Source organism: Carlito syrichta, unplaced genomic scaffold (assembly GCF_000164805.1).
Source record: "Carlito syrichta isolate Samal-C Ts95f unplaced genomic scaffold, Tarsius_syrichta-2.0.1 Scaffold307112, whole genome shotgun sequence".
NCBI classification, from domain to species: Eukaryota; Metazoa; Chordata; class Mammalia; order Primates; family Tarsiidae; genus Carlito; species Carlito syrichta.
The window spans coordinates 1,562,075-1,634,163 of NW_007251208.1; the positions used below are offsets into that span (position 1 = coordinate 1,562,075).

Below are 72,089 nucleotides of genomic sequence, written 5' to 3' on the forward strand. Positions count from 1 at the left end.
TTGCTTATAAATATAACATCAGAGTAAATTACCCTAGCGACTCTTCTAGTAGTAGCGTTCTTTTGATTTCAGTATTATCTCATTTTCCTCTTTAAATGCTCTGAGGCTAAAAATTTAATTTTTTTACATTTTGGTCCTGAGGGAGTCTATATGAGTCTGGGCTTTCCAAAGAATCAGAGCCAATAGGAGAGAGATAGGTACAAGTGGGGACCCTCCAAAAATGGAATTAATTTATTAAAAAATTGTATAATTTTACATGTTTAAACTTCAGTTACCTTCAGAGTGCTCTTCATTTGATGCAATACTCATATCAAGATGCTTTTTCCACTGCTCAAAACAGTTCTTGAACTTGTTCATTTTGATGCCTTTTAGTGTTTCTGCTGTTTTTTATTTCACCTCTTCCACTCTGGCAAAACGTTTCCCTTTGAGGACATTTTTCATCCAAGGAAACAAGAAAAATGTCACTTGGAGTGAGATCAGGTTAAATAGGGAGGTGGGGCACAGAAGTCATGCCGTTTTGGGTTAGAAATTGCTGAACACTCAGTACGGTGTGAGCAGGAGTGTTGTCATGGTGGTAGAACCTGTTTGCCGCTGCTCAGGGTGTTTCTTCCACAAATCATGATATAAACCTTCTCAAAACTACCAGATGCAAACTTTGGTTGAACGTTTGATCCAGAGGAACAAAGTTCAAGTGTACAACAAGGTGCTTTCCTTCCAAAAGATAATTCTGGTTTTTTTTTGGTTTTTTTTTGAGTCCCCCCTTGTGTAGATATAGCTTTAGATATATAGATGTATATTCCTTATAAATTATATATATAGCTAGATCTGGCTCTTTTTACATATAGATACATAATTTACTGTAAGGAATTGGCTCACAAGGTTACAGAGGCTAAGAAGTTCAGGAATGCAGTTGGCAGCCCAGTGGCCCCAGTGAGGGTGGTACAGTTGCAGTCCAGGTCTGAAGGCATTGTCCCAGCTTCAAGACAGGCAAAGTGAGGGCATTTTCCCTTACTCAGCCTGTCCTATCCAGGTCTTCAATGGACTGGATAAGGCCCAGCTACATTTGAGAGGGCAAATCTTTATCTAGTCTGTGGGTTGAAACGTATACCCCATCCAGAAGCACCCTTACAGATAGTAGGACAATGTGGCCCGGCAAGTTGACACTTAAAATTAACCATCACAGGACATAAATGTACTTTACAGCTATATGTTTGCACTTTGACCTTTTTTCTAGTCCTCTTGAAAGGCCCCAGTTTTCATGAATATTAAAATCATCTGGAGGCCAGGTGTGGTGGCTCATTCCTGTAATCCCAGCACTTTAGGAGGCCAGGAATTCAAGACCAGCCTGAGCAACATAACAAGACTGTCTCAAAAACAACAACAACAAAAAACCCAGAACTTTCCTAGTTAGTTCAATTAAAATTGTCATTTGCCCAACACTGAATTGAAGTTGGATTGAATTGAGTGATAGTTTTTCTATATTTGTGGAGTATAACTTTTTTTCTGCTTTGTTGCTGGTTAATATTAAATACCCATATCAAAGGGTGTATGTGTACACTTCATTCTCTTGAATCATTTCCCTCTTGGAGGGGGAGGATTCTAACATACAAGATTAGTCATTTTGACTACATCTCTAAAGTGGCTGGTTTGCAGCAATTCCCAGGGCAATTCGCAAAAGCCAAATTGATTGATGTGACATTTTGTCAACAAGCCTCTTAAAATTAGAGTGTGTCAGTGAACAGCTGGGGTGAAAAGGAAGTGGATTTGTTTGTAGTGTGAGCTTTTTACTTACCCTTCTTGTGACCTTAGACAAATCCCCTGGCCTCATCTATAATGCCGTTATAATACCCACTACAACTAGACAACTGGTGCGAAGATTACATAAAATAAGAATGTGTGCCGGGCTCAGTAGCTCAGCCTGTAATCCCGTGCCTTTGGGAGGCTGAGGTGAGTTGATTGCCTGAGCCCACGGGTTCGAGACCTGCCTGGGCAGGCGAGACCTCATCTCTATAATAAATCAAAAAATTAGCCAGACGTGGTAGCGCGCGCCTGTAATTCCGGCTACTTGGAAGGCTGAGGTGGAGGGATCGCCAGAGCCCAGCAGGTTGAGGCTGCGGTGGCCGGGAGCGGCCACTGCACTCCAGTCTGGGCGACAGAGTGAGACTCCAACTCAAAAAAGAAGAATGTGTGTGAACTGCACTCATGTGTTTATGCATTATCACCTAGTTTATGTTAACTGGCAAGACATCCCCTCTGGTAAACAATTGTTTTTATAACTTATTTTGTTATCTATACAAGAATGGTGTTGTCATTCACCTGAGTTAGTCCACTTCCTAAGGAAAGTATGGAAGTTTGGCTTGACTTGCGTTTTCACTCTGTCGTTCCTCAAGTCATTTGATTCTGGAACAGTGCCTCCTTATTTACACTGTAGCCTGATTAGACCAGAGTTGGTCAGGCTAAAGAAAATGTTTAAATTATAAAACATTCAAAAAAATTCAGTATGTCCACCTGAGATCCTAGCTTAGATTCTCTTTGTCAATCTAGACACTTAGTGTTGATCTAGGTCAGTGTTTTGCTGCCCAGGAGCATCAGGGTGGCCTTCCTTGCCCTTGAGGCTCAGATGATTATGTACCTTGCATATTAGCATTTATATGTATATCTAAAACACTGAAACTTGTTTTGGCCTACATTTTATTTTTTGGAGGAAATGTATTTTATAAATGTACTGTCTGAGTTTTTTGGGTTTTTTATCTATCCTAAAAATATCCTTTACCACCGATAATTTGTTTCTGGTAAGTGGCTCTAATTTCTATATTTCTACCTTTCGATTAATGTATGTGTATTCATATATATCCTTCTACTACTGATAATCTCTTGGTAAATGGCTCCAACTTCTATATTTATACCTTTTAATGAATATATTCATTATATATTATTTATATAATATATATTTTATGTACATATGCATAACTATGTTTCACCTGTTGCCTCAGGATTTAGAGCTCTGACTTTCTAGCAGAGGCCTTTTCTCCTTTTACCATTGTGTTCTGGTCCTGTCCTATCCCCGTTTGTTTGTTGGTGGTTCAACTTTAGTTTTTCATTAAGGTTTTGCTTTTTTCTCCTTTAAGATTATTGTACTTTTTTTTTTTTAAGTCCACATCTCACTCTGTCACCCAGACTGGAGTGCAGTGGCACCATCACTGTTCACTGCAGCTTCGGCCTCCTGAGTTCAGGTGATCCTCCCACCTCAACCTCCCAAGTAGTTGGGACTGCAGGCATGTGCAACCATGCTCGGCTGATTTTTCTTTTTTGTAAAGATGAGGTCTAACTATGTTGCCTATACTTGCCTCGATTTTGTGGGCTCAAGTGTTTCTCCCACTTTAGCCTCTCAGTGTGCTGGGATTGCAACTGTGAGCCACTGCACCCTGCCTATATTCTGTCATTAATTGCTCTCCTACGAAGTCAAGTCGGGGATGATTTAGAATTAGCACATTCTCATCATCATAAATGGTGCTCCTTGACCTGCTCTCAGATATATTCAGTACTCCCTCTTTATAGTGATTTGCACTCTTGCATCATTAATTTTCTTCTTAAGCAAATTAATTAATGATATGTTATGACTGTGACTTAATCTGATGAGATTTTAATTTAGAGATTTTACTAAATATTGATTCTTTGAGAAACTTTAATGGAAGACAGTTGTATTCAGCTAGATAATTGTAGCTGTGTATATTGTGATCTTAGTAGTGATGAGTTTAGAAACAGGCTTGGTGAAAGGGACAAACAAGTGGCAGGTGTATGAGGCAGTGACTGTAATTATACAGGATTGTCCTGAGCAGGTCATGGAAACAGGGAAGGAGCAGCAAGTGTCTGGTGCCCAACTGCCTATCAGGCTTTCGAAGAGGTTTTTTAGACCACACTCACATAAGAGTGAAGTTATTTTGAATATTATCTGTGAGGAAAGGGATATGTGTGTTGTGAAAAGCAGAGTTTAATTTTGCTGGAAGCCAAAAGAGGATTTATAACCAGTTGGGGTTTTCATTTGAAATGCCAAGGATTTTCTTCTGCTTTTCTATGATGGTTCTCTTGTTTCCTTTTAGTATTTTCCTAGCCTGTGGCTAAGTAGTTTGTTTAAATAGACATATAACATTGACTTTTCCTATTATGTGGAAGATGTTCAGATAATTAACAAAGGAAAAGAAATCAGTAACTCATGACTCAGTTTAAGTGTTGTTATTTTCTTCAGGGTAGATTGTGCAGGAGAAAGGGGGCTAGCATAAGAGCACTGGCCCTTTGGGTACTGTCCAACTGCCCCACCATCCCTCTTGCCTCTCCCAGTGAATAAGAAAACTGCTGGCCAGGCGCAGTGGGGCACGCCTTTAATCCCAGCACTTTGGGAGGCTGAGGCGAGAGGTTTGCCTGTGCTCAGGGATTGGTACCAGCCTTCGTCAGACCTTGTCTCTACAAAAAAATTAGCCAGGTGTGGTGGTGCACGCCTGTGATTCCAGCTACTTGGAAGACTGAGGTGGAATGATCGCCTGAGCCCAGCAGGTTGAGGCTACAGTGGCCATGAGTTTGCTACTGCAAACTCCAGTCTGGGCCACAGAGTAAGACTCTGACTCAAAAGAAAACTACATGCCTCACTTGTTTTCAGTGTCCATCAGGGTTGTGCCATTATTTTTATTCCAGATATTCTGTAAATTGCTGGATTAGACAACCACATTGAAACAAAAGTATCAGAATCAGTCTAAAATAGAGAAATATTGCTGGTTAATGTGATTTATTCATCAAAATTTCCTTTTGAATTCCATTCCTTTACAATAGGTTGAGTAGACTTTGGAAACCCTCCAGCTGAATTTGGGCATGACGTTTCTATCAGACTCATTTACTTTCTCATTTTGCTTGTAAATTTTCACCTATCTTGAATTCTTTTTTTCTTTTTGAGTTGGGGTCTCACTCTCGGGCCACTGTAGCCTCGACCTGCTGGGCTCCAGTGATCCTTCTGCCTCAGCCTTCCAAGTAACCAGAACTACAGGCATGCGCTACCACGCCTGGCTAATTTTTGATTTATTGTAGATATGAGATCTCTCCAAGTTGCCCAGGTGGGTCTTGAACCCACGGGCTCAGGCAATCCACTTGCCTCGGTCTCCCAAAGTGCTGGGATTATGGGCTGAGCCACCGAGCCTGGCTGAGTTATTTCTTAAGAGGGAAGCATACCTACAGATTTTTTTTCTAACATCTATTTCTTGTTGATATTAAAATAATACCAAAGAACAGTTTCTCCATTTACTATATTGGAATTACTCTGTCAACAGTGATAATTGTTGGGATATTCAAAATTGTGATTCACTGTTTCTGGATATTTTACAAATTTAAATTGAGAAACATGAAGAGGAAGAGGTCCCTGATATTAAAATAAGAAGCCTTTGTTGTAAATGGTTATCATAGTGACACTTGAATTGTGCCATTTCAAAAATGAAGGGTATCATGTACTGGAGTGAGCCAGCTGACCTAAATTCTAGCCCCATTTCTACAAATAATTTGTGCCATGACTAGATAAGCAGCTTAACTTCTTTGAACTCCATCTGCAAACTGAAGGTTTGCAGCTCAATATCAAAAGTTTCTTGTAGATGCAAAACCATTGAGAATGATAAGACATTATCTTCTAATTACAATCTTGATGACAGGTTTTAATCTTTGTCCATTCATTTAGGGAGCTGAAGACACAGAATGTAAGAAAGAATTTTTTAAAAATAAATGTCAGTGTCAGTATAAAACTTAGAAATGTCAATAGTATATATTTAATTACTTTAGTGTATATACTCCAAACTCAATCTAGGGAATGTGCATTCTAGACCTCATGATATTTGCTTTTTCTTTTGATTTTTTTAGGAGCATATTTTATGAAAAGCACCATAGACTGAAAGACCAAACATGAGGGTAGCAGGTAAGATATTTAATCTAGTAGTAATAATTTTGATTTTTTTGGAATCTGTTTGTTAAGCAATGATGAAAGGAGCAGTAAAAAAAAATGTGGTATACAAAACTGAACCATAATAAACGAAATCATTTATTTAGCCTTCTAATTTTGGGGGTAGTCAACAAATCGCAGATTGGACATTTAGTCAGTATTACATAAATTTTTTTTTCACAGATCTCTGTTGAAATTACAGGTTGGGCATCTTAAATCTGATAATTTGAAAGGCTCCAAAATTCGAAACTTTTTGAGCGCTGACATCATGCTCAAAGGACATGGTCATTCAGGCATTTTGGGCTTTGGGTTTTTGGATTTGTGGTGCTTAACTGTTAAGAATAATGCATATATTCCAAAATCTAGAAAAATCAGAAGACTGTATATATAATGTCTATATAAAGTATGATTTGACAACCTAGGAAGGCTGATTTTTATTTTTGCTAAGTTCTGCCTTGTTGAAAATGTTGGTTGTAAAGTTTAAAAGTCTAAATCATAGGAGACTATATGTATGTACTTAAATTAAAACTAGTGTATGTGAAGGATTCAATAAAACAGGTGATTTTGCTCAGTATGTATTTTTTCAGATTCAGTCTGCGTAAGTGAGGTTATATGTAAGAACTTTAATCTGGTTATTAAACAGCATGTTGAGGAAGTTGAAAAACACTGGATGTTTATCGTATTACGGTACTTATCTTTAACCATTATAAAAGACATGTTAATAAATAACTTGAGGGACTGATGACCTCATCCCATCTGTATAATAAAAATAAGTGTTTCTCCCACTGCTCCGTCAGCCAAAGCCCTAGAAGAAATTCACTGTACATCGACATTTCTACAAAGTATGTGTCCAATGTAGGAGATAACTTGCAATTTCATAATCAAGATAATTGACCTTTCTCTTAATTATCTTATTCTTACCAGCAAACCAAATCTTTTTTTTTATGGGAGAGTCTCTTAGAAGTATTAACGTCAAACTGGGTGAACAAACAAATCTTCAACTTGGGTCATGATTGTATAGAATCAGGTACAGTTGAATAAACATCATGATTATTAAACAAAGATAACTGAGGGTTGTTACAAATGCTTTTGTAGACATTTAAATAACAGAATCTGTGAAATTATAAACATTATTTTTAATTGTGCAATTTTTGAAGAAAAAATATTTAAAATAAACATGTTGTGATGTCTTATGTTTGGATAATTTCTGAGAACAGCAGGGCTTCATGTTTGTGATTATATGTCTCCAGATGGTTTTTAAAGGACATTGCTTAAGCATTATGATTTGAAATAATCAAAACAAGTATCTCATTCTCACATAATTCTAAATTCATTCTATGTGAAATTAACTTTGTCATCTGGTCCATTTCTCTGATTCTGACAATTACTAGGTTAATTGATGAGTAATTATTCACTGAGTGTTTATTTTGTGTTTGGCACTGTTTGTAGTGTAAATCTTGAGGGAATTACCTTGAATGAATGAATAAGGATGATTAGCTATTAAATTTATTGCTTTTAACTAACTCTTATATTCTCTTATAATTTTACAAAATATCTGGCTGCTTTGAAATACCCTGTAACCATTATTCTTACAGTGAGGTATTAACATCTGCAGTTTGTGCTTTTTGGTTTGTGAAAAATAAGGACAGATGAGTGCAGTACGTGGTTAGGAGGAATAGAATCTTATGTAAAGCAAAGAATGGGGATCATGGTGATGTGTTTAGGCCCCTCTGAGTCCAGAATTGGATGCTAGTTCTGAACTCAGGCCAGCTTTGGGGGAGATCTCTGTCATGGAAGTTCCAGAGCTCTGTTATCACGGAGGCACTGCTAGTTTCTCCAAATTTAACTTTTCTTTCTCTTAGAGGTTTTTACCCTCCTAGTTTCTCTCATGGTTCAGTATAAGTGAATACGTCTTGGTTTAAGACTTAGCGCTGTCGTTGACTCATTATGTGACCTCAGGCAAGTGATCTCATTTTCAGCCTTGATTTTCTTATTTGTAAAATAAAAATAGTGTCTCGAAAAGTGTGCAAGTGTGATTGATGCTTATAGAGCATTTAGCTCTACAGGAGGCATGAAGTAAATGGTATATGTGAGTGTGCAATATATATATTAGGGGGCCATTGGCCCCCTAAAGGTTTGCTGAAAAATCACTAGCTTGAGGCAGATTAATTAATAGGAGAAATGACATACAAATTTTGTTCCATGTATACATGGAAACCTTCAGAAATATAAGTACTGCCGGGCTCGGTGGCTCAGCCTGTAATCCCGTGCCTTTGGGAGGCTGAGGTGAGTAGATTGCCTGAGCCCACGGGTTCGAGACCTGCCTGGGCAGGCGAGACCTCATCTCTACAATAAATAAAAAAAAAATTAGCTGGGCATGGTAGTGCGCGCCTGTAATTCCGGCTACTAGGAAGGCTGAGGCGGAAGGATCGCCGGAGCCCACCAGGTCGAGGCTGCGGTGGCCTGGAGCGGCCACTGCACTCCAGTCTGGGCAGTGACTGAGTGAGACTCCAACTCAAAAAAAAAAAAAAAAAGAAAGAAATGTAAGTACTATTGTGAAGTTACACAAAGAATGGGACTTGCATTTTGGTAAAGCAGGTTATAGGAGTGGGAGGAAGAGGATCTCTGTAGGGGGACAACACGTGGGAAAATGAATGAATGGGGGAAACAGGATGCCTTGCAAATAGCTAGTTATTTTTGGAAGTTAAATGAACTTGAGAAGGCATTATTTTGTAAAAGTGTTAGGCCAGATCACATTCTTCTTCTTCTTTTCTGATAGCAGGTGGAAGAATCCCTTGGAAGAGATGGTGTGTGGGGATAGAGGGGAGATCAGAGAGACCTTGAGGCAAAATGCCATATTTTGGGGTAAATTTCCCTGCACCACTTTATTCTTCTGTGAAGAACTTCCTTAGAAGTTTCACATATTAAAAGCTAAGATGGTGAATGTGAAAGAGAAAAATTGAGTTAAAAGCTGAGTAGCAAAGGATTTCACATGCCAGTGCCACTAAACAATTGTGTCTCATTTTCAAGGGTGACAATGCAGGTGACTGGGTCTTTATAGAGGATGTAGTCAGACAGATCTTTAATAAAAGACATATCTGGAGCAATCTAATAGACTAGTTTTTCTGGAGTCTCTCATATATCTTCGGATTGCACTGGCAATCTGGCAGATTCTTCTGGACTGTAGTTCGAACCAGGCATTCAAGTGAATTTATTGTGCAGTCCTTCCGTCAGCAGGCTGGCATGAAGGTTATTCATATATAAGTTGTTTAGCTCTAGTTTGCAGGTCTTTAAGAAAGGCATAGTTTAATTTCTAGTGATTCCAAGTCAGAAAATGTGAAGAAAAATTTGGAAATGTTAGTCAGAGACTTGTAGCCAGGAAATAATTCAGATTGCAGTCCAAATTGTAGAAAATAATAAAAAATAAATTAATGAGCAAGATAAATCTAATAATAATCTACACTTCTTATGAAACATTATATTCTCTCTCTAGACCTCTATTTCTACCAAAGACATCATAGTGGGGGCAATTTATTTGCAAAATAAATCTTTAGATTGGTTACATATAGCTTACTTGCATAAAGTACAGCAAGAATGATTATTTGCCATATAGGCTCTTTTTTAAATTGGTTCTGTTAGAAACTCTTTACATAAGGAATCTTACATTGAACCTTTTAAATGCCTCTTGAGCTCAGCCAAGGACTTGAGCCTGCAAATGCCTATATAAATTGGGCAAATTTCTCTTTTTGAGTTTCCAAATAACTTGGGGTTTCTGGGCCTTTTAGTGAGCAAACATCATTACTAACCACAGGTTAGAAGCCCTGGAGAGGAGCTGAAAAGGTACCAGGGCAACCTTTTCAAGGGACTTTTTTCAGCTCTTTATAGATCTCAATCTCAATTCCTCAAAGCAGTCTGCTATGAAGTGTCATTCCAGGTAAAGCCTTGGTAAAATAACCAGTAACTTCAATCATTTTCTGTTACAAAAGAAAAGACTAAACTTATGCAAATAACTTTATTTACTATATATTGATACTCACAAATAGTTTCCAAAATCTGAAGAAATCAGGTAGACAGAAAGGTATATACTTCAAATTTTGCTCATAAGAGCTACTTTACTCAGTTTTTAAAAGCTGTAAATAGCTCAAAAGAAAAAGGTTTTTCTTGACTCTGAGAAACAAAAAGAATTTGCAATGTTTCTAATAAAGTAAAAATAAAATTATTTTAGTCTTCTGTTAATTCAGTCTATATGATTAACTCCTATTCTGTTTCATGTTAAGTCAGCAATCTTTATAAACTCATAAGCCTCTAATAAGAGTCTGGAATTTTTTGTTTTGTTTGTTTTTTACTTAGTCCAATGGCACAATCTCCAAAGTTGTTAGAAATTTGCATTGACAAGCACTTCTCAGAGTTCTATAGGTAATTATAAATCACTTTTAAAAAGGATCAGAATAAAATAATAATTGTGAATGACAAAAGTCTTAGGACAGCTATTGTCAAAGATACAGTTGACAAGGAAATTTGGTAATTCTTTGGCACATAACAATTTAATACAGTAATCATTATTATTAATAATAACATGTACTAAGACATTGGAATTATAGGAATATCATACAGTCTTGGTAGACATACCAATGACACATATAGATATAACACATATAGATGTAACCCAAAGGAAACTAAATATTATTTCATATTTAACAATGTTTCCTGTATGATTGTTAACATACCTAATAAGCCAAATATGGTTTTAAAGGGTTAGAAAAGGAGGTTAAAAGGAACAGAAACAGATTTCATTTTTTTTGAAATTTAATTTTGAAGACATGGGGTACAATTCAGGATTAGGTATGTAAAGCAATCATCAATTTTATAGATTTATAAGATTTTCCTTTTGCCAATTTCAAAAGTTCCCCTGCTCTTCAACTTATTATCTTTCTCAGTTGTCTGTTTAATTGCTTTAAGCAACTTTACATTTGTATTTCTAGAGAGACAATTCTTAGGTGAAACAAGATAAATTTATATGTAAAGCAGAGTTAAAATATCAGGCCTGAATGTCTTACCATAATTTACTTAAATTAGAAAAAATGGCAAAGTAAGTATTCAGTTAACATGGCCAGAAAAAGCACTTTAAAAAAGGTATGAATTATGAACTTAAAACAGCAAGCAGATACCTTTATAAATGAAACTTTGATATTGGAAAGTTTGAAAAATATCACAAGTTTAAAACACTTGATATAAATAGGATTACAGGTCACTATAAATTGTCATTCGTTTAGCCAAGATGACAATTTAATTTTTTTTTTTTTTTTTTTAGTAAGAATCTTACTCTCGTCCAATTTAAAGATTTTAAAAGGCAAAAGACCTTTTGATAGAGGAGGCTCACTTTTTTAAACAGTAAACATTAGGGGAGAAACACAAATTCAATTGCCCTCAAACTATCTTTTTTAATTCTTTTTTTTTTTAATTTTTAATTTTTAAAAATTTTTCTTAATTTTTTTTCAGTTTACTTAAAAGGTAAACAATAATCTTTCATTATCTCTTGACATTTACATGAAAATCTTGTTCAAAAGAGAAAACCAAATTTTAACTTTGCAGTAGTGTGTTATTAATATTAAACTAACTTTAAAAGAACAGATCAGGGTTCTAAAATAAACCCACAAAAACTGCTATTCTGACATAGGAGCCTACATTCTGGCCAAGAATCAGTATTTTATTTATAGAAAAACTAAATAGTCCCCTTTAAATTTTAGCCAGCTTAATCACATGTAAAATCCTTTTTTAATATAAGACTAATCTGCCATACACCTTTAACAATTTGTTTAAACCTTTAGTTTTATCTGTCATTTTATCTTAGGAAAAAAATTTGTTTTCTTTCCCAACTTTCTATATTTATTTAGTTTTAGCTATTACTTATGTTTCTTTCATTTTAAAATAACTTTAAAAATATCAAAATTAGACAAAATTTATTTTAACAAAAAATACATTCCCATGCTTATAGCTTTTTGTCAAAAAATAAATCTTTTGTCTTTGTTCATTTTGCACATAAAATTGATTGTTTTATACCTGGTAGCCTTAATTACATGTTAACTCTTATTGACTCTTATCCGTAGTGAAGAACCTAGGATACAAGCAGTTTTAGTTAATATATATATATAGTCTGGACATAGGACAGTGTCTGGTTCTAGGCTTCTGTTAGGTTAAAGATCTTGGTGGGACCTCCAAAAATGTTAGGTTAAAATATATCCCAGGGGAGCCTCCAAAACGATAGGTCAGACCTGCCGGGGTGGGGTTGTGAGATCTGGTGCCATGAGAAAGATGCAAAGAATTGCATAAAAGTCAAACTGGAAAATATAGTTTATTTAGAAAGTAAATTAGAGAGAGGGAGGGAGGAAGGGAGGAATGGGAAAAGGGAGGAAGTGGGGTTGGCGGGGAGAGGAGACCTGGCCATAACTCAAAGAACACATGGCCAGACCATAGCTTAGCAGAGCAATGGTGCCTGGCTACTTGAGGTCAAATGCTTTTAAACATTCCCCTTTGATGGGACTGGTTGTTAAGGTGGTTGGGTGGTGATCTGCTCCACATCATCATGAAGGGACAGGTAAGCACAGGTACTGACATCAGGTGATGGACAGCAGGTGGATGGGTGGGTTAGTCACATGACTGCAGCCATGGTGATGCGGTCTGTCTATGTCATGAAGGTCACCGAGGGATGATTAGATTAACTTGGGGTCTTATGGGTGGGGGCACATACTTGAAATAGAAAAGCTAATTAGTACAAAACAAGCTGGGAGGGGGATTGTAAAACAATTATCAATAGCTACCTCTGAGAAACCAGTTTTGTCCTTAGCTAGTGGATTAGAAGGTAAATTAAAGTGAACTGCTAGAAAAACATGACAAAGCTAAGCAATGTTAAAATGACTGCTCATTGACTATATTGACTCCATGTTATGTCCTTTCAGCTTCATTACCTTAATAGCTTAAATCTAAAGACATAAGTTTACAGACTTAAGTAAGAACAAAAGGTGTTACAGAAGCAAAGTTTTATATCCTAAAACATCTAGCAGAAATAGTATGGGACCAGTAGACTTAGACAAAATTAAGTTAAATTCTGAAGGTATTTCTATTTCAACAATTTTAAAACGATTTACTAGAGATTACTAAAGTTACATGAATTAAGACATCTGAGTTAAAGTTTCTACTTTCTGATAAAACATTTAATTTAAGTGCTTATTTTTTCTGTAAGCCAATTAGAGTTTTCTCATATATCTTATTTATAAAACATTACATACATATAAACCTACAGACCCATAGATAGAAGCAGATTTTATTAGATTTTTAAGATTCTTCTTTTGTCAATTTCAAAAGCTCCCCCCACCCTAATTTAAACTATCTATCTCAGTGTCCTGTTTAATTGACTTAGGCAACCTTAAGTTTGTATTTCTAAAGAGATAATTCTTAGGTGAAACAAGACAAATTTAAAGCACAGAGTTAAAATGTCAGACAACATCATACTGTAGTTTGCTTAAACTAGAAAAAAATGGTATAAGTAAACGTTCAATTAACATGACCAGAAAAAGCACTTAAAAAAAGATACATGTTATGAATTTAAAACCACAAACAGACGCCTTTACAAATAGAGATTAAAATGTAAGTTTCTTTTACCAAAGGGTTCAGCCAGTTACATTCCAGAAACTTGTATTTTGTCTTTTTAGGCTATTGTCCTCAAGGTGGGGAGCCAAGAAAGCATGCCAACTTCAGGGTCTAAACCGTGCATTTCTTATTAGGAAGTAACTAATAACCATTAATTGTAAGCAACTGCCAGTTTTCTCTAAAATAGTGTATACTTTTTAACCTACTCATTATACAAACTAAGGTCAATTTTCAGTATAGTCCAAAGTAATTTCTGGTATTCCCCAAAGCTAAAAAGAGCGAGGCAGTGCAGCATGGGACTTTAGACCAGAGACAAATCTGCCTAATTACAACTCCTGAGGTTCATTAAGGAAAAATCAGAGGCTTCTATCAAAAAGGAATCTATGGCGTCTTTTCTGTTTTCCTCAAGGATCCCAGGCTCTTCTGTCTTAGGTCTTCTCATGGGGATATCAAGAGTAGCAAAAGGAAGGAGGGAGCAAACAGGTAATGTTTGGTTGACTGAATTCCTAGAAGTAGGATTCAAAAGAAAAAAGGCATAAAGACCTTATAAAAATATTGATTATTGAATATTAACTTTTTAATTAAGCTGACTTTTAGCCATAGAGCTCTAAAGAACATATCTTTTCACATCTCTTATTACCAGAAACCAGGAGGGAGAGAATTCTAGGACTAGTCATGACACTGACATCTTTCTTTCAATATCCTTTCCTTCAATTGTGTACAATGCGAGATCTCTAAAATCTTTTTCAGTGGTGCACTTATATCCAATAGTGTCTTGATTCAAAAGCTTCTTGAAGCTCAGGTAGTAGAGGGCATAGAGGATGCAGTCTCCATGATCCCTCAAAACTCAGTTTCAGAAATAGAGACAGAAGACAATAAAACCCCATAAGGATGGGACCCTTTAATACAAAATTCCTCTAAGGTTATTACATGGCATGAAAAGTTTGCTGCTTGGAATCGTATGTGTCTTGGGCTTACGGTCTTTTCATGCTGGCCACTTGATGTGAGCCCGGTAATTCACTCTGTCCATGTGGTGGAAATAGACAGAGTCAACCTATCAAGGACATACAGACAAGAGCAAAGTCTCATCTGGTTTTTGTTTCAGAGACTCACAGCAACATTCTTTAAGAGACGCTGTTCTTGCTAGAACCACACCTGACCAGTCTTCAGAGCTGGCTCAAACAGCAGGCTTATACTGGGATTCCAGGGCTGTGTTCTACCCTACGGTAACCCTCTTTATGACAGAATAGTGCAGAAAGAAAAAAGCCATTTCTGAGTGGAAAAAAGGGATCAAACAATATGAATATTCACACCACAAAGCATACCACAGTTGCTACAAGCCAATACTGGTCATGCAAATGCTTTTTTCTCCTCTATTAATTAAGACCTTGCAGATGAGACAATGATTTTTATTCATTCACTAGGATGCTCACATAGAGACAGAAGCCAAAGCCTGTCTTAGTAAGACATTTTTACCCCTTTGTCGGTAGAACAGTTTCCTGGGTTCTACTCCCTGCAGCCTCCAGAAAAGAACAGCTTTTTTTTTTCATCCTGCCAACTATGCCAAAACTGTGGGGCCATGGCCGCTGGCCCCCAGAAGGTCCACTGAAAAATCACTGGCACGAGGCAGATTGATTAATAGGAGAAAAGACATACAAATTTTAAATAACATATGTACATGGGAGCTTTCAGAATGAAAACCCAACTTCCCAGTGAGTTACAGAAACTTAAGTACTATCAGGCTACCGAAAGAAAAGGGGCTTGTATTCTAGTGAAACAGGTTATGGACAGGGAAGAAGAGAAATTCTATTGAGGGGCAACACAGGTTGGGAGAATGAATGGATGGGGGAAACAGAATGACTTGCAAGTAGTTATCTTTGGAAGTTGAATGAACTTGAGAAACAGGCATTATTTTGTAAAATCCTTGGTACAGGGCTGATTACATTTTTCCTCTGTTTTCCTCATAACAAGTAGAGGAAGTAGCTTAGGAGAGGCATTGCGAGTGGGTGAAGCTCAGAGAGACCTTGAGGCAAATGCCACATTTTGGTGTAAATTTCCCTGAACCTTTTCGTTATATATACTGTGTGTGTGTGTGTGTGTGTGTGTGTGTGTGTGTGTGTGTGTGTGTGTGTGTGTGTGTAGTCTTATGTTCAGCTTGGTATAGAAGTTAGTCTAGAACTTGATCCTTTAATGTTTCAATCTTGAACAATGAAGTTTCATGTTTCTGCTTTATGGGACAGGGAAAGGTTATCTCTCACTTGTGCCCTTGGTTACTAGAAAATAAGATGGTAAAACTCATGTGACATGTAATCTTCAAGTCCTTGGTCTAAGTCTTAAATGATCAAGAATGAATATGACACCTGTTACCAATCGTCTATTTAGCAAATAGTTGTTGAGAGTATTGCTATGTATGAGGTACTCTGCTGTGGAAAGAGCTCAAAGCCTAATGAAATTTGACTGTCTTATTCATGCTGTCTTTTTTATGTCAGCAACTTGTAGTTGATCTTGAAAACAGGAAGCAGATTTTAGAGGGGAGAAGGTAGGAAATGGAGGAGGAAAGCAGAGATTGATTCATTTAGTGGTTAAACTTCCTCATTGCCACATCATTTCTCTATAAATAATGTTTTTCTTTTAAGACTATTGTTTTAGAGCAGGTTTCACAGAAAAATTGAGGGAAAAGTACAGAGATTTTCCACATACCCCCTGCCCCACCTACACACGTATTGCCATCAATAGAATGTTTCTAAATAGAAGTGAGTGGGCTCTAAGAAGCAGTAGCTTTCCAAGCATCGTCATTTCCCTTTCTTCCCTCCCCTCTAAGAAAGCAGTGTCAGGTTTATGAAACCAGAATGAACATATTTCTTTCTTACTCTTCCTTACCCAGTAGGTTGGGCTTGGGCATTTTTCAGAAGAATGTAGTGCTTTGGTTTTAGAATGGAGTACTGTATAAACCACTAGGCTTTGTTAGAATCTCTGGATTCTAGTCCTTGGTCTACCTCTGATTTATCTGTAGTCTTAAGCACTTACCTCACTTCTAGAACATTTTCATCCTTAAAGATAATGAGGTGATTGCTGATCTTGTCTACCTCTTTTTCAGTAATACATATTAAAATACTGTTAAGAGAGAGGAATGGAAGATTTATACATATCAGTATTCTAATGAGATGCCTCTTAAATCCTAAGGGTAAGAAGGATAATTTCTTTCCTGTCAGTTTCCATCTCCTATATGTCATCAAGCAAACTGGTAGTAATATTCCTTAGCCATGACACTTTTGTGTAGTCAGCTAGCAATGCATAAACCGTTTTTTTTGCACATAAAATTTGGCAGATGGTTCGAGCAGTCCTTTGTGTAGATAGCCAGCCAATCTGAGAATTCTTTGCTCAGGAAAACTGTTGTATGGTTTTTGTTATAACTCAAGTAAAATTAAGATCGAGTAGATAAAGTAGGCATTTGTTAATCTAAAAATTTTTTCATAAACTTACATTTTTCATAGAAATGCATAACAAAAATCCTGTGACTTATACTCATGCTGAATTATTTCTGCCTTTTACCTAGGTGCTGCAAAGTTGGTGGTAGCTGTAGCAGTATTTTTACTGACATTTTATGTTATTTCTCAAGTATTTGAAATAAAAATGGATGCAAGTTTAGGAAATCTATTTGGTAAGTTTTTTTTTTTCCCTTAAGTCTTTTGATGTGGTTGTCTAAAATATGATCAGTTCTCAACATTGAGTCAATCTGCTGTTTGGTCTGTCTAGAAAAGGAAATGTAGTTATATCGGTAAGTGTGGTTTATTAGAACATTCTAAAATACATAAGAGATCTTAGAATTAATTCAGTATAAAGCATGAATCTTCTGTTCAACAGTTTGAACCTATAAATGAATCTATTTTGTACATGTCTAGGGCATTAATCATGGCTTTCTAAATGTATGTGCCAAAAGATATTATACCTCCAAACTTAAATTGCTTTCCTATGTAAGTTGGCTGCTTGAAAACTTGAAGCAAAGTGTAGCCCTCAGTTACCAAGTAGTCGGGAGTCACAATAACGCATTTTAAATACCAGCTATATAAATCCATCCTGCTTTCCTACCCTTATTTTTCCTCTGTGGCATTTTCCTTTTTACCCATGCATTAAATATTGCCATATTATAAATGTACCATTACAAGGTATTGTAACCCAGTTTTTAACAGAATTCTTAAGTGAGTAAAATAGATTGACCTTTGAAATGTTTTCATTGGAACCAATTATATGTAATACTATATTAGATGGTTGTATATGAATATCTTATAGACTCTTAAATAATTAAGTGCCAAGTGTGCATTTCTCTTCTACAAGTATACCATTATGAAGTGAAGAATGGAATTTGATGTTTATATATTAACATGGGAAATAATTATTTCACTGAGGCTGTTTATAAAAATCATAGTCGTGTTGCTTAATGACGGGAATATATTCTGAGAAATGCATCCCTAGTTGATTTCCTTGTTATGTGAACATCATAGAGTATACTTACATACACCGAGATGGTACAGCCTCCACCCTAGGCCATATGGGATAGCCTATTCCTCCTAGGCTACAAACTTATACAGCATGTGACTGTGCTGGATACAGTAGGCAACTATAATACAATGGTATTTGTATATTTAAACCTAAAAAAGGTACAGTAAAAACATAGCATCATAATCTTATGGGACCACTGTTGTATATACAGTATGTCGTTGACTGACTTGTTATTAGGCAGCACATAACTAATTCTGAATCTCTTTTGGAGACTGTTCTTATAGACCTTTATTATGTGAAATTAGAGAGACTATTGATAGTCTTCATAGATACTTGTACTACTTACATTGAGTAAACTTTGACTGAAATGTTAAGATATTAAAGGATTAAGCATTAAAGGTGAGACTATGAACCCTAGAAACAATGTTTTATCCTAGTGGGCAGAAGTCAAGTGAAGGAACTTGGAGCCATTTTTAGGATAGCAGGTTTTACTTTCCATAAATGAGTGTGTGAAAGAGATCCCCAAGACTTAATTCACTATCTGTCACATCTAATCTCAAGACTTCTTTATACCCGTGCTTTTCAAACTTTAATGACAAAAGAATCTCCAGAGAATCTTGATAAATGCAAATTCTTATTCAATATCTGGGACAAGGCCTGAGTTTCTACATTTCTTTTCTTTTCTTTTCTTTTCTTTTCTTTTTTGAGTTCAAGTCTCACTCTGTTGCCCAGACTGGAGTATAGTGGCCACTCCCGGCCACCGCAGCCTCTACCTGCTGGGCTCTGACGATCCTTCCGCCTCAGCCTTCCAAGTAGCTAGAACTACAGGTGTACGCTACCACGCCCGGCTAATTTTTTGATTTATTGTGGAGATGAGGTCTCGCCAAGTTGCCCAGGCGGTCTTGAACCCTTGGGCTCAGGCAATCCACTCACCTCAGCCTCCCAAAGCACGGGATTACAGGCTGAGCCACCGAGCCTGGCTGAGTTTCTACATTTCTAACAAGCTTCCAGATGATTCTGAGATTCCTATCAAAGGACTACATACTGAGTATCAAAGCTTTAGACAGTTCTAACATGGAGTCCTCAATTTCTGCATAAACATTTTCAGGTGACTGTCAGTCATTTTCAGTGACTATTTAAAAGTACTTCTTTGTGTAAGGTTGACCATCTCTAATCCAAAAATTCAAAGTCCGAAATGCTCCGGAATCTGAAACTTTTTGAACATCAACATGATTCTCAAAGGAAATGCTCATTGGAGCATTTCATGTATTTGTATTAGAGATGCTCAGCTGATAAGCATAATGCCAAATGTTCCAGAACTTGAAAAAAATCCCAACTCCAAAACACTTCTGGTCCCAAGCATTTTGGAGAAGGGATACCTAACCTGTATTGCACGAATCCTGCCTTTTGTACTCCCAAATAATTTTAATCCACTGATCTTGTTTCTGCCTCCTGGAGCTGCCTTCTATACCAGTGGTCTCTCAGATAGTTAAATTGTAGTCACTATCCTTCAGGGCTGCTTTTTTACAAGTTTTCATCTTTTCAAGTAATGGAATCCTCCCTTCCGGCTGTTCCTCTTGATACATGAGAGAGACCCAAAGAAACCTGGAATTTATTTATTTAAAAATGTGTATTTATTCTTGCATGTTTAAACTTCAGTCACCTTCAAAGTACTTTCCGCTGGATGTGATACAGCTATTGAGATGCTTTTTCAACTGTTCAAAACAGTTTTTGAACTTGTCAATTTTGTTGCCTTTTAGTGCTTCTGCTGTTTTGTTTCTTCCACTTCAGCAAAACATTTCCCTTTGAGGACTTTTTTAATCCGGGGAAACAAAAAAAAGTTGCTTGGTGATTGATTAGGTGAACGGGGAGGTTGGGACTTGAAGATCATACTGTTCTGAACAGGTGTATTGTCATGGTGGAAGAACCAGTCACCTATCTGCCACAATTCAGGATGTTTCTTCCATAAGTCATGACGCAACCATCTCAAAGTTTCCAGATAAAAACTTTGGTTGAACATTTGATCCAGAGGAACAAATTCCAAGTGTACCACAAGGGGCCCACCCTCCAAAAAAATAATTCTGGTTTTTTAGGGATCTGACCCTCATATTCGTTATTTCCTTCTGAACCTATCTATTTTTCAGCACCCATCCTAAAAGGAAACATTCAGGATCCAGCATAAGTGGTCATTCAAAGAACAGTGAGACTTGTTTTAGTATGTGGCCTTCTATTACTACCTGAGGGCCAGCCTAGTGGCCTTTGAGAGCCTAACTGGTTTCAATAGGATGATGGGGCAGAAACCACAGTGAAGGCATAAGGACTTTTTCTGTGTTGCTCCTGATGAAATATGTGTAGCTAATTCTTTTAAGAAATGTTGATAGTAAGGGAAGAGGATATGAGATGTCAGCTTGGCTCAGAAGCAAGTTATACTTTTTTTTTTTTAAGTAATAGACACTTTAACTTGTCTGTAGGCCTTGGGTGAAAGTTCAGTGAATGACAAATGAGAAAAGATTGAACAGATGAGGAAAGGAGGATTCCTGGAAGATGGGAGGCAATGAGACTATTGGTACAAATAGAAAAGTTATTTTGGGAAAAGGCCCACTGTTTTAGAAGGAAGAGGAAGGAAGGGGCTGGATTAACATGCAGCTGGTAGTTCCCTCCAGTGACATCTCTTGTCTGTTCCCACCCAAGTCCTCATTTTTGTCATGGTTGGATCTTTTTCTCTAGTTCGGACTGTTTTTATAAACACCATAGTGATGTCCCTGTGTCTGTTTCTCACTTTTGCTGTTTGTCTGCTGCACCACTGCTAGAGCAGTTCTCTTAAAACTCAAGAATCCTTAGTCTTCCAAGTACTAGACAATAAAATCCAAGCTCCCTACTTAAGGTGGCATCCAAGCCCTCTGCCTGCCTTTCTCATCCATTCTCCACCTCTGTACACCCTGCGGTTCACACTTGCCATGCCATCTGCTCATAACTGACACACACGAACCCCGTCCTGTCCTTTCATACCTTGGCCTTTGCTCCTACTGGTTCCTCACCGTGTTTATCTTTCTCATCTCCCCAGCATCTCTTAATCCTCATTTTCAAAAATGGCAGAAATGCCCCTTCGGAGAAATTGCATTTGTGCTTCCTTTATTCGAAACTCTTCGTTCTAATTGCATAATATTTATAGCTCAATTTGTCACTGGTTTTATTCTACCTTACATTATAGAATTTTTCTTTTTCATGTGTCTGTTTCCCCCATCCCCAAACCCCTTTACTGAGAATGAATCTTGAGGTCAGTAATATTGGTGCTTCGTCTAGAATCTCGTGCTGAACCCTGCAGATAGTAAATACTGATTGAAAATAAATGTGGATAACTAAAGGTGAGGATTTTTATGTGAGAAGGAGTATTTCTATAGTAGGATTCATTCAAAGCTGTATTAGTTGGAAAACGTCACTGACAGTCAGTCATGAATAAGTACTGAGCAGCTTTACCCAGTCTAGTTATCTCTCCTAATTTTGATTTTGATTTTTTCTGATGTTAAGAACCTGCAAGTTTTCACTGTGTGTGTTTTAGCTATTTGATTTAAGCATTCTTAGGGCAGATGGTTTATTTTGGTGTTGTAACTGAAGAAGTATGTTTTATCTGTATAATCTTACTGGATTCTAATCTATTGAATTGGTGAACATTTAATTTATTATGGGATTTTATTTTAATTCTCATTTCAGACTATTTCAACAAAGATGGACATCTGATTTTCTTTGTCATTTGTTTAGCATGTAACTTAGTATACCAAAGGGTAACAAGTTTAACCCAGCATTAGAATTGCTACAACCAGTATATTAGGGACCCATAACATTAAGTACAGTTCTTTGGTGATGAGTTTTCCATTTTTTCACCTTCCTTAATAGTTTCTATAAATCATTTTGACTCAGCTTTATTATATAGTATTGTTTTAGAAAAATAAAACAAACCTTTTTTAGAAAGTAAGAATGAAAAATTTACTCACAATTAGTAGTTGAAATTACCAACATAGATTATAATTTTTTAAAAGTAAATTTTAAATAAAACTTTATTTTGTGATAACTATTATTTCTTACAAATGGTATGTGAATCTACAGAGAGAGCCCGCATACCCTTTACGCAGTTTCTCTCGTTAGTAACATCTTATAAAACTATAATACAGCTGGACTCGGTGGCTCAGCCTGTAATCCCGCGCTTTGGGAGGCTGAGGTGAGTGGATTGCCTGAGCCCGCGGGTTCAAGACTCACCTGGGCAACTTGGCTAGACGTCATCTCTACAATAAATAAAAAAATCAGCCGGGCATGGTAGCGCGTGCCTGTAATTCCAGCGACTCGAAAGGCTGAGACGGAAGGATCTCCGGAACCCAGTGGGTCGAGGCTGCAGTGACCAGGAGCGGCCACTGCACTCCACTCCAGTCTGGGCGACAAAGTGAGACTCCAACTCAAACAAAACAAAACAAAACAAAAAACAACTATAATACAGTGTCAGTACCAGGATATCAATGTGGATACAATCCACCAATCTTATTTAGAATCATGATTTAGTGTAGTGTTCCCTTTCAACATGAATACTTAGCTAGTAAATGTACTGAACACGGTCCAAATTACTTTTAGCATATGTTGCTACAGTGAGTACTTAATTTTCTATTGAATTGATTTGTCTTTACCCTTTCATATTTAAAACACTGATAAATAATATATACATAAATTACTTGAGACATTATTAAAAATTAAAGAACAAAATAGTTTCCTTAGCCTGACTTATTGAAAGACATTGTTTGATGAAACCAAATCAGACATGTTTATTATTGTTTCTGCAAGTGAAGTGTTGTGTATGTTAAAAGAAATTAAAGATTAAAGCCATCAGCATAGGAAGTTGCAGAAGAGGAGAGATTTTTGTGTTTGTGTGGTGTGCCTACACTCTGCATTTGGACAGCAGCCTGTTTTATTTTTGAAAATAAATTGACTGGTCGGGTGAGGTGGCTCAAGCCTGTAATCCCAGCACTTTGGGAGGCTGAGGGGAGAGGATTGCCTGAGTCCGTGGGTTCAAGACCAGTCTGGGCTACGTGGTGAGACCTCGTCTCTACAATAAATCAAACAAATTAGCCAGGCATGGTAGTACGCGCCTGTTGTTCTGGCTACTTGGAAGGCTGAGGCAGAAGGAATGCTGGAGCCCAGCAGGTCGACACTGTGGTGGCCATGAGCATGCCATTGCACTTTAGCCTGGGTGACAGAGTGAGACTCCAACTCAAAAAATAAATAAATAAATAAATAAATAAAAATGAAATAAAATAAATTTATCTGTTTTGCCCTGGTTGCTAATATTTTCAGAATTTCTAGCCTAGTAGAGGACTTTTGATTTTGAAGAATATTGTGTAAAAATAAGCGTTCATCTGGAAAGAAAAGCCTTTCACAAGAGTTTCTTCACCTTAAAGCATCTTCTCGCCTTATTCTTGCATAGATTAAATGGGGGTGATGTTATTTGCTTAAAACTCTGGTGATTAAAAAACTCATTTTTCAAAAATTGTACCCCAGTAAGGGTTTTTTTTTTAATGGACTATAAAGTTTGTTTTCTGCTCTATCCCATGCATTTAGCTTTTCCTATGTTATTACATTACCTTTTCAACTTTAATGGTGCATAATATTCTACTGAGTGACTGTTGAGTTAATGAGCCTTCATTTACTTGGTCATTTTTCTCTTTTAAAACATTTGGATAAAATCTTTTAGCTTTAACTTTCTGTTTTGCAGTTTGAGTGTTGGACTTACAGGAAATTCACAATTACCTAAAATTGTACAGAACTAAAAACTGTGTGACTATTTACAGTGAGTCAGCTGGCTGATTTATCACACTGCATACTTGTTAGTCAAATCAGAAAATGGCTGTCCACAATACTTTGATTATCTTAGTTATAATCTCCTGGGCTGTGGTTAGATGGTAGTGCTTTCAAAAGCTCTAACCGTCATTGTGAGAGATAGGTTGAGAACTACTGCATTTAAGTTAAGATTTGACCTTCTGGATGTCTTGAACTGATAAATTATAAAACTTTTAGTAGTGCCCTTCCCCTGCCCCTCCCAATCATCTCTTAACCTAACCACTAAGATAGGTTTATGTCTGTTCTCCGGGACTTTCTTTACATATGTACACTATATTGTATAGCAGTGACAACTTTTAATATTCACATAGTGTATATTTACAGTCACTTAAAGGTAAGTTTGTAGAGTAACTTTCTGATTGGGATTTAAATTTATAATAACTAAAATAAACAAAATGTAAAGGTGAAAATAAAATTTTCTGTCAATGAAATACTACTGTGATTTTTTCATATAACTGTTTTATAATGAATTGTGTAAAGTTACTTTCTCATGAACTGATATGTCATTTATTGTATACTAATTATTCAAATACTCTTTATAGTACTATTGGAAGCTCTAAATATGTTTTAAAATGGATACTTGTAATAGGTTTATTCCTTCTAACAAAGGTAATTTTTTTTTTCTTAGCAAGGTCAGCAATCGACACAGCTGCACGTTGTAAGTATTTCATCTCAATGTTTTGCAGATGGTTTACTCTATCTTATCATAGGCATATGAAAGTTTATATTCAAACGATATCAGTAGTTCATTGTGAACAAAAACTGATTTTAAAATGTGTTTCTGAAGTTGAGTGCTATTTGATTGGACAGCCCAACACATTTGGTATTTATTCATAATAGTTTTTTTGTATTTTTTTAGATTAGAAAATGTAGTTTATTTATAAAGCAAACTAAAAAGAGAGAAAAAGAGGAGATTCACCTCCTCAAGGTAGGGGAGGGGGCCAAAGCTTAAGAAGACATGGCCTGGCCATAGCTCAAAGAGCACATGGCCACACCATAGCTTAGCAAGGTCATTTGTGTTTTGTTTTGTTTTTAGTTCTAGTACTGTAAGTACAGAAAGTGATGGAGGAATGAAAGGATAATTCCTAGTTAGAACTTGTACATGAAGAGATAGTGGAACATTAGTCTTTTTAGTAAACCTGGAAGTAATGGATTTTTGTGCATAAATGGATTGGAAATGCAAAGTAATGATTTAAAATCACCCATATTCTGAAATTTAAAAATAAACTTAAGAATAATTAGATAAAATATACCTACCCTTGCTAAGATCATAATTTGCTGTTTCTTAGTAGGTTCTGGTTTTGTTATAGTTTTGTAGTTGTTTATTATTATCATTTGAGTTCTTTGAAACCTTCAGGGAGAGAAAAATTCTAGCATGTATTTTATTTTATTATTTTTAAACTTTATTTTATTATATTATATATATTTTTTTAGTTGAAGTGTTATTCTGCCACTCAGACTGGAATGCAGTGGCAAAATCATGGATATCACAGCCTTGATCTGCTGTGCTTAGGTGATCCTTCTGCCTCAGGATTCCAAGTAGCTGGGACTACAGGCATGTGCCACCACGTCCTGCTAATGTTTTAATTTATTGTAGAGAGGAAGTCTAGCCATGTTGCCCGGGCTGGTCTCAAACCCCTGGGCTCAGGCAGTCCTCTCGCTTCGGCTTCTCAAGTGCTGGGATTAACAGCCACCGCACCCAGCCACATGTATTTTAAAATATGTTATCTTGATGTTTTCCGTAATGTTCTTTGGTAATTTGAGATATGAAACAAACTGAGATAGTCTATTACTTTGCTTTCTAAAAATAATATTTTCTCCCCATAGCTACAAAGCCTCCCAGATACAAATGTGGGATTTCAAAAGCTTGCCCTGAGAAGCATTTTGCTTTTAAAATGGCAAGTGGAGCAGCCAATGTGGTGGGACCCAAAATCTGCCTGGAGGACAATGTGTAAGTATTTGGTGATTTGGGACTACAAGGTGTGCTGTTAAACTAGAGCCAGTTGAATCTGAGTCTAGTGGATATTTTAAAAATGTATCGGATACAATTTTATTAAGGTGATTACAGTTTTCATTATATATATATATTTTCCCAGGCATTTAGAGAGTCTTGAAATTCTTAAATTTTATATCAGAGAGTGACTAAGAACCTAGTACTTCCCCTGCTTTGTAGAAATGATGGATTTCCTCTGAATGGATTCTCTAGCTCTGCCCTGCCCCTTTTGTTCACCACAAAACACATGTGGCTATTTAGTTTTGATTCTTAAATAATAGGGAGAAAGTTAATTCATTTAAATTAATTAAAATTAAAAGTTCCATTCCATAGTCACAGTCACCATATTTCAGGTGCTCAATGGTTACTGAGCAATTATTCAAACATTTATATTATTATAGGCTTATTAGAAGCTCTAAATATGTTTAAAAAGTTGATAGTCACCAAGTGGAACAGCAGAGAGAGAATTTTCATCATGGCAGAAATCCTACTGGCAGCATCATCACCTTTGATAATGAACATGTTCTCTTACAAACCAATGACTTTCTTTTTTTTTTTTTTTTAGAAAGCAGGATTTATTGAGAGGACAGACAGAAAAGCTCCCACCATAGTGGAAGGGGACCTGAGGGCGTTGCCCACCTTTCATTTTTAAATGTTTGAATGCAGCTTGTGGAGGTGTGACTTGATCCAGTGATAACTTCAGGTCTGTTGTGGCATAAACTGCTTGCCACAAAGCTGAACTGTTTACTATTTTGAGATGCTCCACAAAGGATGGTTTTTGGGGATTTCAATGTTCCATATCAGTATCACTGTCACTTGTCAGATTCCTGTCTCTGAAATTGCAAACTCTGAATTGGTTGCTTTTAACCTGCTATTGCCTAGAAAATTAGACATCCGACCTTCCTTAAGCTTCTTGTAAAATAATAAATATGTCGTTAATCCTGTAAAATGACGAGGTAGTTTTACAGATGGAGAGGAGACCGGAGTAAACTACGCCGTTTTCATAGCTCTTTGCGTGTCCCTTCATTTTAGTGTAGAAGCTCTTCCACTGTTGTCCTGGCCCTATTTGCAGTTAGGGAAATGGGAAGGCTATTGAGCCACGAGGGACAACACTTTTCTTGTACAATTAGGGGGCTGTGCTGGGTGATCTTTAAGGCCTTTACCCATCTTCTTTCTTTTTCCTCATTCTAATATTGAGCAATCATTAATCCAGTAGTCCTATTTTACTGACATGTAATAAAGCACTTGGATTTTAGAAGTTTACAGAGTATTTTAAATTTGTTTATTTAAACATTCTTGTTCCCCCTTTTCACCTTGGTTAGGCCAAAGAGACTCCAAATTTGATTCCAAATAACAGGAACAAAGTTCTTTTTGAGTACCTAGCCCACAGACATGTTTAGACACTTATGCTGCCCCCTTGAGGTTTTAATGCAAAAAAGAGATCAAACTCTTTTTACTAGCAGGTTTTTTCTTTTATTTTAAAATGATAGAGTTGTGAGGTTCAAGTCAGGATTAACTACACAAGTGGGCTGCATGCAGATGGAGTTTTTTTGATTCACAGACTATGAAGGTCAGAAAGAAAAGAGTGTTCATGCAGTGGAGCTTGGAAAAAGAAGCACTGGGCTTGGAGCCAGAGAAGTTGGTTCCAGCATGGTAGCCATATCATATAGAAGTTGTGTTTCTCTTTCTCTAGAATTCTGTGTTTCCACATTGTTGAGGAGGTCACCTGTCCATCCTCATTTCAGGAACCATTCTGCCATTCTTGTGAGAGATTAAATAATTGACGGGATTTTATAGCCAGGCCTCTGGTTGTAAAACTAATTGCCTAAAAAGGGCTGGATAATTGGCTAGCAATCCCCGGGCTAGACACTGCGGGGACCAGTTTATAGTCCAGGGCATTTTCCAGTATATTCTGTTTCTATATTGAAAGCTTTAGGGGGTGACAGATAGTTAAAAATAAAAGCAAATAAATACTCATACATTGCAACTCCAGGCCAGGTACTGTGGCTCATACCTGTAATCCTAGCACTTTGGGTGGCTGAGGCAGGAGGATTGTTTGAGCTCAGGAGTTCAAGACCAGCCTGGATAATATAACAGGTCCTTGTCTCAACACAAAAATCAGAAAATTAGCTGGACTTGGTGGCACATGGCTGCCGTCTCAGCTACTGGGAAGGCCGAGGCAGAAGAAACACACCTGAACCTAGGAGGTCAAGGCTGTGGTGAGCTGTGATTGTGCCACTGCACTCCTGTCTGGGTGACAGACCCTGACTGGGAATAAGTGTGAAGAGGTGTGTGACTTTAGATTAAGGGTTAGAGAAGTTTCTAAGATAGCAATGTGTATCCTGAGATTGGAAGGATAAGAAGGAAGACAGCCAGGTGAAGAGTAAGGGAAGATGATCCTAGCCAGAGGGAAAAGTCTGCGTGACTCTCAGGTTGGGAAGATCTGGAGAAGTGAATTAAGGGCCAGGCCACTTAAGGAACTTGCAGGGCATGCAGGGAAAGGGTTGAGATTCTTTTCTGAATATGTTAAGAAGTTACTGAACATTCTCAACCTTAGCATGTCATAATTTCATTTATATTGGAAAAAAGTTTTCTAGCTGTTGTGTAAATTGATGAGAGAAGTGGACTAGAGAGAACGATTGGAAGGCAACATTGTCACTTGCTGCCACAGCTCTTTGATATTGCCTATTTGTAACATACTTCATTGCTTCTACACCCACTAAAATATATATATAGATAATAAAAATATGTAAGTAGAAGATTTAATATTTTCTTGCACCTGCTCTGAGTACATGCAGCTCACTTTGGTGATGATAATTCTGGAGCCTGTGCGTCTCAGCGGGGGCGATTTGCTCTCCAGGGACACTTGTCATTTCGGGTTGTCCCAGCTGTGGAGGTGCTCCTTGTACAGGCCGGAGATGCTGTTAAACCCTTCAGTGCACAGGTCAGCCCCTCCACAGAATTTTTAGACCCTTAATATCATAGGCCTTGTTTGAGAAACTGATACAGACACATGAAAATTAAGATTAGGATGGTGGTCATGATTTTACATACAAGTAGATCAAGTCAAAATATAGTATGAAGATGAGGATGTGTTTTAAATGTTGTATTAATTAGAAATAGAAAATCCTGGGTATGAACCTCAGGTGTCAGGAAAAACAGTAGTTGCAATTTTCTTTGCTCCTTTTGCATTAGAGACCCGTAGAACTTATGTTCAGATTATAGCTTTTATCTAAAGCACATACTCACTTGATTTCAGTTTGTTTGAAGTTGATGCTAAGAATAGTTATTCACCTTTTATTGTAATGTTAATATTTGGTACAAGAATAAATAAGAGGGGTTTTTTTTGTTTTTTTGGGTTTTTTTGAGTTGGAGTTACTTTGTCGCCTAGGCTGGAGTGCAGTGGCACGTTCACAGCCACTGCATCCTCGACCTGCTGGGCTCTGGTGATCCTTCCACCTCAGCCTTCCAAGTAGGGCCACATGCCTGGCTAATTTTTTGATTTTTGATAGAGACAAGTTCTTGCCAAGTTACCCAGGCTGTCCTCTCACCTCCACCTCCCAAAATACTGGAATTATAGGCATGAGCCACCATGCCCGGTCTGATTTTTTTTTTTTTTTTTTTCATACCAAGGGCCCAGATAGTATTTTTGGGCTATGAGGGCCAAGAGGTAAAATCATGGTTATTATGTAGGTACTTAAGTAATCATTTTAAAGTCAACTATTTAAAAATATAAAAACCATTCTAAGCTCATGAGTAGTAAGTCAAAACAAAACATAAAACCAGTGAGCTAGCTTGCCAAATCACTTGAAGTAGTAGTAGCTAGAATATGTAGTAGCTGTTTGAAACAAAACTATTTTGGAAAGTGTAGACTGCATCTACAAATTATGTCGTCAGTTCCATTAGATTTTTTGCCTAGAGCTGTGGGGTGGGGAGAGGGAGCTTCATATTCATGAAAGATTAAAAAAAAATGTTTCCACTTATGTTAGAAAGGGAGACTAACATTTATAAATTTTTAAGTCTTCAGTGTTTTTTGTTGTTATGTTTTCTATTTGAATTTCAGTTTATAAAAATCAATGAGCTGCTGCCCTCTTGTGGGAAGCCTATGTCATTGTTCTTCTTGGTGCCCTTTATTTCTTTGCTTACAGATTTATTAAACACATCATACTCCCAGATAATCTCGACTTGGAAAAGTCATTATGGCACTTACTGACTTAGCAAGTTAATCATAGTAATTGTTTCTTAATGATGGAGTTTACTTATCCAGTATATTTCCGGAAGAAACAGAACAAATGCTTTCAAAACTTCCCTCTTCCTTGGTTCAGCTGAGCCAATAGTCAAGTAATGAAGCATAGACCTTTTTATGTGTGTGTGCGCAAGACTAATTCTTTTGTTCGAATTGCTTTGAGATATAAAACATGTACCATCCACATCACTCGTTTAAAATGTATAGTCAGTGGTTTTTAGTATATTCACATCTATGTGCTGCTTCTGTCACAGTCCATTGTAGAACATTTTTATACCTTAAAAAGAAACTCAGTATTTTTTTGCTATTGCCTTCCTCTTCCCATTCTCATTCTACCCCACTTCCCTACCCACAGCCCTAAGAAGTCATTAGTTTACTTTGTGTCTCTGTAGATTTGCCTCTTTTGGACATTTCATTTAATATGGCCTTTTGTGATTGGCTTCTTCACTTATGTTTTCATCCATGTTGTATCATGTTTCAGTACTTTCTTCCTTTTATGGCTGAATAGTATTCCATGGAACCACATTTTGTTTACCTACTCATCAGTTGATAGACTTGAGTTGTTTCCACTTTTCAACTGAAGTGAATAATGTTACTATTAACACTTGTGTACACGTTTTTGTGTGGACTTATTTTTTTAATTTTGTATACTCCCGGGGAACATATTTTGTTCAGATGGCAACTCTATTTAATTATTTGTAGAACTGCCAATTATTTTCTAGAGTGGCAACACCAGCAGTTCATGAGGGTCCTAGTTTCTCCCCATTCTTGCCAAAATGTGTTATTAGCTAACTTACTGATTGTAGCCATCTTAGTAGGTGTGAGGTAGTATCTCATTTTGGTTTTGATTTGCATTTCTCTGATGATTAGTGATATCTAGCATATTTTCTTTTCTTTTCTTTTCTTTTTTTTGAGTTGCAGTCTCACTCTGTCGCCCAGACTGGAGTGCAGTGGCATGCTCCCAGCCACCACAGCCTCAACCTGCTGGGCTCCAGCGATCCTTCCATCTCAACCTTTCAAGTAGCCAGAACTACAGGCATGCACTGCCACGCCCAGCTAATTTTTGATTTATTGTAGAGATGGGGTCTCACCAAGTTGCCCAGGTGGTTCTCGAACCCACAGTCTCAAGCAATCCATTCACCTCGACCTCCCAAAGTGCTGGGATAACAGGCTGAGCCACTGAGCCCGGCCATAGCATCTTTTTTTAGGCACTTATTGGCTATTTGTATATCTTCTGTGGACAAATGTCTATTCAAATTCTTTGTCTATTGTTAAATTGTGTTATTTGTTTCTTCATTATTGAGTTGTAATCTTTCTTTTAGTTAATGTTTACATGATATATCTCTTTCTACCCATTTACTTTCCACTCCCTGTGTCTTTATATTTAAAGTTTACTGAAAGTCTCATGGTATAAAATCAGTGTGCAAAAGACAGCTGCATTTCTATATACCACCAACAAACAAACAGAAACCCAAATCAAAAGCACAATTCCATTTACAATAGCCAGAAAAAAAATTCAGATACCTTGGCATTTTCCTAACCAGAGACATGAACGTCTTTTACAATGAAAACTACAAAACACTTCTCAAAGAAATCAAAGATGACACAAACAAATGGAAAAATATTCCATGCTCATGGATTAGAAGAATCAACGTTGTTAAGATGTTCATCCTACCTAAGGCAATCTCAGATTTAATGCAGTACCCATTAAATATCTAGCAGCTTTCTTCTCAGACCTGGAAATGACAATACAGGAATTCATATGGAAACATAAATAACCACGCATCGCCAAAACAATCCTCAGCAAAAAAAAAAAAAAAAAAAAAGGCAGAAAATATCACACTCCCAGACTTTAAACTCTATTATAAAGCTACAGTAATCAAAACAACTTGTTATTGATACAAGAACAGGCATATAGACCATTGGAACAAGATTCCAGAAGCAAAACCTCAATTTCTCAACCAACTCATCTTTGACAAAGCCTCTACCACCAACACCTATTCAGTAAATGGTGCTGGGAAAACTGGTTGACCACATGCAGAAGATTAAAACAAGATTTCTACCTATCCCCATACATAAAAATCAACTCTAAATGGATCAAAGACCTAAATAGAAAACCTCAAACTATAAGAACCTTAGAAAATACAGGAGATACACTTATGGAACTTGGAACTGGCAACCAATTCCTGATCAAAACCCCAAGCACCCATGCCATAAAAGATAAGATAGACAAGTGGGACCTCATCAAACTGGCAAGCTTCTGCAAAGCCAAAGAAACCATCAAGAGAACAGGGAGACAGCCCACAGACTGGGAAAAAAACATTTGCCAACTGTATGTCTGACAGAGACCTAACATTTAGAATCTAAAAGGAACTCAAATGAGCTGAAAAGAAAAAACAAACAGCTCCATTAAAGGTGGGCAAAAGATATGAATAGACAGTTCTCAAAAGAAGACGTACGAGCAGCCAACAGATACATGAAAAAATGCTCAGCCTCACTAGTCATCAAAGAAATGCAAATTAAAACTATACCGAGATGCCACCTGACTCCAGTAAAGATGGCTATCATCAATAACTCAAAGAATAAGAGATGCTGGAGAGGATGTGGGATAAAGGAAACACTTCTACACTTGAGAGTGTAAACTCGTACAACATCTGTGGAAAACAATGTGGTGATTCCTAAAAGAGCTAAAAATAGTCCTTCCATACAACCCTGCAATCTCCCTACTGGGAATATACCCAGAAGATCTGAAATCACTCTGTAAAAAAGATACCTGCAAACGTATGTTTATTGCAGCATTGTTCACAGTAGCAAGAACACGGAACCAACCATGCTGCCCATCAAAAGAGGACTGGTTAAAAAAAATGTACATATACACATTGGAATATTACACAGCCATAAGAAGAACAAAATCAACTTCACAGCAACCTAGATGGACTTAGAGTCTATAATACAGAGTGAACTTTCACAGAAACAACGAACTAAGTATTACGTGTTGTCACTCATAAGCGGACTTTGAACAATTATCATAATACTTTAAGAAAATAATTGACAGTAGCGGGAAACTGCCGGGAAGGGGGGGCAAAGCGGAATTGGCAGTAGTAGGAGTCTGCCTGGGGAAGGGGGGTGGCACACCTCATCAACAAGGGTACCTGCATAATGAACATTTTATACCCAACCCTGTATTATACCCCACATCTTTAAAATTAAAAAACAGTTTATTGAGTTTATTGTAGACAATGTGTAGTTGGGTCCTGTTTTAATCTACTTTGCCAATTTCTGTCTTTATTTGGTATGTTTAAACTATGTACATTTATTATTGTTATGTAGGGCTTGAGTCTGCTATTTATTTTTTTAACTGCCTTCCTATAAGTTACATGAATATTTTTTAGAATTTCTTTTTGATTTATCGATAGTGTTTTTGAGTGTACTGCTTTATAGATTTTTAAGTGATTACTCTGACTTTGCAGACACAAGGTTTAGACTTAGGAAAGTGAGGGAGAAAATGTGAATTATGCAGATTAAACTTAAGAGTATGTCATGTCCGTCGCTATTGTGTTGTGAGTAGCATAAGAAATATAAGAAACAGTCTTCCAGTATTTGAAAACTTACTATCTGACTGAATATAGTCGTTGCCTACATGACTGACAGACAAGTGAAGTTCCAACATGAATTTGTGTTGTTTCCGTTTTCCCTTACTTTCTTACTCTTGAGCATAATCAGTAAAATGTATAATAGTCTCTGTACCTATGTAAAAATATTAACTTGTGTGTATGTATAGTCACATATATGCATACCTCCCGTCTCTCCCATTCTCAAACCAATTGTTATACATTTGACAGCATACCACTGGGAGTATTACAATTACTTTGACATTTTGAAGCTAAAAGTCCTCACAGTTTCAGTTTTATAAGTCTGAACAAACTGATCTAGTAACAAGCAATATGTCACTGATGCCTTCCATCATATAGTATCATTGTCTTTATCTAATGGCCAGTGAGCTGCTGGTGGATTTTGCTGATCTCAGGTGGTCACCATGTATGTGATCGTCATTAGATGTAGTTAAATGACTCCCATATTCCTTCTTAGTACAGAGCAACTTTTATTGGTAATCACAAAGAGGATGTTCACACTCAGATAGAACATTCATGGAGGAGCACTCCCTCACTCTTCTTGCGTTCAGATTGTAAAAGATTTGGGTAGAATCTCACTTCAGAGATACTGAGTTTTGCATAGGATATTGCAGAAAGTGACAAAGAGATGATGTGTCGTCTGATCCCTTGAGCATGGTTAATGTGCTTAACGTCCACATGTTTCAAGGATTTTCTAAAATGATATTTTATAATCTGATACAGAGCAGCAAGAAGTAGTCCAGGTCAACCCCCTTGGATCCCCTCCCATTGTGGGAGCTTTTCTGTCCTCTCAAGAAATCCGGCTAAAAAAAAGGAAGAAGAAAAGAAATAGTCCAGTATTTCAGCCCTAATACTTTTTAATACATATTTTTTGAAATATCATTTAGGGACATTGCTTTAAAATTATTCAACACTACACTGCCTTCTCTGACTTAGTAGAGACCTTTTAATTTCCTCTGCTGTGCCGAACAATTGAAAATGTATATAATATTCTTAACTTGCTGTAATTTTTTTTCTCTGATGTGTGTTTATGTGCAGTATCTAATTCTAAACTTATTTTAACTTTTTCCCCTCAGGTTGATGAGTGGTGTTAAGAATAATGTTGGAAGAGGGATCAATGTTGCCTTGGCAAATGGTAAGAAAAATTATTTCATCTTATGTATGTGGTCAGCAGGTATTCTTGTGCTCTTAATAAAATGCACTCCGCTTTCAAGGGATAAGATCAGAAGTGCCACTTTTGACACTGAAGTTCCTCCTCCTACCCACCTCCCAAACATCTGTAGTTGAAGACTCAGTGCCTATATTTCTAGCATGCTTTCTTTAAAGTATCCTGGCTTGCTGTATACTACATAGAGGGCTTTCCAAGAGATTGTCAGAAAACAGTGTAACGCTAAACTGATGAAATCTTGCTGCAGATTTTTTAATCCTAACATGATATGAGGATAGGTTGGTAGGAATTAAGGTGTGTAAAATGACAAAGGATGGCAGACAATTAAATGGGGTTGAGAAGAACAAAGAATAAGACTTTATTATAATTTTTAAGTATTTGCCAGATCCTTCTGATAGGTTCATTAATGTAAATAAATTCATTGAATCCTGAATGTCTTGAGTATTCTTGCACAATCAAATCTGAAACCTGAAATCATGAAGTGAATTCTAATTGCATGCTTGTCCACTCTGTTTTGGTACAGGAAGTATTCCTTAAAGCTTTCTAGGGTGGTTAGAACCACCAGCCCCCTTACTCAGTTCATAGTGTAGGAAACTATATTTTAATATTTTCACAGCAGAGGTAAATTTTTGATTTTCTGCTTTCATTTTCTTAGGTAAAAGTTGCAATATCTATTTGTTTAATTGATAACAAGAAACACATTTTAAATAAAAAATGAGTATAATGAATAAATGGCTTTAATATACAAAGTGGCATCTGATTCAGTGAGACGCTTTTTTGTCAGAGCTTTATTTGGGTAATTCTTAAATAAGAGAAGATAGTAACAAATAAGGATGAAATAGATCTAATTTTCTGTGTGTGTGTGCGCTGAGGTCTTACTCTGCCACCTAGGCTAGAGTGCAGTGGCATGATCACAGCTCACCACAGCCTCAAACTCGTGGGCTCAGGTGATCCTTCTGCCTCAGCCTCCCAAGTAGCTGGGATTACAGGCATGTGCCAACACATCCAACTAATTTTTTGACTTTTTTGTGTAGACAAGGTCTTGCTATGTTGCCCAAGCTGGTTTCAAACTCCTGAGTTCAAGGAATCCTCCTGCCTTGGCCTCCTAAAGTGCTGGGACTACAGGCATGAACCATCATGCCCAGTGAAATATATCTAACTTTGAATTGGTATGGCTTGCAGTCAGTAAGGAACTTCTGTTTGCCGCTCTTTGGCTTAAAACATTAATGAGAAAGTCCTATCCAAAAATTATCCTTTAAAAATATGTTTTAGATGTATACGATTTGGATTTTAAATTGTTATCAAAATAATTCCTTCTCTGCTGATGAATTCACATCAAACAATAAATAAGATCATTTGTCTTAGTGTATAATATATTTCACTTGCATAATTTGATATTAATTTAATCTCTTTTAGGAAAAACAGGAGAAGTTTTAGACACTAAATATTTTGACATGTGGGGAGGAGGTAAGTGTGAATAGCATATAACTGTTCTGTTGCTGGCGCTCAGTCACCTCTATATATGTAACCCATTGATGAGAGGATAGTGATACTATTTGTTAGTTAATTTTACTTCTCTCACTTTCTTTTCAACAAATGTCCAGCTCTATTAATTGATCATTCATATTATATATACTTTGTTTTTGTTAGAAAAATTGTGGTGTGTAATTGAGTAGAATAATATCAAAATTGAGATTTAGAGAAAAATCTGAATCCTCTTTTCTGCAGGACAACTAATTCAGAATTTTTGAGTTCCTGTAGGTTTTTGTCTGAAATTTTTTTAAAAAGAACAAATAATTTAAAGACCAGCATAACCAACATAAGCATTTTTAATTGACGAACTTGATTTCTTTACATATGATTTTTCAGTCCCAAAAATAAATCGCAAGGAGCATTAGACATGTAAGACATACTGTCAGGTTTTGGAAAAGCAATCTTGTTATTCATCTCAGTTCTTCCTTTTGACTTATGGCTAATTTTAAAAAGTAGATTAATATTTGAAAGAAGGAATAGAATTGCCTTTCTTTTCACTGGACTTAAAGGAACCTACAGATAGTTTCCCCTTCCACATTTGGAGGTCTCTCAAGGAGCAGAAAGAAGTCACCCGCCTGCAGGGGCCAGGAGGTGGCATTCTGAAGAAGGCGGCTGCCCAGAAGGGAGAGTTTTCTTCCTCAAGATTGGAGGAAGGCCAACACTGGTTTACCTTTTGACTCTCCCTTAAGTTAGTTTGTGAAATGTATCAGTATGAAGATCTCCCCTGCACCTCCCATCCCATTTATATATTCCCTAGAAGCCAGCAGCTTTTATGCTTCCTGAAATGTATGCTAAAAGTTTTCAGACAGTTTAGCTTTTCTAACATTTCTTTACCTTGTAATAAGATGCCACGTGCTACTTATTTTTAAAATAAGATTAGAAGCTGGGCTCGGTGGCTCAGCCTGTAATCCCGCGCCATAGGGAGGCTGAGGTGAGTGGATTGCCTGAGCCTGCGGGTTTGAGACCCGCCTGGGCAGCAAGACCTCATCTCTACAATAAATCAAAAATCAGCCGGGCGTGGTAGCGCACGCCTGTAATTCCGGCTACTTGGAAGGCTGAGGCGGAAGGATCGCCGGAGCCCAGCAGGTCGAGGCTGCGGTAGCCGGGAGCAGCCACTGCATTCCAGTCTGGGTGACAGAGTGAGACTCCAACTCAAAAAATAAATAAAAAAACAAAATAAGATTAGGAGAACATTTCATAGCTGTCAAAGCTGTATACATGTAAGACGTGACCCATCAGTTTTTGATTCTTAAGGCGTAATCAGTCCTGTCAAAATGTATTAATAGAAACCCTCTTATAATGGTGTTATTGAAATCCGTAACATGACCAAAGACTCTGATATTTCCTACTCTCTCCATCATAGGTAGATTAATACCTGCTGAAAGCACTCTTCCAGTTAAGAAATAGTTACAGTTTACTGCCATTTTTTCATTTAGAAGTAATTTGTTAGCTTTTATTGTTTTTTCTGAATTGAAAATGCACTATTATAAAATATAATCAATTGTAGGAAATCTTTGGAATCTTTGCTGTGGAAAGAAACTGAGTGAATTTGAAGTAACCTAGTTTTGAAGTAGTGTTAGACTTGGGGTCTGTAAGAAAACCTGACTCTGTAAAGGGTTCAAACTGTGAAAAAGAGCTCAAGATATAGAATCTGATCTCTATGTCTCACATCACCAGTTTGGAGTCACTGTGGTCTCTGGTTTATTTTGAAATCCGTGTAGACTTTGATTTGCTAGATGAAATGAGTAGTGACTGTAGTAGTTGTCACAATTAGTTTCGCTTTTAGTGATTCCTTCCCCCAATTTATAGCAAGTAGATATACCCAGAAGATCCTTTAAACCTGTGTGTATATATATATATTTATAGATGTTTTAAAAATTACAGGTCTCCTTGAGAATTGGATAAAAGCTGTGTTTCCTCTTTCTAAAAAAGGACCCATGCAAACAGTTTTACATATGCTCAGAGTCTATGAACCTCTCTTCTGCCCGTTAAAACTTACCCATAAACATCAGAATCCGATTTTTTTATAGTCCCAATTATTCATATCTGAGGGATCTCCAAGTTTCTTACTTTGTAAGTCATGTTTTAACATGACTTTGCTTTTTTTTTTTTTTCCCACCTAGTCCCAGGAGTATCATAACAAAGGCACGGGGTAAATCAGGATTGGAGAGTTCTAATTTGATGGTGGGATCATATTGAGGCACAAACTTGACAATTTTTAAACTGTTTGTAAGATTTCTTTCCCTTTTGGATTACTTTACATTAGAAACTATTGATTTACAGATGCTACATATTTTATAATATTAATTTTAGAGATTATCTTGATGGCTACTGAGTAATTTTTTAATACCCTCAACCATTTCTTTTTCTTTAGATGTGGCACCATTTATTGAGTTTCTGAAGGTTATACAAGATGGAACAATTGTCTTAATGGGAACATATGATGATGGAGCAACAAAGTATGTAAATCTAAAACTTTATACAGTTTTTTTGGAGCTATAGTTTATAATTATAAAAGCAGTTCATTTTTATTGAAAAACTAAGACAGAGTAAAGTAATTCAGTACCACATAAACACTATTAACATATTTTTAGTTTGTTTCCTTCTTATTTCTCTATGTAAATATTTATCATGCATATATTGTTAGGAAATAGGAATCGCATGGTACCTTTTAAATGCTTTTTACTTTATTCTGCTTTTTAACAATCTTAAATTATTTTTCCTGGCATTAATGTTCTTCAGTAGCATTTTTATGGCTCTCCTACAGTTATCATGTGGGCTTACCTTTAATTAAAAGTTTTTCTATTGCTGCCAAATTTTTCATCTTATAAATAATATTGTGATAAACATCCTTTTACACTATTCTTTTTCATCTTTGATTGTGTCATGAGAGTAAGTTTTTAGAAATAGAATTATCAAAGATATAGATAGGTACGCTATAGTGTTCATAAATTTTAACAGAAGGTAGTTTTCTTAAAATTGTATATATTGGAAAAATTTGGAAAAATACAGAAAAGCACGAAGGAAAAAACAACTTTATAGTGCATGTCACTATCCAGGTGTCACTATTCATTCCAAATGACTCAGTGCTCATATTTTCTTCATTTTAACTATTTGAATTGATAGTATTTATAGCATGCTTTTTCATTTATGTGGCATATATTTTCTCATCTCATTCAGTATGCTTCATAACAACATTGTTGATGTCTACCTAGTCTAGTTTTCAAACATGTCATAATTTATAGTCTGTTTAATAGAATGCCTATTGCTAGACTTGGGCTGTTTCCAGTTTTCATACTTAGCAAAATGTACTGTCTTAAAAAATTTTGAACAATGCATTTCAATTTCCTTAAGATTAATTTATTTAAAGTGGGATTGTTGAATTAAAGGATGTGCATATTTTTAAAAGACAACTTTTTAAAACATGTATTAATTTTATAATTTTACATTTTTCTCAGAAATTCCATGGCACTGATTGTTAATTTTTTTTTAAATGAGAAAGCAGAACTTATTGAGAGGACAGAAAAGCTCACACAGTGGGAGGGCACCCGAAGGGGTTGCCTGATTATTAACCTTTTAAATGTTCCAATGCCAAAAGTTTTGAAAATGTATCATGTTTTAATGTCTTTCTTTGATTATTGTTAAGATTGGATTTTTTTCTCTAAGTTTTTTTGGCCTGTGGTGAATTATCTTTTGATCATTCAAGTTGATATTGATTCACAAGAACCCATATGTTAAAGGTATTAACCATTATGTTAAAATTGTATTTTTTTGTTTGTTTATCATTTGCTGTTAATTTTGTTAGTGTAGGATTTTTTTTAGAAGTTTATACTAATTCCTATGTAATCAAGTATGAATTTTCCTTTTAGTGTCTTCTACTTTTATAATTAAGATGTATTTTTTCATCTCTGGATTAGATATTTAGTAGATTTTTTTTTTTCCCAGTGATTTCACTGTGTTTATGTATTTTCAAAAATCAATTTGCAACTGAGTGCATTGACTCAAACCTGTAATCCCAGCACTTTGGGAGGTGGAGGCAAGAAGATTGCCTGAGCTCAGGGGTTCAAGTCCAGCCTGGAAAACTTGGCATGTCTACAATAAAATCTTTAAAAATTAGCTGGACTAGAGTGGATGCACCACTACTTTCGGCTATTTGAAAGACTGAAACAGAAGGAGCACCTTAGCCCAACAGGTCAAGGTTGCGGTGGCCATGATCATGCCAGTGCACTCCAGTCTGGATGATAAAGTGAGACTCTGACTAAAAAAAAAAAAAAAAAAAAAAAAAAAATCCATATGTAATTTCCCAGTGGTGTATAATGCTGTTAAACACTAGGTTTTTTTATGTAGATTTGGCTTTGTTTCTGGTATTTCTCTTCTATTCAGTTGATCTATTTATTTCTGTTCCAAAAAGATACTATTTTAATTATTTTATAACTGTTTTGTAAACATAATTGTGCTCCATGCTTCTCTGGTGAGGATAAAATCCCCTTTTATATTCTTGCTAGAAAAATTGTTTTTTGTATGTTTTTTTTAAAAAATGATTTTTATCAAGAATAGAGAACATTTATTTTAGATTTTAGTTGGAGAGTCCTTAATACTACACCAGGAATATGGCATGTCTTTTTTATCTATTGAGTTTTATGACTGTACTTATTGTATTAGTTATATTATTGTTGATTTACATTAAGAAAATAGTGTTATTTTATGAATAACTGTAAACTGAAGTAGTTTAATTGACATTTTGCATTTCATCTGGTTCAACTAAAAGCATGCTAAATTCACAAATTGAAAGTTAACCTAAAGCTTGCATATGCAAGCATTTTCTTGTAGCTAAGTAGAATGAAACAGAAGATAATTAGGCTTTTCTTATTTTAAAAAAAAGTAACTTGCTGTTTGCTTTTGCTGAGAGAATAGGATATTATATGTATCACTTGAGGTTTTAACATTAATAAAAGAATGCCTCACTTTTCTCCATCCATGCACACCATGCACATGACCTCTATTCTTTACCAGATTATTTTTTATCTTGTTGCTATACCTGATGGGAATCAGAACATTTCCTCCTTTTTTGGCGGGGGGGTGGGTTGGAGTCTCACTCCATCACCCAGGCTGGAGTGCAGTGGCACGCTCACAGCCACTTCTGCATGGACTTGCTGGGCTCTGGCAATCCTCTCGCCTCAGGCTTCCAAGTAGCCAGAACTACAGGCGTGCACTACCATGCCCGGCTAATTATTTTATTTATTGTAGAGATGGGGTCTCACTAAGTTGCCCCAGCTGGTCTCAAACTCATGGGCTCAGGCAATCCACTTGCCTTGGCCTCCCAAAGTGCTGGGATTACAGGCTGAGCCACTGAGCCCAGCAAGAACTGTTCCTCTTAATCTACTAATGTGCTAATAATAAATGTTAGTCACACCTAAGAACTAAGGCAAAGCAGGAATGATTTTTACCCTTTAACTGCTATTTTCTGGTGCCCATTAAATGTAACAAATTGGCCTCAGAAGAGGCTTCAAACTATAAGGCAAAAGTAGAACTCTAAATTTTGATGTCTTTACACCTGTTCACTTGGTCAATACATGATTCAACCTCTGTATGTTTAAATGAATTGGGATGTATGCATTGTCATTTAGGGGCACACAAATTTATATTTCAAATATTTCTCTTTCCTAAACACTAGTAAGATAAATTGTTAGCATTATATCTTTTATACCAAAATGGCAAACAATCTTTATGGAAGGCTGTATACATCTATTATATACATCTATTACTTGGAACAAAATAAAAACCCATTACCTTGGCAGGTGTCTGATTGTGGAATGTTTGAAATGCTTCTTCAGTTGTGACATACCCTCTCTTCTACATGAGAAGCAGCTCTGCCTGCTCCTGTGTATTATGGCTTTTCCTTGTTAAGGCCACTGGACTTGACCTCATACGGAATTCTTTTTATTCTATTTAGAGTTTAGAGAGTTTAGAATGGATGCCCCTATTTCCAAGAGAAAGAAATATTTCTTAAAGATAAATATATTCTCTATATCCAAGAGAATAGAGAATGCATGCTCTATTTCCAAGAGAAAAAGAGTTGGCTTACATTTTGACCAGGGAAAGCAGGACCAATTCTGTGCTGTTCCTCTCTGATCCTAGTTACTACAAAAAATAATGAGCCCATCAGCAATACTGTGAACTTCAGCAGAATTAACTAGAACTGGTCTCCGTCACATCATTTCCCAAAGTGTATTAAGTGGAACCCTGGTCCTTTCAAGTTCAAATCATGGTCAAAGAAGTTTGAGGATGGTGCCTTGTATTTTGTTCCTTTTAGGTATTTAACAGTGAAAGTCTCTGAAGTTCTGGCCTAAAGAAGCCTCATTATCTTTTAATCACAGTGTTTCTTGATTTTTAACTATGAAGCTCATTGTAAAAACCAAAATAGAAAAAACTGCTTTTTTTCTAAGAAAACTTACACTCTGGGGAGTGTAGGTCTCTAATGATGCCTCCTTTCCAGCCCAGCCCCTGCTCAAATGAGTTATCTTTTGTTTATTTAGTAAAGAATATCATAATTTGAATAAGCAAGCTAAATTTTGCTATCATATTCTTCCTTTGGAGAGAGTACCTTATGGCATGCTGATACCATGTTTAAGTGAAGGGTTTACATGTGAATGTCTCTGAGTTAGAAAAAATCTTTACGCTTATCTGAAGCAGCCTGTGAACCCATGCCAGGCTCCCTTGGAACTTCCATATGAACACCTCTTCTGAACTCCTCCCCTACTAAGATGCCAGCCCTTGCCATATTTCCATTTGAAACAAAACAAAACAGTAGTAAGGCAATATTATGTTCCCAAGGTGATCTGCCTCTAAGTTCTGCCTGATAGTTTTTCACTTGGGTAAAGGGAACAACAAAACAAAAAATATGTTTCCCAAATTATCTGATACTTCAAGTATTTAAGGCTAATTTGCATTTCTCTTTTAGTTTTCTCTTTTCCAGTCTCAATACATGTGGCTCTTTCAGCTTTTTATCATGTCAGGTTTCTAATTCATTTTACCCTCCTGGGGCTCTATTTCTTGGGAATTCTCTAGTTGATTATTGTCTCTCTTAAAATGAGTGCACCAGATCCAACACAGGCTTCCAGATGTGGTCTGGCCACTACAGAGTGCAGTGCAGATGCTAGCTCACCATGCTTTAGAGATTACATTTCTTTGAATATTCATACAGACTGGTACTGTATTAGTTTTCTTTAAACAGTCACATCACAGTTTTGGCTCGTTAGTTTTTGGTCAAGTTAAATTCTCAGATTTTTTATTTGATTTCAGACTTTTTTTTAACCACCACCAAGTGAGGTCTTTCTCCCATTCAAAACTTGATTTTGTTTAATCTAAATAAGGGACTTTATATTCATTTATCCTTGTTAAATTTAATTTTGCTGATTTGAGCCACCTGGTCTTGATTCTGACATTTGTCCTCTGAAGTTTCCATAATCCAGGCTTTGTATGCTCTCCAAAGTCATTCTTATGTCTAAAGATAAGTCACTGATAAACGTGTTTACCAAGGGCGGGGTTCCACCCTGCTTGGGCCCTCCTCCCAGGATTAATCTACTAATCAATTGCAGAAACTACTTTTCACATAGCTCTAATATATCTTTAATAGGCATAGCATTCAGCTGCTGTTTCATTATTTTATTCCTGGATGTTATTTTCTGAGATTATCAGATGCTCACTTGACATTCCTAGACTATGCTAATTATATAGTACCCAGATCTATTGCCCAGAAACCTCTACAAAAGCTGAAATTGCTGAGATAACCCTGTTTCCACCATACTTACTCTTCTCCCCTTCCCATTCTTCCTCCTTTCTTTCCTTTTTGCTTTTTAATGCTCATAGGATCATTGTTGTCATTCTATCTAGAATTTGGCTAGGAATTGGAATTAGTTTTATGAGACCATGTCTTCTAAAATTTTTATGTTTTTGAAAACTAGAATATTTAGCTTTCAGTGTCTTAGCATCTCCATTTTCCATGATGTTTCTAAAGTAACTGACACTACCTTGAAGATTATATCAAGTTCTTTTAGTGTGTGTGTGTGTGTGTGTGTGTGTGTGTGTTGGGGGGAAGAGGGGTTGGGAACTTAGATTTACTTCAGAACACTTACGTGGACTTTATTGAGCTACTGTTCCCTCTTTATGTTGATCAAGAAATGTTTGCTTCCCTGGAAAAGACAATTGTGCTTTGATCTGATGATAGTATCTCACTCTTCTTATGAAACAGTGGATCCCTTTGTTAGTCACACTTAGTAGCAAAAGTTTTTTCTGTGGCCTCTAATAGCTTTATGAGTCACATCTCATTTTTAGTACTACAGGTCTTCCTGATAGTAGTGTTCCAAGTTTTGTCATTTGTGATGTGGTTTGTCTTATATTTTTGCATGCTTTTCTTTTTAAGCTTGAGCCCATCATAGAACACTTCTATGGTTATCACTCATTTAGAAAGCATCCTCCTTATCTTCTGGGATTGTTAGCAATGTATAGTGAAAATTATTGAGTTTGTTGTTATTTTTTGTTTGTTTGTCTGCTTTTTAGTCAGGGTCTCATTCTATTGCCTAGGCTGGAGTGCAGTGGCACGATCATAGCTCACTGCCACCTCGACTTCTTGGGCTCAGGGGATTCCTTCCACCTCAGCCTCCTCAGTAGCTGTGACTATAGGTGCATGCCACCATGCCCAGTTTATTTTTTAATTTTTTTGTAGAAACAAGGTCCCGCTTTATTGCTTAGGCTGGTCTAAAAACTTCTGAGCTTAAGTAGTCTTCCTGTGTTGGCCTCCCAAAGTGCTGAGATTACAGGCATGAGCCACTGCAGTTGACCTGCCTTATTTTTAAAGAGTCATATTCCCGCAATGGAATTTCTATCTGGACTTTTGGTAATACTCCCTTCCGAGTCTAGGCTATGTGGCCATTTACACTGCATATATTTAGCTTTTCTTATTCTTCAAAGTCCTGAGGTAATATGGCGATTTTCTTCCAAAGTTCCTGACACTTCTGCTTCCTACCTGGCTCTTCCCTACTGAGCCCAGAATATTAGCTGAACTTGTTGCTTTTCGCACTTCCAGAAATGGATCTTTGTCTTGGTTTGATGGTGTGACTGTAGGATTGTCTGATGTGCCTCCTTTTTAGCAAGGGTTGAGGCAGAACCCAGAGACTCTGTCGCAGTCCCCACTTCCTCCATCACTGCAGATTGCCTGTGCAGCACTAGGTCTTCTGGCAAGACTTGATCCTGCTCTCTGTCTCCTGGTTTATCACAGGATACTTTCTTTTTGTTTGAAATTAAATTCTTCACTAAAACAACTCATTTAACACAAATGTAAACAACTCAGCATTTTAAGACCATTAGTAAAAGTCAAAATATGTGCAACAAATTCATACTCCTATGTAGAATAAGAAACTTTTATCTACAAACTTTATGCCGTATATAAGTATGTATTAATTTGGCTTTTAAAGAAATGCGACATTTTGATACCGCCTATGTATTTATATTGACTGTGTTGCATGGTTTTAAACGTCTTTTTGAAAAATGAAATTGTTTTCACTTAAATAGAAGCTCCGAAAGAAATAATCTACCAAACTCTACGTAAGCAGATCAGAAAGCTTCAGAAGTTACTGAGAAAGTCATCTTGTTATAATACTATATTTAGATATATAGAGAGAAATGTGTCAGGTGTCCCCCAAACCACTTTCTGTTTTGATGATTCTCTAATAGGACTCATGGCTATGATTTGTTACAGTAATAAGATACAAAAGAAAATCACCAAAGGGAAAAGTTTTGTCAATGCTTAGAGATAATGGGCCCACGTTTTCAGTAGTCCTCTTCCAAGTGAGGTCAAACAGCATGTGTTTAATTCTTCCAGCAACAATTTATGACAGTGTATGGGAAGTGTTTACAAGGAAACTTTTTAGAGACTCAATGCCTAGGGGTTTTTTTGGGGGTGGGGGCTGTTCACATAGGCACCCCTGCCTAACCTGTCCCCAAATTTCAGACTCCCAGACAGAAAACACAAATGTTTGGTGTAAGTTGCACTGTTTGTGCACACTGAAATGTGCACTCTAAAAATGGCGGGAGCCCTCCCCAAATTCAGGTGTCCAGATGTTGGCAAGGGTCAGGCTTGCTAGCAGGCCTTTTCAAGCATGCAAACTCAGGGTGGTCTCATGGAAAAGTAAGGAAAAAGATTAATAAAGTGAGAACATAAAGTTAAATCTTCAAGTTACTTCCAGCTCTGTGGCTGCATCAGTTTGGTTTATTCATACAGATCATTATGATCACTTCTGAAACTCAAAAGTACAGAAGTAGGCCGAACTCGGTGGCTCAGCCTATAATCCCAGCACTTTGGGAGGCCGAGGTGAGTGAATTGCCTGAGCCCACGGGTTCGAAACCATCCCAGGCAACTTGGTGAGACTTAGTCTCTACAATAAATCAAAAATTAGCTGGGTATGGTACCACACACCTGTAGTTCTGGCTATGTGGAAGGCTGAGGCGGAAGAGTCACCGGAGCCTAACAGATCAGCACTGGGGTGGCCGTGAGCGTGTCACTGCACTCCAGCCTGGGCGACGGAGTGAGACTCCAACTAAAAAAAAAAAAGTACAGAAGTAAGAATGACTGACACTTCTTCAATCTATTTCTTAGTTGATGCCAAACTCTTAAAAAAGAAAAAGTTTACTTTTTCCAGGGACTAAACCTGCATTTGAATAACCACACACGCTGTAGGCAGTTTTGAGTATAAATCAGTATTTTGTCATTTGCGAGCTTAATATTCATTGCTTTAGCTATTTATGAGCTTCCCTAAAGGCCTGTGAGGGGCAAGTTTGTAACTTTTTTGAGATGTAAATGTGAGTGGAACCCCAAAGCCTCTCTGCAGGTAGCAATCCACTTAGATGACCAGAGAGCCTGCCCTCTGCATTTCAGTACCTTTCTTCTTGTTAGAGCAGCAGAACTTATCCTCTAGTGCTGATGATGTAAGTGTACACTTCTAAGAAGGTAGCCAGGAAATAGAACATTTTGATAAACTGTGCAAGTAGAATTTGACAATCTTCCAGATCCATGACATCCCAACAGCATTTGGAAACAAGAAAACAGGGTTCAGGTAGTACATTTAGGGGGGAGGTTTCCCTCTGGCACAAAAGTTACTTATCACATGAGCAAACAAATGAAGAGTGATGGCTGATTCACGTGAGGGTGGGCACAGGAGACAGGGCTCCAGAGGAACAGTGAGGAGAAAGCAGGAAGCATAGGCACGGATCCCACGGCTAGGTCTCACAGTCTCCACAGAGGCTGAAACTTGTCTGGTTCCTCTGCACAGAGACATTGCACTTTTTTGAATTCAGTTGGTTATAGTGCATGCCTTTATGTAGAGGTGCGTCTGAAGGGCTACATGTTCCACAGGCAAAAGCTTCTTTTCTTGCTGATTCTAGTGAATTTCCTTCAGGTGGACAGCAGTGCCCATTCTGTGGCTGAAACAGCTCCACTGCCCCATAGATGCGGTTTGCAAAAAACGTGAAAGTTTAATGATAGATGTAGTTCTTTCCTGTTTCCTAAAGCTTTTTAAAAGATAAATTATCCCATTTATCCTCAGATTAGTTAAATGAAAACCATTCTACTTAGTGTTTCTTTTGTTACTATATTAAAGGAGATGTTTAAAAAAACACTGTGGAATGACTTAAGGGCCTTCCTCACCGACTTTCCTGCTATTTGCAAATATAAAACTTGCCTTGCCTCAGGTTCTAGCAGAACAAACTTCACCTGTAGTTATCTTTTATTTCTGTTTTTAGTTCTACAACTAGCATTTATCTAATGAATTTCCTTTCCCCTATGTGTGATAAAGGAGAGAAAAATCGCTCAACATTAGGATGATAACTTACACAAAATGTTTTAATGACATCTTTCAATGAGCAGTTTTCCTAGTGGCTAATTTTTGTCACTGCTCTTTCTCCTGCTAGTAGATATTTAGCTACTATGTGGTTAATATTTTCATTTTTATTAAGTAACCACTTGGCAGTTATCACTGAAGCACAGTTTATATCCCCTTTCTCAAAATTCATATTCTTTTAATAAAATATAGTGTTGGAAACATCCAGATTTCTGTCAGCATTTACCATTATTCTGATAAAATGTAATTTACAAAGGAATTTAGTGGAGATTCAAAATGATTATTAATTTTACAAAGATATTTGTTGCGTAAGACCTTGAATTAGCCTGGGTAGGCATCTGTTAACTCAGTACCCCTTATTTATTTGATGGTTGTAGTTAAAATAATTAAGTGTAGGTAAATTATTGTTGTGAAATAAAGACCTCTAAAAGATAGCTTCTAACAGAATAAATTTAAAATTAACTGCTGGATTTCATGTCTTTTGTCACTAAAGAATTCAAATAGTAGGAAGATGTTTTCCTATTTAAGCCAAATATTCATTCTCATTGTATCTCGTGTTACATGTTAAATATCCTAGGTGAGTCACTATTAGTTAGATAGTATACAGTAGGTACCCTGTGCTGATTGGTGTATTCTTTCTCTTCCTCTTTAAGGCTCAACGATGAGGCCCGGCGGCTCATTGCTGAATTGGGGAGTACATCTATTAATAATCTTGGTTTTAGAGACAACTGGGTCTTCTGTGGTGGGAAGGGCATTAAGACAAAAAGCCCTTTTGAACAGGTTAGTGTCTTTGACTCTCATAATTAATAAAAACAAATTGTATGAAATCTTATTCACATCCCAGCATAGGCAGAATATTAAACATGTTCATATATTTGTCATGAATTCTTGGTAATTAGTTATTTGATATAATCATCATACTTTTTAAATTTCAAAACTTAAAAATGAACTTAAAAATTCTGCATGGGGAAAAAAAAGGAGGAACAACTAGTAAAAAGAAAAAATTCTACATGGGAATTTTTTTTTCCTATATAACAATGCATTGGAATATTTCTTTATCTTAAGCTTTTTGGAAGCATTAGTTATTAAGGATTTTAACTGAGTTTTGGATATTAGAATCAGGTAAGTTTGGAAATACTTTAGAACTTAATAGAATATAAACTTTACTTTTTTTTTTTTTTTTTTTGAGTTGGAGTCTCACTCTGTCGCCCAGACTGGAGTGCAGTGGCTGCTCCCGGCCACCGCAGCCTCAACCTGCTGGGTTCCGGCGATCCTTCCGCCTCGCCTTCCAAGTAATTACAGGCATGCGCTACCACGCCCGGCTGATTTTTTTGATTTATTGTAGAGATAAGGTCTTGCCAAATTGCCCAGGCAGGTCTCGAACCTGCGGGCTCAGGCAATCCACTCACCTCAGCCTCCCAAAGGCACAGGATTACAGACTGAGCCACCGAGCCCGGCTTAAACTTTACTTTTTAACTAACCAAAAATCCTTTAAAAATGTCTGCAGTGTTTTGTTATTTCAGCTCTTATTTAAAGTTCTGCGATGTATACGACAGACCCTGAGGGTCACTCGTTAGTATCTTCAACAATAATTTATATGAACTCTTCGTTGATATGAGTGTTACTGAAAAGAAAGTGAGTAAAGTATGCCGTTGCAAATCTTCATTCAGTTCACAAAGATTTTTAAACTATTTTATACTATTATCGTGTTCCAATAGCACATAAAGAACAACAAGGATACAAACAAGTATGAAGGATGGCCTGAAGTTGTAGAAATGGAAGGGTGCATCCCCCAGAAGCAAGACTAACGGAAATGAGGAGGAAATGGAAGAATGCGCACTTTCACTGTTAACAGGAGAGCTGTAAAAGAGAAACTACGTGTAAATATTTTAAGAGCATGCAGCCATCTTGGTGTGTGCATGAGCATTATTATCTCTTTTGATATCAGGATTATTTATTGCTAACATAACTAGATAGTGTTGTAAATAGTCATCATCATGAGCAAATCATTGAACCATCTCTAAGCACATTTCCCTAAAAGTACAATGTTTAGACTGCTTTGGTAATGACATTTTAATTCTAAAAGCATACTCAATGGATAACTGAACAGATTGTGAAAAATATATTGATATATATATTGGTTGCTGTGAAAATCTGTCACGGAATAATATGGATTTTGGGGAAGAGACTTTATTTTCTTTTATACATGTCTATGTTGCCTTGTGATGACATTATCCTTTAAATTAAAGAGATTTGGCTAGTTGTGTGTACTGTTGCTTTACAGTCCGACTCTCTTGCTGTACTGTTTTCTTAGTCTTTCCCTTCCCTTTCCAAGAAACCAAGAAGTTAAATGTTTGATATGAAAACTTAGATATGTGAAAAGCACAACAAAATTCTTTTTTAAATATACACAGTAAAGAGTAAATAAATAAATGTAGATGGCATTCAGGACCATCGCTTGCTGGATTTGTGTTAGCAATGTGAATAACTCCATTTTGTATAAGCTATTTAGAGTGAGGCTGAGGTGGCACCTCCACAGAACTGGATTGCCAAGTCAAGTCCCTTCCCTAACCTAATTTGCCATTCAGGACAGCTAAGTCATTATTTTTAGAGCAATATTAGCAAATGTTTTCCTTATTTAGTTGTTATCAGCATTGACCAAGTGGTTTGGAAAGACAATGATTTTGATTTGTAAACCAAGAAATTAATTTTGTATTTACTTTATCTAACTTCATAATAGCAATTATTGCTCAAAGCTATACTGGCATACTTAGAAAAATTATAATTATAGGGTGGATTGATAACATTTAAAAAACAATTTTATTTGACTCCAAACAACTCAATACTCAATTCTACATAAAAATGTAGGAGATCTAACTTTTTTTTTTTTTTTGAGTTGGAGTCTCACTCTGTCACCCAGACTGGAGTGCAGTGGCCGCTCCCTCATCCTTCTGCCTCAGCCTTCCAAGTAGCTGGAACTACAGGCACGCACTACCACGACTGGCTAATTTTTGATTTATTGTAGAGATGAGGTCTCGCCAAGTTGCCCAGGTGGGTCTTGAACCCACAGGCTCAGGCTATCCACTCACCTCGGCCTCCCAAAACGCTGGGATTACAGGTTAAGCCATCGAGCCTGGCTGAGATCTAACTTTTTTGTTAGCTTCAGGTGTTCACTAAATGACTGTTTTTAAACAAAAGTTTTTAGGGCATTAAATACTTGTATGAAGTATCTTAAACTGAAATATAAACAAATGTGATTAAACTGCCATTCCCAGTATGACAGCACTTAAATTTTGAACCTAAGTTTAAGATCGATGTGTAAAGAAACCTGAAAGCAGTATTTGTTATTTAGCTATAAATAAAGTTGGAAACTATACAGATATTTCTTAAATATTTATGAACTTTGGGGTACTGTCTCTTCCCTCAAACCGAATGTAATTCATGAATACATGCACCTTATATGTTTAAACAATTTTTGTAAACTTTTTGGATTTTTGGTGCTTATATGCTAAATCACATTCAGCATATGTATTTTGACATTTCAAATACTTCCTTTGACTCTGTCAATTAAAAGAATAACTCTTTTACAGTTCCAGGGATTGTGAAATAAATGTTGCATTTTTTTAAATAATGAAAATAAATACTCTTGGTTTTGCATTGTGATTTTTTTGGTATTGTCTGGCAAAGTAATATACCTACAGAACTTGACCTCAAGGTTTTTCAAGCATTTATTACACTGCTTAACATGCGAAAAGTTAAATTATTGCTGTGGTTAAACACAGTAATATTCTTGAAGTGTCTTACCGTGTCTAGAATTTAGGTATCTAGGTGACAGGACATCTCTTTTACTAAAATTGTAAGGATAGCTTTTTAAATGTTAATTTAAAAATGTCAAAAGAAGGGATAAGGATTGATTGTGTAACTGCTTTGGTGTGTTTTGCTTTTTGATTATATCTTGTGTAGATTGTGCCAACTTAATTCTGAAAGCAATAACTTTACTACATTTCATTTTCAGATCTCTTAAAAATCAGCATTGTACATGAAACAGTGCTCATTTAATGTTAAGAATTCATTAAAATCAGAAATTAAAATTATTAATATAGTATTTTAAATGGTGCTTTAGGGCTTATGGGTGCATATTTTTTATTTGTAATCACGGATGCTTTTTCAGAACAAGTGTATTATATGATTGTCAAAAGTGAGTGAAAGAAAAGTAGGAGAATACGTGATATTTGGGAAATTAAAGAAATATTGTCCAGAGTCTTTATTCTTGACTTTTAATTAGATTAAAGTGAAATCTTTCATTCTTCCTATATTGTACTTGTTTTTCAATCAGTCAGAAAGCTCAATCAGTCAACTTCTGTGTTACACTTTATACTTTAAAAGTTTCCATAAATTATAAAAGACCAAAAGGATACAATTTTATTCAGTCTGGTTGACAACCTCCTTTTAATTGAAAGAATGTGAAATGTGCTGTGTTATGTCAGTAGAGTGGTTAAAAATGGAAATTCATTTAAAATACATTTTCTAATGAATATGAAAGAGAAAACTTGTGTTCATCAGGAAGACGACTTGCCACTTTAACCTCTTTATGGCAACCACTTGGACAGTAATAATTCCATGTACTTTAGAGTGATAGAATAAAGTAACAGATTTCATCTTTTCTAAAGCATTTCTGAGAAGGATTCTTTTCCTATCTCTTTTTAGGATGATTTTTTCTTTCATACACTTGGTTTTTGATGGTCATAGGTCTGTAGCTAGTTAATTTCCATTTCCCTCACAGCTCCCTCAGTTGAACTGGGCCTTGTTTCTCTGTTGATTGATTGCTGTTTCTTGTGATCCCCTTGCTGAGGTTTCAGTCAAATCAAAGGCTGCTGGAGTGAAATGTAAGCAGGCCTGGCCAGGGTATGTCACTCAGTTGCTATTAGACAGTGTGAAGGGAGCATGGTGAAAGGCCCTTCGGAGAATCTAAGAAGCTCTTCTGGTCCTAGAACCTTCTTCAGGGCCAGTGAGGGCACAGACTACTTGAGGACAGCTTTATTAAGAAAACACATTCAACACTTGGATGTCTCTTCTGTGGGTAGCCAGAAAGGAAAAGGGACTGACCAGTCTTCAGAATAAAGACAGAAGAGACTTTTCTCTTGGGCTTGTCCCATGGGCAATTTGTAAGCAAACTCAGCATGAGGAAGACATTCTCCTCGGTACAGCTAATTTACAACTACATGCTGCTATGACTACCTTACTCCTCAGCTCTGCACCGATCTTGCCAACCACTGGAGTGCAGTGAATATTAAAAGAACAAGCTGAGGCTAAATTGGTTTTTAAAAATACTCCCTTTTACAGGGAAAATTAACTCAGGAACCTGCAACTTGTGACATTTCACATAGCCCATGTTTGTTTCACTTAACAGCCAGAGAGAAAAGGGATCAAAAAACTTTCAAGAAGAGAGAATCCTGTTGTGGGAAGATTGGCATACTGGCTAAGAGTACGGACTTGCCTGTGTGTTCATTTCTGTTCCACTGTGAACTACTTGAGGATGTTGAGAAAGTCTGTGTCCTATGTTCTTGGTGCCTGGCACCAAGAACTCATTAAATGCAGCTTGTGTAATTGCTGTTAGTATTAACCATGCATTGTGCCGGCTAGTAACATTTTAACCCAAGAGAAGAGCTAACAAGTCAGCCTCTCCAGCTTTCCAATCCCATCTTACCAAGCCAGGAGGGAACTATTAACTTGGGTAGTAAGATCATGGGCAAGGATGCAGCTGTTCACCTGAGATTCTCTTTAACATCCAAGCCCCTGATTTTCATATACTATCTATCCTTTCACTCATTATATATTGACATTCTACTCCCCTTCATAAATAGCATTCAAGCTTTCGTGTATCCCTAGGCAGGTCTAGTTTATAAATGGTCACATGACAGTTCCATTGCTGGCCTGGCCTGGCCTTCAGTGGACTAGAGCCCAAGAGACTGGGAGCCTCTGCGGGCTTCCTTCTGTGGCAGCTTCATTGGCGAGCACAGGCTTTGATCTTCACTCCTAATAAGCACAATTCTTGCTGCAGGGCAGGATGGGATAGTCATCAGGGTGAGATGCAGCGCCTCCGTTCGCACCCTTTGGCCCAGAACAAAGTCGGTACTGGGGCCAGTGACTTCTCTCCAAAGCTTAGCCTTCTGTATCACCAGTGTAATAAAACAGCCAATTTGGAAGTCGACCTGTTGAACACAATTGCTGTTTTTCTGTAAGTAGATCCCTCAAAGCAGAGGAACCTTGTGTGTTAGCTAAGATCCCAGTGTAAACCTGTGAAATTTTCTGATCCTGAAACTTCATGTGAATTTTGCATTTTATTTTATTATTTACAGATGTTTATAATAGCATGGAAATCTTTCTAAATTCAGTTCCAAAAGCAGTTTAGCTTGTGTATACTCTGTATATTGGGAGCCTGAATACAGAAGTACTGTCTGTTTTATTTGACAAGAACAGAAATGAACTCCAAACAGAATATCTTGCTAGTGCAAGCTCTGAGCAGAAGTGAGGTAATTTTTTTTTTCTTTTTTCTTTTTTTTCTTTTAGTTAGGGTCTCACTGTCATCCAGGTTAGAGTGCAGTGACACGATGATTGCCCACCATAGCCTTGATCATCTGGGCTCAGGTGATCCTCCTCAACCTCCTGAGTTGCAAGGACTATAGGTATATGCCACCATGCCCAACTAAGTTTTTTATTTTTTTGTAGAGACGAAGTCCTGCTATGTTGCCCAGGCTAGTCTCAAAGTCCTGGGCTCAAGCGATCCTCCTCAGCCTCCCAAAGTGCTGGGTTTATAGTTGAGCCACTGCACCTGGGCAGAGGAGAGATTTAAAAGCAAATAATGCCAAGGTCAGCATTAGCAATATGTTCAGTTAGAGGAGAAGGCAGTAGTCCCTGAGAGTTGTGGTTCTCGCGGGCGGGCACCAGGTGGAAAGTGGGAGAGTTAATTGGTGAGAATTTCTTTTGGTGTAAGGAATGAGCTCTGGGCTCTAATTCTTGCCTGGGGAGTGTAGTCTATCCCACATGGCTTCCTGTCCCCTCTTAGGGAGAGGATTTGAGATTTAAGGTAAGTGAATGAGCACCTCTCAGACTGCCACAGAAATCTGAGACTTGACTGAGAATGAAGTTGAAAACTAGTTCTTGTGGAACTGTTAATACCTTACAAGGGAGGTTAACTTTCTATTATGGAAATAGGTTTCCTGTGGTTCTAAAGCACTGGGTATGTTGGATTTGGGAATGGTTACAGGAGATGTGGAAACTGGAACTTGAAGATTGGTCATTCTTATATTTCGTCAACAAATTTTAAAGTACAGCTTCTCAGGAATTAATAATTTGGGCATTTGGGGGAGAAAAGATCTTCAAGCCGGTGAAGGAAAGAATTCCTCACCCTGAGTAGTGAAATGTATCTTTCAGTTTGTAAAATTACTTATCCAGTGCCCATTAAGTCAGGGACATGTTAGAGAGGATGTCCCATTCACATCTTCACTTTTCCCCTTTTGCTATTTTGCCCTGTCCTTGCCTTGCATACAGCCTTGTGAGGAACAACGAGTTCTTTGCCAAGGAGTTGAGGATTGAAGCAGTGGCAATGGCTAGCACTAAGAAAGAGTAAGTGTTAGGTACTAAGATAGGTAATTATGGATTTCCATCTTGTATATTGACATCTTTCCTTGGTTTATAAAAAGTTTGAGGTGTATTTAAATGTGCTGCTAAACTTGGTGATAGTCCTTTATCGAAGAGTAATTAGGGATAACAAGGAGCTGCCCTTTCTTCAAGATTAAACAGGGCCAGGCAGATGTGGACCACAATCATGGATGTGTGATTATTACTAAAATGTAGACAAGGAAAGCTTCTTGGCCTCTGTGGAGGTATGGTATTACCCCGAGGGTTCTGGAAGGCCATTTGACAGGGAAACAGGCAGCTCTGGATCTGCCATACTTTCTGCCTTTCCAGGTCTCACACACAAATCGGATGTCTTCACTTAACTGCCAATTAAAAACTTGCACATGAAACTTTAGTTTGTGTTGACTCGGTCCTCATTTATTTCTGACTCTTTACAACCAAATAGGGAAGGCCACTGTTGCTAAACATGGTTCTGTTTCAAAAGGTTTTAATCTGGTGCAAACTACCTCTGGTGGTTTTTCTTTGGATGTGAATGTAAACCATTACAAATGGTAAATTTTATCCCTCTATTAAAAATAACATCTTATGTAACAATTGGCTGTGAGTGCAACAATAAAAAGGATGTAAGTATTTATTTTATGTCACACTAAATTAGTTTGATCTTTACCCCTAGTCATTTTCTTTTGGAATGGTTGTTACATTCTTGTACAATCCAACTGTTAGCCCCATTGCGATCTAAAATAGGAGTCAGCTTAAATTCCTTTGAGCTTAGAAATCAAGAGGCTTCGTATTTTAATTATATTTCATAGTGAATTCTAAGATCTTGGTTCTGCCATTCCATTGCTCCCTGCTCCTCAACCCATTTTATACAACCAAACCATGAAGGAACATCCTGTGATTTTCACTGTATTTACAAATCTCTCCAAATCTTCAAATAATGTATGTGAACACGGTCTATTGACAATTTTGATACTGTGAAAAGCACAGAAACAACTCAGTGGTTAATGGCGCAAATGCTGAAGCCAATTTATTCTGTGTGACCTTGGGCTGCTTACTTAACTTACCATGTGTCTAGGTTTCTTCGTCTATAAAATGAAGACACAGTAATGATACCTACTTTACGAGGTTGTTGTGAAGACTTAATGATTACTTAAACTACTTGATCCTGGTACATACTAAGTGCCATCTAAGTGTTTGCTAATATTATTTTCTCTTTCCAAGTAAAGGAGTCCCTTCCTGGTATACCACTGTGTCCCCTTTCATGCTGTGCCACTATCATCATCCTGCTCCCCAAAATGTCATCATTTATCACATTTACTCTATAGTAAAACTAAAATTAAAAAAAAAAAAAGGTACCTTAGCCAACTTTCCTTAAGAAGGACTAGTCTTGAGGAGTATTTATGATTTCTGGAGATGCGACTTGAATTTTTCTTCCTTCAAACAGCCAAATGGATCATAGTATTGTAGATAACCACCGATCTCCAAATAGTTAATTTCTCAGTCTTTGACCACGTTTGGAAGATGATCCAAAAAGTATCTGCAACTCCCCAAATTGCCTATAAGTAAATATTTTAATAAGCAGCTTTTCTGCTTCCACCTTTTAAACTAAGTAAAAACAAACACTCTATCAGTACTAGCAGTACCTCAGAAAATTAAAATGTGTTTTAAAAATATTTACTATACCCCATATCTTTGAAATAAAAAAATCAAAAGAGAAAAAATAAATAATAAAAATATTTACTGTGAATAACTCATTGTTTTAAAGCTGCAAAAACATGTAAGGTCACATTATCTAATGTGTGTAATTAAAACTTTATTGTAATTCTTAATATAACTATCACAGTTCCTTAAAATACAAAATGACTATCATCCAAATTATTAAAAAGGAAATAATACAGTTGCTTATATTCAAAAAAATTAATGTGTTGTTAATGTGTAAAGTACTGTTATCAGGAAAATGCCTTAATTAGTCAACTTCTTTATCCAGATGGTACAGATAATGCCATTGGGTATGTTTTTCTTGATTTCATTTCAGGATGAATCACTGCCTCTTATCATTGTCTCTATTAAATAGTTTCAAATTTACAAAGAAGTTCAACTCCTATATTGCAAAATAACACACGAGAGCATCTTCCCGCCTCCCTCCCTTTTAACATCATAAAGGGCATTTAAACAAATCAGAGCCCTACCCCCGTGTACAATGCACAGTGCTTTGGGCTTGCTCTGCCTGTGTGCTCTATGTGATGCTGGAGGCTGTCTCCTAAACAGCTCACTCGAACTGGGACATCTGATGTCTTTGCTGCCCTGTCCCATGTCCAGGTGCCCTTTACTGAGAATGTAATGCCCTGATTTTCCTTTAGGGAAGCCGCCCCCACTCTATTCTCACGCTGTGTCGTTTTAGTTGGAGGGAACCTCACTGCCAGTTCCAGCATGGGCCAAATGGCTTAAGGTGGATCCATGTACCTAGATCCCATCCCAACTACTAATAGTCATTGTGATTAGTTCAGAGCTGGGCACATTTAACCAGTTAGAGTCAAGAAGACTCAGACCATCTTTGTTGAGCCTCCTGGGAAAGAGAGGTTTCCCGTCTTCTGTGTGAGCCACCAGGAAAGAACCTCTCTCTTTTCTTAGACTAGAACCTCTCTTTCCTTAGAATGAGTGGTAATGGTAGGAGGATGTTAGGTATGGAAATGTGGCAGCCATGTCGCTAAGAAAAGCAGAGAGCCTGGAGCTGCTGGAATGGGAGAGTTCGGAGCAGGCAGGTTGCAACACCTTGTGGAGCTGGAAGTAGAAAGCAATGCCAGAACCCAGCCTAAAGAAATGAAGACCCCAGGGAACATGGTGTGAGCTTATGGATCAAGCCTCACCTGAACCAGTCACAAGTCTGGAGTTTTCAGTGACTGAGTCAATGCATTTCCTTTAATGTTTAAACCAGTTGGTCTGAGTTTTCTGTCACTTGCAACGTAAGGAGCCTTGGACATGAAGGTTATAAAATAGTCTAGACGGGATAGGAACTTTTGGGTTCCGCAATTGTGATCCCAGGGACACCATGGTGCTACCTCTACTGTGACCGGGAGTGGGAAGGAAATGGGCTAAGGCCAGGCTTTCAGCCAGCCAGATGGGTGAGAAACTTAAGGAGGGCTTCCAACATGGTGCAAGGGTGAGAAGGAAAAGAAGAACCCAAAGACGCAGCTTAGGAATCAGGAGTTCTTGTTCAGGCATCCCAGAAAGGAGAACCTGAGTTAGAATCACTTTTTTTTTTTTTTAATTTTAAAGTTATGGGATGCAAGTCAGGGTTAGGTATACAAATGTGCATCACTCTTTTTTAAAAGCTATGGTTGAATAGTAATCAAATATTTGTGAATTAGAGGCTGCCAGATTCTCACAGGCAGTTGATAAGGTCATTACAAAAAGTTTTCTAAATAATAGAATTGGTTGTTAATAGAAACTACAGTCTTCCTTCTTTCTTTTTTTAATTAAAGAGAGTGCTTATGTTCAATAAAGATAAAATAGATTAACTTTGTAAAAACAGGCAGAAAATAAATGTTTTCAGGTTACTCTATTCAATGGATGCTGAACAATGGAAAACCACTCTTAAATACATACTATATTTGTTCATTTGCCATTTCTGAGTCTCTCATTTAGTAAATAATAACTTTGTTACACTTTAAGGGTCTCAGCTAAATGCTTAGTCTTTATTTAATACTAGACCTGGGACACTTTCCATGGGTTTGCTCTTTTTCTTAATTTTTGCTGTCTCAGTAAATAAAATTAAAAGGAAATAGAATGAGATCCAAGGGGGCAAGGAAACCTTTTTTTATGTTAAAACGAGAATGAATATTCTTTCTTTGTCCATTCTGAATTTAGAAAATCTATATTTTCTATAAAATATTGTAATATTTAACAATTCATAAAAAACATAGGCATTTACATTAAAATACAACCTTAAATACAGCCCTGTAATTTTCACCAGGACCTTGTAAAATATGATGAGTATACATGCATGAATATTAAAACGAGGAAGACCACCCCACATTCAAATAGAAATGCAGCATTACATACAATATAATAAATACCCAGGATATCAACTCCACAAACTGATCATTATTCTGATTTAGATTCTTTTTTCCAGTTAAGACTTTTACTATATAATTTATTATAATAACCTTATGAGTTAAGCATAACTAATGTGAAAAGAAAATTCAATTCATCTGACTGCTGAAATAACACAATTTGCAAATTTTTGCAACACTTTTTAATCTGGAACATGTAAAACTGTCGTTTTAGCAAGAAATACACATCCATATAACTAACTGCTCAATTAACTTCTTTTCAAAGTTAAAAAAGCCAGAGTTAATAGTCTGAGAAAGAAACAGAAGCTAATCTTATTTCTGAAATAATCTTACTGCCTTCACTCTTGAGTTTTGACAATAAATGTCTTAAGTTTTTATATATATCATATAACTTAAATACTGTATTTACAAAATATAAACTTTTTAAAACAAAATTCTATACAAAATACTGTCTTTACACACTTACAGGGTGCTTTTTTTTTCAATATATGAGGGAACCCCCCAAAACCTGCAATTACTTTTAGAGGGCAAGCCCCTTGTAGTACAGGGCTGCCCTGCTAGATAAGTGTTCTAAGAACCCATCGGCATCAGTGTACCAGCGAGCATTGTTGTGAGAGGCTGTGTTCGGCTTCAGTGAATTTTTATTTGGAGATTTCTTTCAATGCGTTTGCTTATTTCATGATGGGTAATTTACGAACGTTCGTGCCCATACCATGCTGAACGTTCAGCAGTTTTTGACTCCAAACAGCATGACCCTCATATCCCAGCCTCCCCATTTGCCCAATCTCACCCCGAGCAACTTTTTTTGTTTCCCTAGATGAAAAAAGTCCTCAAAGGAAAATGTTTTGCCAATATGAAAGAGGTGAAACCAAAAACGGCAGAGGCACTAAAGCATAAAAACTGACAAGTTCTAAAACTGAGCAGTGAAAAAAGCTTCCCGATGGGTGTATTGCATTAAACAGAGAGTACTTTGGAGGTGCCTGAAGTTTAAACATGTACGAATAAATACACAATTTTTTATAAGTAAATTCTGGGTTTTTTACAACCCACCCCCCATACGGGAGCTCTTTATTTATTTATTATTTATTTGAGTTGAAGTCTCACTCTGCTGCCCTGCCTGGAGGACAGTGGCATAGTCATGGCCACCACAGCCTCGACCTGCTGGATTAAGGTAATCCTTCTGCCTCAGCATTCCAAGTAGCCGGAAATACACACACACACCACCATGCCTGGCTAATATTTTTGATTTATTGTGGAGACAAGGTCTTACTAAGTTGCCCAGGCTAGTCTTGAACCCCTGAGCTGAGGCAATCTCACCTCGGCCTCCCAAAGTGCTGGGACTACAGGTGTCAGCCACCATTCCCGAGTTTTATATTTTTATATTTACTTTTCCCAAACATTTTCAGAATCCCTCCCTACTCCAGTATCTCATTTTTTAACAATGGAAACTGGTGTATAATAAAAGTATGAATTTGAAGATCAAAGATTGCTAAATACCTTCTGGAGCTTTTCCTAGATTCTCCAGGTTAAAAGGCACTTAACATCCAAATTACATTTTATTCTTTACATTTTGATTCTTTCTATTTGTCACTAAACATTTCTAGCAAACACTTCTGGGGATATCAGATCACTTATGAAATTCTTTTTAATTGCCTTTCTTTTGAAAGGGTAAGTAAACGCCCACTGCTTATGCACTGCCTATGTTAACTTTTCAACATCTGTTTATGCATATATAGTATGATGTCTTCAATTAAAATACTGAGAGAATAAATGAGATTCATGTTACCGTTCCTTGCTGCTATAAGAGGTGTCTTTTTAAAATGACCAATGTTCACCCACCATTGTTGAAGTCCATATTCGAGGATCTTATCTTGAGTGTGGCAGGCCTCCCAGCATGAAAGAACTTTCCTGTGCTTTCTTGCTTAGGAAACAGATTATCTTGCTTGTATGTCCATATATGTTTCCCAAACCATCAAAAGATTAATACAAACTTCTTCAGCATTAAAATCCCAAGAAGCCGGGCTCGGTGGCTCAGCCTGTAATCCCGCGCCTTGGGAGGCTGAGGTGAGTGGATTGCCTGAGCCCGCAGGTTCGAGACCCGCCTGGGCAGCAAGACCTCATCTCTACAATAAATCAAATAATCAGCCGGGCATGGTAGCACATGCCTGTAATTCCAGCTACTTGGAAGGCTGAGGCAGAAGGATCGCCGGAGCCCAGCAGGTCGAGGTTGCGGTGGCCGGAAGCGGCCACTGCCCTCCAGTCTGGGCGACAGTTTGAGACTCCAACTCAAAAAAAAAAAAAAAAAAAAATCCCAAGAAATCCACATGCTCAGTGGGTCAATCAGGTAAACGAAAGTGTCGATCAAGTCCACAAAACCCTCAGAGAAGCCCAAGGATCTGGGCTTCCAAGGCAGAAGTCCACTTTGCCAGCCCTGCAAGGGAGAGGATCCTGATGCCACTGTATGTTGCTGAGGAGTCCTGCCCAAGGCTGGATGGAGTGGTTACTTGCAAGTGTGGACATCAGTCATGCTTTCACACCTTCTGCAGCGGACATAGCAGCACCAGATAAACTTACACTCACATCTCTCCACATGCCTGACCACATGGGTGTTGTAGCCTCGGCCACAGCATAGGAGGTTACAGCCATCTGCACCCTCGGATGTACGGTTGCATTCTCTGCCTTGTGTCCCTGGGATCCCCAGTTTCTTATCCTCTACACAGTAGTTGGGAGACTTATTAACATACAGCAGATCGTCCTTGCGGATTGGTATTTTTCTCTGATCTTTTTCTCTCCTGCGCATTTTCCTCTTGATTTTGTCTGATATCTGAACACTGTTTTCATATTTATCCTTCAACAAATGGCCAATCTTTTCAAATGAAGACATGGTTTTCCAGCATGTTTTCACAGCACAGGAGCCGGAAACTCCGTGGCAGCGGCAGTCTACTGACATCAACTTGGCAACGGCCTGAAATCAACAGTAACCATTCAACGATTATTCATGAAACATTTTACCCAACGATGAAAGCACAGTTAATCTAATTACTTAACTTTCTGGGTCTGTTTCCTCCTGAATAAAAAATGATAGTTAGGAATACAAAGGATGTTTAAGGTTGTTTAGGGTTCAAATGTTTTGTCCTTTGGTTTTGTCCCAAGTGCTGTGTTTAAATGTCTTGACCCTGTAGAGTAAATCTTTCCAAGTGCATTTAAAGTAGTAGGCCAGGCTAATATTGTTATTGGAGATTACCTAAGATAACAAAGGGAACTTACTTTTGTTTCTAGTCTCCTGTGTAATTTTAGGTGTGGGAGGATGCTTATGCATGCCTGTTATGCTCCAGATACCATTCTGCACATTTCTCAAAGTATGGTCTATGAACCGGCAAAACCAGATCGCTTGTGGGAAATGTAGACTCTCAGGTCCTACTCCAGACCTACAGAATCAAAGGCTGCATTTTAACAGGTTCGCCAGGTGACTCAGAACATTAAAATCTGAGAAGCACTGAAAGAGCAGTTAAACTTTACAAATAACTGACACTCAAACCTCTGACAATCTGATTTTATTGGTGAGGGTGGGGTATAGCCCATGGTACTTTTACCAAACTGCTCAGATGATTTTAACGGACATCCAGGGGTGAGATCTATTGATTCAATTACTACATGAGAAACTGACAAATTAGGTTTAGCTGGTCAAAAGGAGAAGGGGCTAGAGTACGGTTGCTCCAGCAAATCTTCCCACTCTTCTGGAAACTTAATTCAAAACATATGTTCTGTCTTTGGATCAGTAGCACAATCCTAGCACAGAAAATAGAAAGGGGATAATGTTTACGTAATTTTTCAATTCTAAGTGATGAGTTCAGTTTAAACGGGCTGAGAAATTCAATAAGACTACATATATTTGTAATATCCACTGCCTGGCACACACTGAAATCTAAATAAATGCCCTTTTCTCTGAAAAAAGAAAGTATAGGAAGAATCAAGAAAAAAAATTTCAGTGAGGCTAGTGGTGCGAAAACAATATAGAGATTTCAAAAGTTTTAGGACTCTAATCTCTTACATACCAGGCTAGCCAGCACAGCTTCCTTCAATCCCCAGATGATGGCAGAGTGGATTAATAAATCATTAAGGCTAGCTGTAGGGTTGACGCTCTGTCAACATGCTGGGTAAAATGAAGAATGGATCCATCCATTCACTAACTTGGAGATTATGTGTGTAATCTTACTAGAGGAGGGAAATACCTCATAGTTTAAAATTCTATTTGCAGTCCTCAAAACTCCAAACTGACAGGACTCTGTGCTTGGCTATTTTGTACCAAACATGATATTGACATGTTTGTAGAGTTACATTTTTAAATAAACTAACAACATTTTCTGAATTATTGAATGAGACAGAATATTTCCAACAAATGATAATATTTGTAAGCTTAAATGAGAGCATATGGTATCGATTAGTGCAATGTTAGTAGTGTTTACATAATAAACGGAATAATATTTAAATCCGGTTCTTTATAGCATATGGCACATATTCTCTTTTTGAATTCACAAAACTGAGAACCTAATAGATATATCTATTTATTTTTAACCCAGAACTAAAGGTACTCTTCAATAACATGAGAGCAATTTATAAAATATGCCACCCAGGCTTATTTGGTTAAATGTATGGCATTTCATAGTCACAACGCCCTCAATTCTTTAAAACATTTCCAGGCAAATAAATATTAACATCAATGCAGTCTACCTGCTCTTATTCAGAGTTTAAGTGTCCAAAGGATATGTGTGTGTGTGGGGGGGGAAGAGCTCACTCAGTGCTAGGTAATAATAAAACAAATTGTCCAAAGATCATCAAAAACCTTAGGATGTATGTTTATGTGTTTAAACCTGACCAATCATCACCTAGTGATTTAAAACTGTCTCTCCCTCTGGATCATGACTGAGGAGCTGACATTTTCTTTTATTGATCAGTTTAGACATTGTGTAAGATGTTGCTGATTTGCAGAGCATGGAGGATAGAGTAGATGCTCACCAAATATTTACTGAGTAATTAGCCCAGCTCACTTGAGCTGTTTTAACTCATCCTATGTTGGTAACTTGAATCAAGGGGAAGTAATAAAAACCACCTTCTTAAACAAAAGAGTCACTGCTGAGAGGCGGATGGTATTGTGAGACGTTGAGCCGCCTGGGCTCTCTTCCAATTCCAAAGGCTTAGTCCTGTCCACAACAGTGTTATTCCACACAAGTGACACACTTCTTCACAGGTTTGAAGGATAAAAAGAGAGACTGACCTCCAAATTCAATTATATCACCCACTGAATTTGTATTCAAATTTTGGAGGGATGTTCCTACTCTAGAAAACTAGCCCTTTTGAATACCTGGAATTCAAAATTTTTCTGTAATGACATTTCTATGAGTTATATTCTATTACTTTTGAGTTATAAGTATCAGTAATAAGTACAAGGAAGAAATATTTTATTATACATATGATATGTATTTTATCCTAGATCTAGGTATATTCCTAGAACATACATAGATATTCCTAGAATACTGCAATGTCTTAGAATATTCTTAGAATAGTTATATATCTATATCTGTATATAGATATTCTAGGATAGAAAGATAAATGGACTTCACGGAGAATACCAATAATTTGACATGCAATTTAAATGATTATACCCCCATAATACTTCATGGAAAGAACTTGGAAAAATAGGAATTAAAATAAAGCAAAGTAATCACTACTCAGAGAATTGATGAAATACAGAGTTCAAGGGCAGACATATACAAGTGGCTTAACTCTATAGGATTTAGTGTTTCTCAGAGCAATTTTTATAAATATTTTACTAGATTTAGTTTTATAGAAAGAAATACCTTAATAGTAAGTAGTTGATGAACAGTTACTTATGATTCCAATTGTACAGAAAAAAAAAGTGTGGTTAAGACACTTGACTTACATTAGGAAAGTTGGTATACGATATTATATGCAGCAAGATAATTTTAGTGGAACAGAGAAAAAACAAAAGTGGAAAATGCAACTATATTTAAGGAAATTACATGAACATTCCCCAAAAAGTATATCCTGGAGTTTTTCTGCTAGGATTCTTAATGAATGTTAAATAGCCATTCTGAGTTACAGCAATAGCACCGTCATTTTCTGGTAACAGAAAAGTAAGAGAATAGCAACAGAGTAAGTGCTGTGTGGTTATGAGAAAATTCCTTTCTCTACTCTAGTTGAGTTGTTAAGGTTTATAACGATATTAACAGAGGAATGTTTTGTTAACTATTACAAACAGATGTGCACATTTTGGTGGAATATTTTTAAACTATGGGAGTGCAATTTAGGAGGGTAGCATGTAATCTACTGGGTTCCTTGTGTAAGTTTTGATTTGATAAAGTTCTAATGAAGTGAAATAGGAAAGATGTATCATGAATACTTAATGTAAACATAGCAAACTGCTTGACAAGTGGTTTACGGACTGATTGGTCCCACAATTTTGACTCAGAGGTAATGCGGCAGGCGGTGATTGTTTTCCAGTATATTACTTTGTCCAGATTTTACAGAAATAGCCAGAAAATTGTTGTGGAACATTTGGTGACTAACATTTCATTTTGTCAACTATCAGATGATCTAAGTTTTTTATAAAAACTGCAACATGAGGTTGGATGGGTGTATGTCGGATTTCTGTTCCTCTGACCCATTTTGTCCCTTTCTGTCCAAAAATATATTTGAACCTGCTGAAAAGCAAAACACTATGTGTTGTTCAACTACTTATAAATATTCTTGGAACAGGTCAATGAAAATTTGGGATCGGGCCCTTCCCACTTTGTTGAGTTACTCATCATAAAACAAATTATGGGGTAGGGAAACTTAAAAGTTTATGAGGTGGACATGGGAAGAATGGAAATATTTTAAGCACACCAAAAGAAATACCCATAAATATTCCAAGTCACATTATTCCCAGAAGTTCTGCCCTGGGAAGACATCACATCATTCTGTTAGCCAATCACCATTTAGAAACATTATTCTTGGAGTCATAACTTTAGGAATGGTGTCAGAAACCAAGTGGGAATTAGAGTATTTAAGGTTAGCGGTTAGAAAATCATCTATCCTGCTCATAGTACTACTAAGCGCCAGTACCCACATTTCTCTGAACGCTTTCCTACCTTTTGAGTTTGGGATTCTGATACTAAGAAAATCAACTCAATTGAATACAGACCTTGATTTTATTCAAGAATATTCCAATTAGATTAAAATTCTAATTGTCAATATTGAAAGTAGTGGTGACTGCTCTTCCATGTTGGATAATAACTTGGAAACCTGATTTTGGATTGTTGTTGTTTTGTTTCGTTTCTTTTTTTCTTTGCCACCAATAGAAAGAAAAATACAAAAATTTTTGAATTACAGTACCTCATGAGAAAAAAAACCAACAAAAAGCATAGTAGCTTCAAAATAACCAGATAAATATTTTGTAATATTTTAAGATTTCATCTAGGACAATGTAGAAAACAAGAATCAATAGAGAAAACTCTGAAATTTATACAGAATGTATATATATATGTATAAGTTGAATTATTTTCAGCCTGTGTAGAAAAATAGTAAGAACCCAGGTAATATTAGAAAACTGTTTTTGTTTTTTTTTTTTTGCTAAAAGAAGCAAGTTAAAATTGATGCTGAATAGTTGTATGCGTATAATAAAATCAGAATGTAAACAACGTTTTAAAACTACTAATAAGCTAATAGTTACAGAAAAATATCACTACCTACCTACTTTGAAAAATGCACAAGATGAAATAAAATAATTAGCTACCTAATAGTACAAATAAAAATACATTTTAGAATGCTTTAGGGCTTTTCATAAGTTTAGAGATGACTTCATTTAAGATAATTAATCATATGCGTTTCTGAGTTTTGATTTTCAAGTTAAAAGTTAAATATCTGTCAAATTACTTAAAGACTAACTAATGGATTTTTAAGGTCTATTGATAATAAACATTTATCTGTTTTCTTGTTTTAAAATAATATTAATTTGACATATTGAAATTTTTCTCTAGCTTAACTCTAGAGTTGTAAAGAACACATATTAATTACATTTAACCCTTTAGACTAATATGCTATAAATAATAAAAATTATTTTATTTGATCATTTTAAGTTGAAGCAACGTCTTATTATTTTTAAAATATAAAACCTTAAGGATGAGAGACATGGGCAAGCGTTCATTATTTTAGTGGGATAAAATAACTTTAAAATTTTTCTAAATAAAAAAATGAAAACTTTACATAGCTATTTACTGACTTTCCTACTTTTTATTTTGCTATTTTAAATTGAATTGAAAATTCAAATTTAAACTTGAAGTGTTATGGTGATACATTTGCTGAATTTTCTGTTTTTGTATTTTAAACCAGGGTGTTTAAGAAAAGAAAACTGGAGGGAACATGCAACTATTCTAAATGGGTTCTATTTATTCATTTTCCATAAATGTAAAACAAATGCAACATATATTTTAAATATTCCTAAGAGATACTTTAGCTTGTTTTCAACTATTTTAGGAGAATGTGGCAGATTGCAATGACTACTTTGGGACCTTTATATGTTATTGGATATTTACAAGAAAATACGATATGTGCTGATATTCCTGCCCTGAAAGGTTTATTACAACACATAAAATATATATTCATAAAAAAGATTTCGACTCTTTTGGGAAAGTCACTATGAATTGCCAACTAAATCAACTATGTTGTAGAACCCAAATTTTATCGTGTCAATATTAATTAGTATAAATGTAAACTCCATTTAAGAAAACTTGATGTTAAAAAGTAGAATTCATAAAAGAGGTTAATTAGGTGGCAGTTCTTCAAATTTTCTTTCTCTCCATTTTTAGTATAACTATATTTAAAAATACCTATATTTAGATATATCTATAGCTTCTTTACACTTACCTGTATTTTATGAATTTCAGAAATCATTTATATTGCTTTGTAACAAAATAAATATTTCCCTTTCAAAAAAAAAACTTCACCTTATAAAAAAACATTAGGTAAGTGTTGTGTATTCCTTAAGAATGTTTGTGGGCAACCCCTTTGGGTCTCCTCTCACTGTGGGAGCTTTTCTGTCCTCTCAATAAATCCTGCTATCTCACTTAAAAAAAAAAAAAAGAATGTTTGTTAGATAAAGTAAGGGCAAAACTGACATGTTTAAGATCCAGTGCCCACTAAAAAGCAGATTTTTAAAAATATAATCCAAATTCAAATTTGGCAAAATGAAATTTGATTCTGTCTTAATAGATTCTGCCTTAGATCCTATTGTGGCTCTTCCACTAATCGGGTGAGAGTGTGGAACCAATGAACCCAACAGGCACTTGTACATCTATTCATTAATAGTTAATGTTGTAGATATATGAAGTATACAACCACAAACACATTCTACAGCAAGATTTAACTCACAGCAGTGGAGAACTAAACGAAACTAATGTGGTTAATACATAACCATGAAGGCATATATCACATATATATGTATATATATATGCATGGATATGTGTATATAATGCACATGTATATACATGTATATATATGTAAATATGTATACACACATACATATTTATTCTGAACAAAGCCTCCCATTCATCCTCTTACCAGACAAATCAATTTTTCAACTGCTTACTTTAATGAGTACATATTTAGAAAGGGAGATTTCCTATTGCTCTAGTCTTTGTCAAAGCAACATTAATTTTTAGTATCCCACTTGAGGGCTGCCAGTGTTTGGTTTGTAAACCATTTGGACATATTGAACCAAATGTGTAATCCCAGTGTTATTAACCTAAAAGACACTGGATTTTTATTATTCCATTTTCTAATACATACCTGTCTTCCAGCTTCGCTGTTATGTAGGTTCATGGCTAACAGTATTTTGCTCTCTTTTTCCGTGGAGTTTCTGATGGGGATATCTAGGAACTTTCTGCTGAACCACATGCCATATTGGACATCATCGGAGCAGCCACCCCAGTGCCAGCCTTCACTTGCGGAGCCGCCATTCTGCAAGCTGGTGTCACAGGAACACTCTGTCATGTTGCCTGCGCTGCAGGACCTGGTCACAGAATGCACCAAGCCTGCAGCCATCACAGCATAAATAAATGCTGTCTCCTTGGTGCCTAGAAAAAACATAAATTGCAAAATTAGAGGGCCATGCCACTCTTTGTTTATGTTCAGAACAAAGTCTCCTACTCATCATCTTACCTGACATTTTTTTCAATCACTTACAATGGATGATTTAATGAGTACTTATTTAGAAGGGAAGATTTTCTATTTTTCTAGTCTCTTAAAAAGCAACATTAATTTTCAGTATCCTACTTGCAGGAATTGTCATATATTGTATGTCATACATTGTCCTTATACCTTAAAGTCATCTCTTTATTTTTCAAATGTGAAATGTATGTCAGAACTTAGTTCACAGTGCTTAATTGACAGTAATAGTTCAGTAACACATATTAAACTTAAAATTCTTTGCATGGATAGTGTAAATGGTAATATAACATCCTAAGAAAACTAGATTTCTTTTAAAACTTAAAATGTGCTCTCACAAAACACAAGGTGAAAATTTCGGTGTGATTTTTGTGTAAATAATGCATGTCAGAATGAAAATTTAAATTAGAGAAGGACCAACGCAATCATTAAATAAATGGTACCGTTTACTTTCACATTAAAGACTAGACATATTAATGTGAAACATTTTAACTTTTTATATAGTTCTAGCTAATCCTCTTACAGTCTTGAAAGCAATGAAAGGTGAGATAATTAAAATGTCAGTAGCAAAAAAATCGCAATGAAAAAGTATAGAGTATTGAAAAACATATATTTAGCACACCTACTGTAGAATTGAAGCTAAAATCTTGGAAAATTAAAGTTCCAGTAAAATACGTATAAAATGGACTAAAAGGGATTCAGCGGGTGACTTTTTTTTTTTTTTCTTTCCAAATATTTGGTTTGGAGGGGAAACAGTTTTACGCCCGTTGTCCAATAAGCCTTCTCCACAGCTGATGCCTTTGCATTTCAGCAACTGGAAGACCACATCTTTCTTTTTCTTTTTTTCCTCCGCAGGGGACGGGGTTCCTTCGGAAGGGCGTGCCGGCCGAAACGCAGCGGGAGAGGCGAGGCTTTGGCGGTGGTGTGTGCCGGGACCGGGTGGAGAAGGGTCAGAGGTGCAAGGAGAACGGAAAAGAACATGAAAAACGACAGCGCATCTTTCAGCGCCCCGGTCCCAACGTCCTTTGGCTCTGCTGACATTCCTGGCACGATCCTGGCGCCCGGTACCTGTCTCCTCACCCAGTCACTGCGCACGTGGAAGAGGCCAGATCTTGTTCCGCCGCTCTCCGCGCCGCGGGCCAGCGCCGGGGCCGGGAAGCGAGGGAAGGACTCGAAGACCGAGGAGCGCGCCAGAGTGGCCCCGCTCGGGGGAGCCCACGTTGGGTTGTCGGGGACCGTCGCTTGAACATCACCCTTATGCCGTCAGCCTGGCGCTCCGAGGAGCCCACAGAGGTGGGGCTTCTCTACAGGGAGCCACTTGTCGGGGCTCGGGGAACAGCAGGGCTGGTTAAATCCAAGCAGACGCGCCAGCCGCATTCCCCGCTGCCGACATCATGTTTCTCCAGCTGGTCACCCCCGTAGGGGGGCGCTCCATGGTCCGAGGGGGTGGGCGGGGTGGGAGAGTCGGAGTCTTTCTCCAGCTCTGGGGAAGCCCCGCGGGTAGGAGGAAGAACTCCAGCCCCGCGTGCTCCGCTCTGGCCCTGGGGGACCCGCACCTGCACCCCAGGTCTGGCCTCCGTCGCTCCCCATCCCCGTGCACGAAAGGGCCTCGTTGGGGATTTAGAGAGCGACGGGACCACGTAAGCGCAGTTTTCCTTTATTTGGAGAACCTGGCGGAGGAGTTGTC

General features: G+C 36.9%; 2 protein-coding genes across 3 annotated transcripts in view; one reads left to right on the forward strand and one right to left on the reverse strand.

Annotated features, from left to right (window-relative positions):
- The first annotated feature begins 5,890 nt into the window (after positions 1-5,890).
- On the forward strand, positions 5,891-50,732 carry FAM3C (family with sequence similarity 3 member C). 2 transcript variants are annotated; one of them, XM_008063876.1, is made up of 9 exons: positions 5,891-5,947; positions 17,175-17,279; positions 24,627-24,656; positions 25,826-25,949; positions 34,946-35,004; positions 36,454-36,504; positions 38,945-39,029; positions 49,118-49,244; positions 50,183-50,732. In XM_008063876.1, exons 1-9 carry the CDS (start codon positions 5,935-5,937, stop codon positions 50,270-50,272), a joined length of 684 nt encoding a protein of 227 aa, XP_008062067.1. In that variant the 5' UTR covers positions 5,891-5,934; the 3' UTR covers positions 50,273-50,732. The 2 variants fall into 2 exon arrangements, with proteins under 2 accessions (XP_008062067.1, XP_008062066.1); XM_008063875.2 differs by lacking the exon at positions 5,891-5,947 and adding an exon at positions 16,763-16,802.
- An 11,825-nt stretch (positions 50,733-62,557) lies between these two features.
- Positions 62,558-72,089, reverse strand: part of WNT16 (Wnt family member 16) — a 10,136-nt gene continuing 604 nt past the window's right edge. The window contains exons 3-4 of the mRNA XM_008063878.2: positions 70,025-70,311; positions 62,558-63,143 (exon numbers count right to left, since the gene is read on the reverse strand). Of these exons, the coding sequence (XP_008062069.1) occupies positions 62,679-63,143; positions 70,025-70,311 (752 nt within the window). The 3' untranslated portion in view covers positions 62,558-62,678. The remainder of the gene's footprint in view (positions 63,144-70,024; positions 70,312-72,089) is intronic.

Coding starts and splice junctions, on each gene's coding strand:
- FAM3C (XM_008063875.2), top strand. CDS start 16,778: ATGAGATGCCTCTTAAATCCTAAGG. Junction 36,505..38,944: donor TTTTGACATGTGGGGAGGAG/GTAAGTGTGAAT, acceptor CTTTTTCTTTAG/ATGTGGCACCATTTATTGAG. Junction 49,245..50,182: donor CAAAAAGCCCTTTTGAACAG/GTTAGTGTCTTT, acceptor GTGTTCCAATAG/CACATAAAGAACAACAAGGA.